The sequence below is a fragment of the Nicrophorus vespilloides genome, unplaced genomic scaffold (genome assembly GCF_001412225.1).
Source record: "Nicrophorus vespilloides isolate i.1.1-1 unplaced genomic scaffold, Nicve_v1.0, whole genome shotgun sequence".
NCBI lineage: Eukaryota > Metazoa > Arthropoda > Insecta > Coleoptera > Silphidae > Nicrophorus > Nicrophorus vespilloides.
The window spans coordinates 1-68,791 of NW_017096225.1; the positions used below are offsets into that span (position 1 = coordinate 1).

The 68,791-nt window shown below is 31.1% G+C and overlaps 2 protein-coding genes across 4 annotated transcripts; one reads left to right on the top strand and one right to left on the bottom strand.

Moving 5' to 3' along the window:
* The first annotated feature begins 9,763 nt into the window (after positions 1–9,763).
* LOC108556337 (teneurin-m) lies at positions 9,764–25,467 on the top strand. 3 transcript variants are annotated; one of them, XM_017912408.1, is made up of 15 exons: positions 9,764–9,935; positions 13,254–13,535; positions 13,600–13,752; positions 15,364–15,641; positions 15,708–15,924; positions 16,062–16,256; positions 16,407–16,616; positions 16,672–17,007; positions 17,064–17,271; positions 17,786–17,812; positions 18,108–18,910; positions 18,983–19,232; positions 19,304–21,329; positions 21,397–23,157; positions 23,219–25,467. In XM_017912408.1, exons 1-15 carry the CDS (start codon positions 9,815–9,817, stop codon positions 23,957–23,959), a joined length of 7,608 nt encoding a protein of 2,535 aa, XP_017767897.1. In that variant the 5' UTR covers positions 9,764–9,814; the 3' UTR covers positions 23,960–25,467. The 3 variants fall into 3 exon arrangements, with proteins under 3 accessions (XP_017767897.1, XP_017767898.1, XP_017767896.1); XM_017912409.1 differs by lacking the exon at positions 9,764–9,935 and adding an exon at positions 9,987–10,395; XM_017912407.1 differs by lacking the exons at positions 9,764–9,935; positions 13,254–13,535; positions 13,600–13,752; positions 17,786–17,812 and adding an exon at positions 13,759–15,165.
* A 2,950-nt stretch (positions 25,468–28,417) lies between these two features.
* On the bottom strand, positions 28,418–55,901 carry LOC108556336 (ras association domain-containing protein 9-like). The gene is made up of 6 exons (XM_017912406.1): positions 55,852–55,901; positions 33,495–33,671; positions 33,298–33,423; positions 29,332–29,561; positions 29,040–29,262; positions 28,418–28,985 (listed from the first exon to the last, which is right to left on the bottom strand). The coding sequence occupies exons 2-6, from the start codon at positions 33,666–33,668 to the stop codon at positions 28,491–28,493; spliced, it is 1,248 nt and encodes a 415-aa protein (XP_017767895.1). The 5' UTR covers positions 33,669–33,671; positions 55,852–55,901; the 3' UTR covers positions 28,418–28,490.
* Positions 55,902–68,791: the final 12,890 nt, after the last annotated feature.

Sequence of the window (68,791 nt, forward strand, 5' to 3'; positions counted from 1 at the left end):
TGGCAGCAATTTTTTTACCACCTTCTCATCTGCAATTTTGAAAGCCTTTGCAGTCTTTGACAACCAAAAAGACGACAGATTTGCTTTGGTCTCAAATTGAATACAGTCTTGGATGGAAGTTCAAGAAATGCCTCTGCCAAACCTGGAGGTTCTTCTGGTATGTTAGTAATTTCACATTTAAAAGGATCTACAACCCAATTCACAGTTTGTACATCAAGATCTGGAAAGTAGTCAGAGAATTGCTCTCTGACTTTGGTAAGATGAAATTAGAAAAATTTCCCTATTACCCAAAAAAAAAATCATTTTTACCCCATTTTGGGTAATTTACCCCGGTTCCCCGACCGCTGAGTCTATCTCAACTCTATCTGTTTTTATACGCATTTTGTAAATTCACATTTTAGTGATTTTCCCAGAAACAACAATAGATTGAATCAAAAAGATGTATATGAAAGTGCATTGCTGTGGTATCATCCGTTTGTTTGTAATTCATCTTCTATAATGAAATTACGAAAAAATTAACCAAAGAACAAAAATATAAGTTTTTGGCCCAAATAATGGCAAAATATAAAAGATTTTTTACTAAAATGTTAGGTTAAGAATAAATACAAAGAAAATTTGATCGTGTTTGGTAAAATTGAATGAATGTTTAATGTTTGTAAAGGTGTATCTTCTGTTGAAAATCAGAAGCAATTGAATCTCAGATTTCGGGTGTACAGGTATACCCACGCTTTTGTTAACGTTTGCTTGTGGAAAACGCAAGGACACGCATCGAAAGTGACTCGATGTTGTAACATTATCATCATCTCGCGCAGTAGCAACTGGAGCAATAAGAAAATCTAATTAAAGTTCATAAATAATTCAATTAACGATGTAACAACAATGCAAGAACGGGCGGTTTTCTTAACAAAATTCGTATGAAGGATTTGTTTGCTTTGGAACTTATCCACGGTATTGCCTAATTTGCCAACAAAAATAGCGAGATGGGAACTGAAGGAGAGCAGGAAGAAGCGAAATTATACACAACAAACAGCTAATTACGCCGTTACCGTGTTTTAATTATAAAATTACGCTCTCCACTCTACTTTCATCCACCCACCTACATCTTCTTATACATTTTTTTTTCTTCTACTTCTTCGCGTCTTCCCTCCTCCGACGATTGCGAAACTTTTCCTCGGAGTTGTTAATCACCTAGCCCTGAGGAGTTTTGCACGCCCACGGCCAACCTTCCTCCAACTCTTTTTCCTCCAAATGTGACATTGGCGAAACTGTTACCAAGGTGTGTTTCCGATTGATTTTTTCTTCTTCTCTCGTAACCCGAGGACGCTAATCACAGTCCAATCATAATAATAATAATATCCATGCACATTCGGATTCGGGATTATCGCCTGCCGGGTTCAACGACTCGCCGCTATTCGCTCCTTCTCATCTCATCACATTTCTTCTACTTTTTTTTCCGGCTTCAGCTTCATCCGTCTTCGACGTTTCATCCAGTTTTTCAGCGTCTCATACAATGCCAAGGCTGTCTTCGATTTATGTATATACGATGGAACGAACCCCATGACACCGACTCAGGCAGAAGCGCCCTTTCCTTTCCTATCCTATCCCATCGCTTCGCATCCCCTTTCATCAATGCCCTATAAATCCCGGCCCGCTCCTTTCTCACTCATTAACTTAAACCCAGGACCACCCTACTCGTCCCTTAATACATCACCGTCAATAACCCGAGTGGAAATTGAAGACGCGTTAATATCACTCATATAAAAGCCTGAGTAGGATGGAAAAAAAACGTAACATCACGAAGAGCGTGGCTAATCTCTTCAAGAACGAATATAACGTTAGGCACCGGTCGTAAATATGAAAATAAGCCAAATGATCCCTCGAAGACAGAAGTATTGCAACTCGGGACATTTAATTACATGCGTTTCTTCCAAAAAGAACGATAACACTATATTAAAGCTTAAACCACTGCTGGATTTAGTATTATTTTTTTTAGTAAGGCATTAATTATGTAGTAAAATTGTTTGCAATAAATTAACAAAATTATATGAAAATTTAAAATTATGCTTGATTTTTAAATCCAAATTAGTTTTGTTACATGTTTAATACCATATTTAATTAGTTTTAAATATTAATATTTCCTATATTAGTAAATCTGTAATGCTTAAATTTTTCAAAAAAATGTTTATTTTTATTTAGTCCAATTAGAATCATATTCATTTTTCAAGTATATATTTATAAAACTACTGCAACAATAATAATATAAATGTACAATGTGTTTTTTTACATTAGATTTGTGTTTAAATTGGTTGTGTTTTCCTACGTGACGTAACTCGTAGTGATTTTGAAAGATGAATAGAATTATTTTGTATTTTATTAATATGATGTTAATTGGGACAATGATGTATAAGGAAATTAAATACTAATTTATTACTTCGAATTTTTACAAACTCTCTTAATAATCGGGAAATTTATCGAGAAAATGTTTAATTTATTAATTTACAAATTTTTGTTTAATTTTTTTTTTGTCAAACATAAAATTATGAAATTTCTTGAAATTTTTATACGAAATCGCTTAAATATAATTCTTGATGTATAATAAATCTTTTATAATATTCTTGAAAATCAATGAATATGTAAGGATAAAACTAAATTTCTTATAATTAAAATTAATGCTCTTATTTGTAGAATCCGAGAATTTCAATTAAATTCAATGTTTGACCAAAAAAACATAATATATTAGAAATATTTAAATATCATTAAAGAAAATATAAATAATATTTTTTTATGTGTTTTGTCTTGAATATTAAAAAAAAAAATATATATATTTTATAAGAATATTGAAAAAAAATAACAATTAAAAATCCAATAATTTCCAAATTCAGAAGTATATGCATGCGTTTTCTCTGGTATTAATCAAATAATTTAGTAAATTGTATTACTAAATTTCAAATTTTCGAAACATTATAACAAAAAAATATTTGAACTTTCAAGAAAATCAATTTATTGTTTTAAAAATATAATAATTTCCAAAAACCAAAAATAAATAACAGAAATTCTATAAGTGAGACACAAATATAAATTTTCTTATTGAATATTCAAATTCAGTGTTTACTCAATCTTTAATGCCTATTCAAGAAATTGTGGATAACAGATCGTAAACTCTTTTTTCCTTGAGCTTATTGACATATAAAAAGTAATTCAATTCGCACCTCTTGCAAGGATCGTGCTATAAAGAATGACTATAAAAAAAAAACGTAATGTCCTTTTAATCATCGAACACGGAGAAGAAACTTAAAATAAGCGATAGAAACAATATTAGTTTTTCATTAAGATGTTCGTTGTTATCTGCTCTCCAGGTTTTAGTGTCGTAATTTACGAAAGCGAACAGTTTTTCGGGGAAAAAACAAGGCTTGCGGGTACTTAAACCAAAGATGAGGAGGAAAAAGAAAGAAGTGTATTTGTTTTCGGTGCGGTTGAGGAAAACGGGTAGATCAATAATATACGTTACGGAGAGACACATTCGTTTGAGGAAAGAGGCCGTAGATCTGCTGCGTATTGCTGCTTACGTGTGTATGTATAATGCAAGTTGCACGCTCTATTAATAAACTGCGGCTATTTTGGTTACCCCACTGTAATTTAATGAACAATACATAAATTATTCACCGGAATTCCGTTACGTCCCGGTGCCCACAATATTGGCTTCTTCACTGAAACGTACCGAAGGATAATGCATGCGTTACATTGCCCTATCTGCCTTTTTTTCTTTTGTTTACAACCATTGGTTATGGTACATGCACACCAGTTGACATCGATTCGTGGTGATGATGCACGTAGGGAGGACAACAACAACAACAAACGGTTTGGTCTAAACTTTTTACTTTGTTGGACCACCCATGTCATCTCACCTGACCCATTCGTGTTTTTTTCACCATTCAATTTGCATTTTACGAACACGTCTCTCGCAGCGTGCCGTGTATTAAAAGGGACGTGCGGTTCGCGCGGAGATGTGGACCACAACGGACTGGATAGATTACTATATTGTTCTGTTCGGACATTATTTATTACCACTTTTCTCTCTTCGTTTTTCTTTTTTGTTTCCCAAAGGCAGGAGGAGAAGGATAGCACACAAGAACTGTGGTTGCGTAGAGATGAAGAGAGAGAGAGAAAGAAAGGAAAGCCCGAAACATGTTTTTGTATTGCTTGTGTAAATATTTATGGTGATGAGAACAGGGAAAGGGAAGTCTATTTTTGAGTAGGTAGGACGCTGCTGCCGCCTCTCCTCTTGCACCACAGGAGACCACCACGCACGGCCTGGAAAATCATTTAAAAACCCAATCGCACCCTCCTTATGCGCAGTGTCATCCGATGAAATAATGCGCCTTAATGGCATTCCGATACCCGATTCATCTTCGTCCTTCCTCCTCCTCTTAGAAGGAATCTGATGAGATTTCCTTATACATCATTGTCCCAATTAACATCATATTAAAATACAAAATAATTCTATTCATCTTTCAAAATCACTACGAGTTACGTCACGTAGGAAAACACAACCAATTTAAACACAAATCTAATGTAAAAAAACACATTGTACATTTATATTATTATTGTTGTAGTAGTTTTATAAATATATACTTGAAAAATGAATATGATTCTAATTGGACTAAATAAAAATGAAGAAAACACATGCATATACTTCTGAATTTGGAAATTATTGGATTTTTATAATAATAAATTGTTATTTTTTTCAAATATTCTTATAAAATATATATATTTTTTTTTAATATTCAAGACAAAACACATAAAAATTTATTATTTATATTTTCTTTAATGATATTTAAATATTTCTAATATATTATGTTTTTTTTGGCCAAACATTGAATTTAATTGAAATTCTCGGATTCTACAAATAAGAGCATTAATTTTAATTATAAGAAATTTGGTTTTATCCTTACATTTCATTGATTTTCACGAATATTATAAAAGATTTATTATACATCAAGAATGCAAATCAAAGCAGATTAAAAGATTTATATTTAAGCGATTTCGTATAAAAATTTCAAGAAATTTCATAATTTTATCTTAAAAAAATTAAACAAAAATTTGTAAATTAATAAATTAAACTTTTTCTCGATAAATTTCCCGATTATTAAGAGAGTTTGTAAAAATTCGAAGTATATAAATAAATTTTGTAATAAATTATTATTTAAGTGATTTTCATCATTTTTATATGAAACTTCAAAAAAAAAATATCTAATGGAAATGGAATGGAAAAATTATAAACATTTAGTATGCAAATTTAATTAGAATCTATAGGAATTGATGAGTGTTTATGTGACTTTAAGCGAAATTAAAAAGAAAATCTAATTATATTAATGGGAATAATTATTTTTCTCGTATACTTTCAGAAATGAAATAAACATAAAATATTCTTCTTAAAGCTCAAATTATAATTTTTCTTTAGTTATTTTACATATGTGTAATAATAATGTTGATTTATGAGTCAATTACAATATTGCCTTCCTTTTTTTATATATAATATATAAATACGTCAGAACAAGCCGGAGGCCAATTCGGAATTTGCATAACCTTTGACTCGGAGGACATTTAAACAAAGCTGATTTCCATCAACCCTCCAAAAAAGAAACGAAACATCCAATATTTATTTAATTCGATTTATATACTGGGGTGGAAAACAGAAAATGGAAGAAAATGAGATAAAAAACAAGAATGAGAAAGACTGAATTTTCTGCACACGCGGAAATATTTATTTTACTTGGATTTACTACCCTCGGCGTCGGTCCACATACACATATGGAACGGTGGGGCAGTGGGGGGTAGTCCTATGCAAACACTTCGCGCAGGACTAATCTCTTACATAACAAATAACCTGTTTTAGGAATGTGTTTTTCTTTCCTGACTGGGGTGGAATAGGGGTTAAAGGGGGGAGTGAACAAGAGGAGATGGAGAAGAACCGTTCGTTCTTCGCCTTCTGCTAAAAAGATCACGTATTCATGTACCTAGCACTAATGATGGGAACCACGGCCCTGGAACAACAACAACAACAACAACAACAAGAGTAGAAGCAACAACGAAAAACACGTAACGCTAATCGAGTTTCGGGAAAACGTCCTGCCATAATTAATTTCCTATAGATGAGATGAGAAAAGGCCGACTCTGTATTATATAAATGTGTGCGTATACCCATATATATAAGTGTGTATATATATATATATTATACAATTATATTCCCCACCGGCGTCGTCGCACGGGATTCCGGTTTTCTCGAGCGGCGAGAGCGTAATTTCATACCAAAAACAGAGCCGCTCTAATCGCCTAAACATATGTTTAGTATAATTCGCGTCGCTCGTTAATTACGCATTTTCCCACAGAATTTCGTTCGCGAATCGAAGGGCAATCCCGAAACGCTTCTTTTGGTTGTAAACAATCTCGGCTCCGTCCGTCGCTTCCGCCCCAAACGATGCGTAACCCTTGGATTGCATTAATTGTAACTGTTCATGACTTCTCTCGTACATTTCTTTTTCTCTCCTTCAACTTCTTCCAATCTTCGCTTTGAAGAATGTCTCCATAAATATTTTAGATAATCATTTTTGTACAGGCAAAGTATAAAGAAGTAGGCTCATCCCATCCACTAGAAACCATTAATTAAAGAACTATTTTTTTTTTCGATAACCTTCGAAGTTGTAATTTCTTGAGGCTTCAACGTAATTTCAACACATGTCATTTATTCGAACTTTCTATATAATTATTCGTTGACGAAAATATGTTTAAATAGTTTAAATTATTGCATAAAATCATATAGAAAATAATTATGTTAGTGATGTAAATAGTTATGTTAAGTATTATACTTTTATTAATAATTCTAATGAAAATATACAAGACATTTTTTATATAATCATTGCGAAAAATACTTGCCTTTAATTGTTCATTACTTTGATTAAAAAGTATATGGAAATAGTTTAATTATTGCATAAAATGATATTAAAAATCATTATTTTAGGCTTAATTTATATACAGTTTAGTAAATATTTCAATTTATAAACTTGTCCAGAAAAACTATTTAACTTTAATAATTCTCAGAAAAATAAAGGAATTTAATGCGTATTTCTAATATACTCATTCAATGAAAATACAAGAAATTTCATATAATCATTGCGAACAACAGTTTTCTTCAATTGTTTATATAAATATAGTGAACAAATGATAAATATAAGAATTTATGATATTTCATTGAATATCAACAAAAATTTGTGAAACAATTCATTAAATAAACAAATTTTTATATATGATTACATCGTAACTATTCATTTATGGAATTAACTTAATACTAAACCTACCACGGTCAATTTGACTTTTTTCAAACTTTTGTACAACTTTCCCATATTTGTGTATAATTAATAGAAATTATATAAAAATAAATTAGAATCGTCAATTTATGGAAGTTCAGTAACAAATTGACTATTATTTAGATTAAATTATAGAACAATAACCTTTTTAAGGTCAATCTGACCGGTCACGGTAGGTTTAGTGTTAATCACTTGTTAATTGAAATTACTCAAAAAGTTAATGTTATATTAAAATTGATATTTTTGTAATTTGCTCAGGAGTAATCATGTAAGAAAAATAATTGTAGTCAGAATGTGCATAATTCATATTTGCTTTTCTACATAATCCACGTATATTTTCTTTTAGAAAATTAGTTCGTAAGATTGTTGTTATTACAACTGGGAAACTGAAAATTCTGTCCTATTGTTTGGATGATTATTGTGGACCGCTTGCAACGTTTCCTTTCCTTATTATTCTTTCCTCTTCATTATTATTTTTTTCTTCTTTTCTCTTCCTTCGGAAGAGATTGAATATTTAAGTGAGGAAAATTAAAGTACAAATACATTATTACTTCGGAACGGAATGCGTCACGTGATGGCAATTTTGCGAAAGAATAAAAATTTACCTATTCCCTTTAATGCTCCAATTTTCTCATGCTCGCACACAATGCAAATACACATGGAGGATGTAAATTTTTTAAAGCGATTCGATCTGTACGAGCAATAATTTGTTACCATTAACAATTTTCTATTCCTTTGAAAATGCTTTAAAGTTAAGAAAAATTTGGATGGGAAAAATTTAAGAAATTAATAATTTGTTATTGAATATTTCTATAGTTAAAGTTAATCTTGGATTTTGAATTTGTTTAGTATAATAAAGTTAATAAAGAAAATTGCAAAAAAAATAAATATTAATTGAATATATTGAAATAATTTTAGTCTTCATTATAAGCTGATTAAAAAGTAATAATAGAACAAAACATTTACAAAACATAAACTGATGAAAAAAGAAGAGAAAAATATTTATGTATCATCAAATTAATTCTAATCTGAATGAATGAGTCACGAATACAAATCGAATATTATTAAGTATATTTTTTATACCCATTTATTACTGCATTGATTCGTATGAATCATTCTATTAAATAACTTGTTCTTGCATACATCAATTTGTTGTCTCAACACTTTCTACTTTTAACATAATATTTAATAGCGAACGTTTCGAAGAATGTCGACTTTAAGATTTTGACTCACGTTTACAAAAAAAAACTGCATCAAAACATATCCAAATCGTTCGTAAATTTAGTATAAAAACATTTTATATAATAAAACTGACTTCCTGAATGAACTTTCCTAATCTTATTCAGAATGGTATAAATCATGAATCATAGTGTAAATATATAAAATGCAATTCCGGCTGTTTATAAACTAAGTCTAAGTTATTTTATAATGAAATTTTCTAATTTGAAACTCAAAAATTATTTTATTTTCTTTTTGATATTAAACATAATTTTAGTTGTTTTTATTTATAATACTAAATTAATAGATAAAATCATATAGAAAATAATTATGTTAATGTTGTAAATAGTTATGTTAAGTATTATACTTTTATTAATAATTCGTAAAATAAATAACGTAAAATTCGTACTTTTTCACGAAAGTTCAATTAACAATTTTGAATTTATTTTAGTTAATAATTCTAATGAAAATATACAAGAAATTTCATTTAATCATTGAGAACAATAGTTTTTTTCAACTGTTTATATAAATATAGTGAACAACTGATAAATATAAGAAATTATGATATTTCATTGAATATCAACAAAATTTTGTGAAATTATTCATTAAATTCAATAAATAATTTTTTTATATATGATTACGTCATAACTAAATTAATTAAATGCATAAATTTGTTATTGAAAATGATTCAATTTGTTCTAGTTTTTACAAACATTAATTTGTATATATTTTGGGTTTGTTTGTGTTTAGACTAATTAATTTAACAAATAGTCTAGTTGAGTAATGAAAAAAGTATCGTTCAAACACGTTTAAGTCATAAAATATTAACTTTAATTGCTTTCCACAAGGGTTGTTACATTTGTGTGTAAGTTTGTATAATAATTTAGAGGTGGAATTCTGAAGTGTGTGTGAGAATTATATATAAAAAAAAGGGCTTGGAATTTGTAACGAATTTTCTAAAAGTAAACACGTTCCAGTCCCTTGGCTTTACGTAATTGGATTATAGATACACGTAACAGTTGCGTCTAATCCTTTTTTTTTTTTTTTTTTGTTAATTTTATTATTCAGAAATCGATGAGACGTATAAGTAATTTCATTGTTCGTCCCTTCTTTAATTCTAAATCTTTGGATTTGGTCCTCAATTCATTTGGTTTTCTTTCTTGTTTTTCATTGCAGGATGTCTATTAGACAACGCCACTCGACCGCCAGATGTGCCCCCTAGAAATCCAACAATGAGTCGTCTTAACGGGCGGTTGGCAAGTGCTCCACCCTCCGACCCTAGTCAAGATTTCGAACCCTCCTGTCTTGTCAGGACACCTTCAGGAAATGTGTATATACCGACGGGCACACTGAGTAAGTTCAGATCGGCTTCTTCTTTTCCCTTTTCAGCCAGTCGAGTCGCGTCTCTCGTACAGTGCGCATCGCATCGCAGTCACAGCTCTCATACCTAGCGCGCATCGAAGCCCTAGTCATCCATACTAGTACTACTACCACCACCACCCAGAATACACAGCCACAACCAAAATGCTATCCGAAGCGCGCCCTTCGCGACCCTAGCTAGATGTGTTCGATCAACTCGCGTTTATTTATTTATTTATTTTTTTAAATTTATCTACAAGTTTTGTGCGTTCTCTGTGTCTTTAATGTGATCTTCTACGTGCACGCGCCCTACACTCTCCTTCATTTTTGGGATTACCTATTATGGCCTTTTTCAATGGGAATTGCGAGGAAAACTATTACAGCTCCAATCACGTACACCACGATCACATGTACGAACATGTGCAGTACAAATTTTCGGAATTGCACAACAAAGGTACGTCGCGAGTTCTCCAATAAATCGCCGAAGAAGTTGCGTAACTTGACAATAAATTCTTGCATCCATCAGCGAAAATCACAAAAAAAAAATCGACGTTCTGCACTCAGTAAATATCAACATCCGATTTAGCAATTATTTATTTCATCAATTATTTTGTAACGAATTTACAATTAGAAAAATTAAACTGTTTTGTGTGTATGAAATTAACTCGAAATAAGCAGTTAAAAACAACAATACGTCTCTCTATCGCAATTTTATTTACTCGTAGTCTATTTACTCTTTCTCTCCGTTCATTAAATAGAAATTAGTGTACATGAACAACAACAACAAACGCTGCAATTTAAACGTAATATTATTAAGAAAATATTACTGTTTCCATCGAAATTACTACACAAACGGGTTCAAGTTTTAATCCAATTTATATACTTTTGACGAAACAGAACTTGGAAAAATTTACAAAATGAAATTAATAAATTAGAAACAATAGAAATATCTATTATATATTTGAGTTTAATCATATTTTAACAAAAAAAAAATGAGATTTTTTAACAAATGTATTAAAATGTAAAAAAAAAACTTTTTTTACTCTTTAATTTACTTAATTAATAAATATGTGTATTGAAATAATAAGGAAATCAGTTGTGTAATTTGAAAATAATGTTACGGAATACACCTACATAAACTTTGTATAATATATTACACTTTGTTCTCATTCTCTACGTAATTTATTTAAAAAATGTCGATATTCGAATGATTTAATAGTTTCGAACAAATAATAATTAAGTTTTTGTAATTCCTGAATACAATAGGAATTCGAAAATTAAATAACTTTTTTTGGAACTTGAAGATAATACGACACTTCGGTTTGTTTCTTTCTAAAGAATGAAACATGTTTATAAATCTTTTTTGGAATAGTGCTGTAAACATTTACCATTCGGCGTGGAACGTAAATAAACACGTTTAATTCATAAAAGAAAGAAAATATGAGAGAATGATTAATTCTAAGGATAATCACGTTTTCTGTGAAGTATTTTATACATACAAATAAATCAATGAAAAATTGTATCAAAGACATTGAAATTAATTTCAATAAATTAATTTTTATGACCCAATTTCACAATAATTGAAACTGGGAAGATGAAAATACTTTTTAAGTAGAAAAGAATTGAAATTTATTACACAATGTATAAACGTCTTAAGGGATTCGAATACACATAAATAATAGTAATTAATTAAACTATAAATCAATTTATTTGGTTGATTTAATGGTTAAATAAGTTTAAAATAAAACTAGTTTCTCCTTTAAGTACTAATGTCCATGAAACAAGCTGCGTTATATTTACTTCTGCGTTATATAGTTGGGTTATATAACTGTAAAGAAACATATTTATAGAAGAAGGGGAGTAAAGTAATAGTTGTGGTGGATTCGCTTGGCTTTATTGTAGCAATAAACGCGTTTCAACGACATGCAAATCGAATCAATCAGAAAGTAATGTGTTTATAAACGAGCTGCAATAATATTTTAATTCAGATTAAAATATACACGTTCTCTCTTCTCTAATTTAACCAATTGAAATTATTTCATCATATTTCATTACGTGAAAGCAGTTATTTCAAACTCATTTATTACTTTAATCATTGAATACACACATACAGAAAATAAGGAATTGCAATAGAAGAAAAATGTGATTATCTAAATCAAACATGGCAAAATTTTGGTTGATAAGAGAATTGTTCGTTATCGTAGGATTTCTGTAAGTTGATCCCTTATGTAAACAACGCTAATAATAATTGCATATTGGAAAACTAAACACGGTTTCGGCCCAAGTGGCTTAAACACAGATAATGCTCTCATATTTATTTTTGGTGAGTGAAATAGAGAGAAAATACGGGTTGAGTGCTTGAGACGTCTATCAGCGTTTTAATAAAACTAAAAGTACTTAAAAGTAAAAGCTTTTATCTGGAAATAGACACTTTGCCGCTCTCTGCTCTCCAGATTTCAATTTATTCTTGATTTATTTTAGAGCTTCTTACATTGTATCTGTGTAGTATTATTATTATTTTTTGTACGCTTTAAGACGTTTTCACTTAAACTAATTAAAATAAGTGCAAAATTAATAAGATATTTTGTGTTCAACTTAATTCCAATTGGATTTTTTTTCTATTGTAAATTGAAAATAATATTTATTACAATAAGAAACATGGGATATTGAACAATTGTTAATATTTGTGTGTAAGATGGATTTTGCATGTCGTTGAAACTTCTTACATTGTATCTGTGTAGTATTATTATTTTTGTACGCTTTAAGACGTTTTCACTTAAACTAATTAAAATAAGTGCTAATCTTATTAATTTTGTGTTCAACTTAATTCCAATTGGATTTTTTCTATTGTAAATTTAAAATAATATTTATTACAATAAGAAACATGGGATATTGAACAATTGTTAATATTTGTGTGTAAGATGGATTTTGTTGTTTATTGAATTTTTGGTCGATTTTAGTTTTTGCATTGAATCCAAATAAGTTACAATAACTAATCGGACAATGGATTCGTTAGTTTCGTGTTCCTTTTATGAGATTTGTGCCTGAATGGGCGTCGGGGCCTCTTGATTCGAAATGAGCCAGGTACTCGAATTTCTTTTCTTCCCCTTCAACAGATGGCAAAGCCGAAAGAGAGGATCAACCCAACCGTGAATTTACCTTTTCTCTCCTGTACCGCTCTCGTTTTATCCTCATTCTGTTGGAATTTCAAGGAAAATAACTCTGAGTGTGTGTCAAAAGTGGAAGCTGCGATTTCTATCTTTACGCGTCGATTCTATCTGGAAATGTAATTATTTGTTTGTTTGCTTGCAGATCATCCGAAGAATGCAACCATGGATTACAAATCAAACTCATCGTGTAGTAGTCCCTCTAAGGACATGAAGAACGCCGAGAGGTGCGGTCTGCCCTACGGCACCCCCGTTCCGGTCCTGCCCGTCCGCAATAACTTACGTCGCCCAAATTCGAGCCACTTCCCACAGCCCAGCCGTTTCCATTTCAGGAAGGGTTTGGCCTCGAAATGCACCTGGAAGTGCACGGCGATCGTCTCCATAACTTTGTCGGTGTTGCTCGCCGCTGTGCTCTCCTTTATCTTCGGTAAGTCATCTTCATCATTGTACCTCTTGAATGGTGTATGAACGTTTGGTATGTTTGTTTGCAGCATCGAGCCTCATCAACTGGTCCTATCAGAATAACAAGGCCTGCACCGTGCTGGTCGGGGAGAACACCCCGACCGACATCTTGCCGGCCTCGAAGGCGACCACCTCAGAAACGAACCTATCCACTGCCAGCAAACCGCGCCCTTCCTCCGGAGGTAACTATTATAGCGTGCTATCGAGAAAACGTAGAGAGATTAACAGTCCTCCGCATGTGTCTGTGTTATCCGATCCGAACACCTTCGGGTCTCTTGCTAGTCTTAAGATTGATGGTGGTACGCATGCCGGTACATTAGCACCCTTGCATGAATTCTTCCCAAGTAGTAGTACAGAGCCCGTTACTGCCACTGAAGAAACTGAAACAGTGACTAACACCAACGACGATAGCAATACCAGCAATGGTGTCAGCATCAGCACAACAACCCTTGATCCAACGGAGAACTCTGAAGAGGACACCACCGCAATCCCGACGACGACAGCTCAATCGGATATCGATTTGAACTCCTCGTCCTCATCCACTGTAGTTACCACCACGAACGAATCCCTCTCCACGACCGAAACCACCACCGACCTTATTCCCACAACCACCGAATCGGACGATATCCCGTCAACATCCGAATCACCGCCAACACCGGAGATCCTGCAAGATGTCATCGAAATCACCGCCGAAGATGTTAAAGACAAGTCGATCGAGATGGAGACGAACAGCAAATTGGGCGAAAGCCACAGCATGAAACCGTCTCATCTCGAGGGTCCCGAGGTCATCCAGCACGATTTCCCGATCTACTCGTACGGCGGACAGGACGAGATCGAAATAGTCAAGCTTAATCAAAAACAGCACTTATCGACGACGATGAAGTCGAAAATAATGTACAACCATGGCGAGGACGAGATCGTCAAAGTGGAGAACGAAAAGAATTTCCCTAATTACACATCAAAGGAATTAAACGATTCGGAAAAAAAGCCGCCATCAAAGGACGTAATTACATCGAATCACTCGAACGCCAACGTGCAGATCATTCAAATACCGTCGATGAACGCTCAGCCATCGAATGCGAACGCGAAAAGAGTCCTGGTGAATGTCACCATTTCCACCGAATCGGATTCCAATAATCCGTACGCGTCGCAATCAGTCTACGTGCTTTCCGTCTCTGTTCCCACCGATGGCAATTCAGACTCATCACCTGGAATACAAGTGGATAGTCACCAGCAGCAGCAGCAGAAGTTGCAACCTGCAGCGATGATGCACGTGCCGAATGAGTGGGCCAAATCCAACGACATCACCGAAAAGCCGATGGTCGAAGGAGGCGAATGCCAGTGCTCCTGTCCTTGCCTGGAAGATGATAACAATTCCAGAGACAACATCGAGGAAACGTACGATTTGATTGAACAAAACCTAACAGTTTCCAAATTAACGACAGAAAAGGAGATGGAATCTAGCAGCGACCAGTATGAGACTACAACTGTAATTACAGAGGATACCACTTCGTTTAGCACAACCGAAGCAACGGAATACACTTGTCCCCCAGAAGCCTCCTCACAACCACCACCACCCATTCTCATATTAGAAGGTAGGAGTATAACATGGCTCTAATCTCCAGCTCAGTAACACGTTGCATGTCTTTTTAAATTTTTTGTTGCATGCATAATTGTCTGTAGTTTCTTGTACAGTGTTGTTAAATAATAGCTTAATTAATTAATTAAGAGCGCGAGTGGTGCTTGTTAGATCGTTTGTTAACGTTGCGAATCTCTGTGGTGTGTGTGTACAGGAGCGAGAACGTTTCCGGCCCAGTCGTTTCCACCCGATGGGACAACGTTTTCCCAAATATCATTAGGACAACGATTGTCCAAGGAGATCCCTCCGTACGGCTACTGGAACATGCAATTCTACCAATCCGAAGCGGCTTACGTGAAGTTCGACTATAGCATTCCGCGTGGAGCAAGCATAGGTGTATACGCCAGGCGCAACGCTTTACCCACTCACACACAATACCACATACTGGAGGTCTTGAGCGGGTTTAAAGCTCGAATGTCGAGGGCCTCGCACGTAAGTCTCTCATCTCCGCATTCCTCACTATCTGTATATTTAACTGGCTCTTTAACTCGAGAGCAGTCTTCTGTGAAGAAGGAGGTGACGCACTACATGGAGCAAGGACACTGGTTCCTGTCCCTCTACAACGATGACGGTGATCCGCAGGAGGTGGCCTTCATCGCCGCCGTCGCCGACGATATGACCCACAACTGCCCGAACGGATGCAGCGGAAAGGGTGAATGCCTTATGGGTCATTGCCAATGTAACCCAGGATTCGGCGGAGACGATTGCAGCGAGAGTAAGTTTTAGTGGAAATCGATAGTAAAGGGGGATGACGTAAAAAAAAAACTTAAATCAATAGTGTTAACCGCTTAACTAATCGCTTCTCTTCCAAATTAAATCGTAATAGCATGTTGAATGACCTTTCCTTGTTAGGTGTATGTCCGGTGCTGTGCAGCCAACGAGGAGAGTACATCAACGGCGAGTGTCAATGCAATCCAGGCTGGAAGGGCAAAGAGTGCTCCCTCAGACACGACGAATGCGAAGTACCAGATTGCAATGGACACGGTCATTGTTCCAACGGAAAGTGTTCTTGCGTGCGCGGTTACAAGGGCAAATTCTGCGAAGAGGGTAAGGATCTGAGGGAAAAGAAAATGATGATGAAAAAAAAAAGAAAACAATCTGCTTCCATCTGTTCGCTTATTATCGTTGGCGCTATCAAAACTATTAGTTTAGTTAATAATATGCATTTGCTAAACCTGTTTCCTTTTCCTTATTTAGTCGACTGCCCGCATCCCAACTGCAGAGGCCACGGTTATTGCGTCGAAGGTACTTGCATATGCAAAAAGGGTTGGAAGGGCGTTGATTGCGGCCAAATGGATAAAGACGCCCTCCAGTGTCTGCCAGATTGCTCGGGTCATGGGACATTCGACCTGGACACCCAAACCTGCACCTGCGAACCCAGATGGTCCGGAGAGGATTGCTCCAGAGGTAAAGTATCTCAATATTAAAATGAACTTCTTTATTAAATAATCGGATCGTTTAGAACTGTGCGATTTGGATTGCGGCAACCACGGACATTGCGTTTCCGATGCCTGCCAATGCGATCAAGGCTGGGGCGGCGAGTCTTGCAATTTGAAGCTCTGCGACCCCAGATGTAACGAGCACGGTCAATGCAAGAACGGCACTTGTCTCTGCGTTACTGGATGGAACGGTAAGCATTGCACGATGGAAGGATGTCCGAACAGTTGTTCCAACCATGGTCAATGTCGCTTCAACGCGGACAACGCCTGGGAATGCAGATGCGAGAACGGCTGGGATGGCCCAGACTGCAACGTCCTCCTCGAACAGAACTGCAACGATGGCCGGGATAACGATAAAGGTAATTCCGCTGCGTGGACTCGTCTCAAGAACACATGATCTAATTAATATTTGCAGATGGTTTGGTGGATTGCGAGGATCCGGAGTGCTGCTCCAACCGTCTGTGCAAGAACAGCCAGCTGTGCGTCTCCGCTCCGAAACCCATCGACATTCTGCTCAGGAAACAGCCGCCAGCGATCACAGCTTCCTTCTTCGAACGCATGAAGTTCCTAATCGACGAAGGCAGTCTCCAAAATTACGCTCGCCAAGAAACATTCAACGAAAGGTACTACATTTCTCTATTACATCCCTGTTTTTTTTTTTAACCCTCAACGAATATCGTTTTTTACTTACAAACATATTTACTATGTTTGTAATTTTTATTAATATTCGGTGATTCCGATTTAAATGTTGTTGGTTTTTTTGTGTTTTTTTTTTTGATGTTCATCTATGTACGATACAAATTTTAATCATAGATGCATTGTTGTGCCCCATGTCGAACACTTGTCCCATTTGTTGTCTTTATTTTCTTTTAGTATGTGACGTGTTTAACAACCACCATTTGTTTCTCTTTCTTCTCTCTTTATATATATATATATATTTCTATCTTTTCTATGTGTATTTTCCCTCATTTCTTTTTTTTTATTGAAGCTTCAATTTCACGCAAACAATTTTCCAAAATTTATACGATTCGATAGTATTTTTGAAAATCATCGGAAAATCATTTTTTCTCTTTTTACAATACTCTAATGCGAAATTTGCTAACGTTAAGCTTTCTTATTTATTGCTGCTACTCTCAGTGTATTCTGGAATCACTTCAACACAAGGTAAGGTTCAGTAATGCACAGAATTTTAATAAAACAGAAATAATAATAATAAATAAAAAAAAAACACGAAAAGAAATACGAAGATTATAATTGATCTATTGAAGTAATTCTATTGTTACTACCATTACGTGTCATGTTTGTGCCTGGTTTCTTTTCTTTTATATCCACTTGTGTTTGTCAATACGTTTATTTTGGCTTAATCTCTGTTGTTTGGTAATTCTGTAGTTTGTCTTTAACGTAACGTGTGTGTGCCTGTCTTTCCATGCTGTGTATTAACGTAAAGTTTGTTCTTTAGCCGCTCCGCTGTTGTTCGTGGTAGAGTTATTACTCAAATGGGAATGGGCTTGATGGGAGTGCGAGTGAGTACAAGCACTCCTTTGGAAGGATTCACTTTGACCAGAGACGATGGATGGTTTGATTTGCTGGTGAACGGAGGTGGAGCTGTGACGCTGCAATTCGGAAGATCACCGTTCAGACCTCAATCTCATATCGTTTTGGTACCATGGAACGAGGTGGTGATCATCGATGATGTTATGATGACTACGGGAGAGGAGAAATCGATGATGGGAATTCCGCAACCTTGCGGCGCCCACGACTTTGACACTATGAAACCGGTGGTATTAGCTACGTGGAAGCACGGCTTCCAAGGCGCCTGTCCAGACAAGAGCGCGATCTTGGCAGAATCTCAGGTCGTTCAAGAGAGCATGCAGATCCCTGGCACCGGCCTGAATCTGGTGTATCATAGTTCTCGAGCGGCAGGATACTTGTCGACGATACAACTGCAATTAACCCCGGAGACTATCCCGACTGCCCTGAATTTGATCCACCTCAGAATAACCATCGAGGGCATTCTCTTTGAGAAAACCTTTGAAGCGGATCCGGTTATAAAGTTCACGTACGCCTGGAACAGACTGAACGTGTACAGGCAAAGGGTGTACGGAGTGACCACGGCCATTGTCAAAGTTGGCTACCAATACACGGATTGTAAGGACATTATTTGGGACGTGCAGACCACTAAATTGAGTGGACACGATATGAGCATTTCGGAGGTCGGCGGTTGGAATTTGGATATCCATCACAGATACAATTTCCACGAAGGTACGTGTCGAGTGATTGAAAATTAAACTTAGTTTGCAGCTTTGCTAAATTTCGAGCGTTATTATTTTCCAGGAATTCTGCAGAAGGGCGACGGCTCGAACATCTACTTGAAGCATAAGCCGCGAGTGATATTAACAACTATGGGCGATGGTCACCAGAGACCACTCGAATGCCAGGACTGCGAAGGACAGGCCAATAAACAAAGGTTATTGGCTCCTGTTGCCTTGGCCACCGCTCCGGATGGCTCCATTTTCGTCGGCGACTTCAATCTCGTGAGGAAAATCCTAACCGATGGAACTGTTAAAACGGTCGTCCGTTTGAAGTAAGTTATTTGCAAATCACAGACTCGATTGATTTACTAAGCTTGTGCTTGTTTTACTACAATTCCTTTAGTGCTACGAGAGTGTCTTATCGCTACCACATGGCTCTCAGTCCTTTGGATGGAACGCTTTATATCTCAGACCCGGAGTCGCATCAAATTATACGAGTGAGGAATACTGAAGAGTACGGTGATCCAGAAAGGAATTGGGAAACGGTCGTTGGGTCTGGTGAACGTTGTTTGCCTGGAGATGAGGCGCACTGCGGCGATGGTGCTTTGGCCAGAGACGCTAAATTGGCTTATCCTAAAGGCGTTGCCGTCTCCAATGATAACGTACTGTATTTCGCCGATGGAACAAACATCAGGATGGTGGATCGAGATGGAATCGTGACTACTGTTATCGGTAACCATATGCACAAGTCGCATTGGAAACCGATTCCGTGCGAAGGAACTCTGAACATCGAGGAAGTGCATCTGAGATGGCCCACGGAACTTGCCATCAACCCCATCGATAATTCCCTGCACATCATCGACGACCATATGATCCTCCAGTTGACTTCCGATGGAAGAGTGAAGGTTGTTGCGGGAAGACCTCTGCACTGCGCTTCGCCCGCTTCTGGATACGACATCGAGCTTGCCACCCATGCGACTTTGGTAATGCCTCAGAGCATCACCTTCAGCGCTGGAGGAGATTTGTACGTAGCCGAGAGCGATTCGCAGAGGATCAATCGCATCCGTGTGATTGGTACGGACGGGAAAATAGCTCCGTACGCTGGCGCCGAATCGAAGTGCAATTGCCTGGAGCGCGGCTGCGATTGCTACGAGGCCGACCATTACCTGGCCTCCAATTCCAAATTCAACACAATTTCCGCAGTCGCCGTCAGCCCCGACGGGCATGTCCATATCGGTGATCAGGCCAATTACCGGATCCGATCAGTGATGGCCAGCATACCGGACTCCAGCACGTCCAGGGAATACGAGATATTCTCGCCGGAGACGCAAGAGATCTACATCTTCAATAGATTCGGACAGCACATCGCTACCAAGAACATACTGACCGGAGAGACCAACTACCTCTTCACTTATAACGTGAACACCAGCAACGGAAAACTGAGCACCGTCACCGACGCCGCCGGCAACAAGGTCTTCCTCCTCAGGGACTACTCGAGCCAGGTGAACTCCATCGAGAACACCAAGGGGCAAAAGTGCAGACTGCGGATGTCCAGGATGAGAATGCTGCACGAACTTAGCACTCCAGATAATTACAACGTCACGTTCGATTACCACGGCCCAACAGGATTGCTGAAAACCAAACTGGACAGCAGCGGAAGGAGTTACGTGTACAATTACGACGAATTCGGAAGACTGACTACTGCCGTAACACCAACCGGAAAGGTCATCAGTCTGTCCTTCGATCTGAGCATTAAGGGAGCGACAGTTAAGGTCGGACAGGACAACAAGAAACCGATAAGCATGTTGATTAAGGGATCGAGTGTATCCACGATTGTCGGAGAAGCCGAGCAAAAGATAATTCTATTGGCCGATGGCGGAGTAGAATACACGACCTCCTGGGGGCACATCGTTACAACTGATACCGTTCCATACAGCGTGCTTGCAGAGTTGGACCCGATATTGGGAGAAAGTTATCCGGTTCCAGCTAAGCAAAGATCCGAGCTCGGAGGAGATCTGGCCAACAGATTCGAGTGGAGATACTTCTTGAGACGCGTCCAAAACAAGGGCAAGAACGTTATTCCGAAAGAAGTAGCACAAGTTGGACGCAAGTTACGCGTCAACGGGGACAACCTTTTGACTTTAGAATACGATCGCAATACCGCTTCCGTTTCCGTCTTCATGGATGACCGCGTGGAATTGTTGAACGTTACGTACGATAGAACGGCGAGACCCGTCAAATGGGGACCCAGGAACGGCATCTTCTCTGAAGTCGAATTGGAATACGATAGATTCAGCCGCTTGACCAACTGGAAGTGGGGTGATTTGAGCGAAACCTACGGCTTTGACAGGGCCGGAAGGTTGAACGAAATTAAGTACGGCGATGGTTCTTCGATGATTTACGCCTTCAAGGATATGTTTAGCAGTTTGGTGAGTTTTCACAACAAATTAATTTATTTTTATTTTATTCTATAACAACATAATAATTGTGTTGCAGCCTTTGAAGGTGACTACGCCTCGCGGATCCGATTATTTGCTTCAATACGACGAAGCCGGTGCGCTTCAATCATTGACTACACCCAGAGGACACATTCACACGTTCTCTCTGCAGACGTCCCTTGGATTCTTCAAATACCAATACTTCTCCCCAATGAACCGCCACCCGTACGAGATCATATACAACGACGATGGACAGATACTTGCTAAAGTGTACCCGCATCAGTCGGGACGCGTGGCTTACGTGTACGATTCCACCGGGAAATTGGAAACTAGCCTGGCCGGATTGAGTTCCACACATTATGTGTACCAGGAGACTTCGGGTCTGGTGAAGAATGTGGACATTGTCGAACCGAACTTTGAATTGAAGCAGGAATTCAAGTACCATGCCGGCATATTGAAGGACGAGAAGCTCAAGTTCAACAGCAAGAGCGGCTTGGATAACGCTCATTACAAGTATTCGTACGATGGTAATGCGCGATTGTCCGCCATCGACGTGGACATCAATGGGAAAGAATTGCCGCAGCTTAGGATGAAATTCCATCAGAACTACGGTATCTTGGAAGGAATCAGCGATTTGCGCATCTACAGAAACACCTTCAATAGATCGGTGATGCAAGACAGCGGCAAGCAATTCTTCACGATCACAGAATACGACGATCGCGGCAGGATTAAATCCATTTTGATCAACATCAAATCGTTCGATGTGTTTAGATTGGAAGTGGAATATGATACAAGGAATAGAATTAAAACTCAGAAGTTGCTCGTCGGCAGATCGACTAGTATGGATAGGATTTCTTATAATGCCGATGGGCATGTGCTCGAAGTGGTTGGCTCAAGCAATTGGAAGTACGTGTACGATGAGAACGGCAACATTATCGGTGTTATCAAGGAAAAGGAGAAGATCTCTTTGGGCTACGATAGCGGAGATAGAGTGGTGCAGTACGGAGATGTTGAGTTCAATAACTACGATAATCGCGGTTACGTTGTGAGGAGAGGCGAGCAGAAGTACCGGTACAACTCCAGAGGTCAGCTGATCCACGCCTTCGAAAGAGACAAGTTCCAGACGTGGTACTATTACGACGACAGGGGCCGTCTTATTTCGTGGAACGACGATAAAGGCAACGTGACCCAGTACTTCTACTCGAATCCGAGCACCCCAGATCTCGTGTCGCACGTCCACTTCCCGAAAACCGGCCGCACTTTCCGATTCCTTTACGATCAGAGAGACGTCATCATCACCGTCGAGACCAGCGAGCAAAGATTCTACGTGGCCTCCGATCAGAACGGCTCACCACTCGCCCTCTTCGATATCAACGGTAATTTGATCAAGGAGATGAAACGCACGCCTTTCGGAAGCATCATCATGGACACGAATCCCGATTTCTATTTGCCGGTCGACTTCCACGGCGGCATTCTCGATCCCAACACCAAGTTGGTGTACCTCTCGAAGAGGCTTTACGATCCTGTCGTCGGGCAATGGATGACACCCGCCTGGGAACAGTTGGCCACTAAGCTCACGACGCCGACCGACGTGTTTATATACAGATTCCAAAACAACGACCCCATCAATCCCAAATCGGACGTGAAGTACATGACGGATTTGAACAGCTGGCTGCAGCTCTACGGCTACAACGTGAAGGACATGATGGGTTCGGAATATCTGAATAAGCTTATATACAGACCGCAGGCCGCGGTTATTTCTAGGCAACTGGCGCCAGATTTCGGCGTAATGTCCGGACTGCAATGCATAGTGGAAAAGGTAAATATATTTGGGTGATATATATGTGTATTCATGTATTCATTATTTTGAATCTGTGCAGGTGAACGAAAAGTTCTCGGACTTGGGCTTCGTGCCGAAACCGCTGCTGAAGATGGAGCCGAAAACGAGGAATCTGCTTCCGCGAGTGGCCTACAGGAAGGCCGTGTTCGGGGAAGGTGTGCTTCTCTCAAAGATCAATGGAAGGGCTTTGGTCAGTGTTGTAGAGGGTGTCAACAGTGTAGTGCAAGACGTCGTGACGTCCGTGTTCAACAACTCGTTCTTCTTGGAGATGCACTTCAGCATCCACGATCAGGACGTCTTCTATTTCGTCAAGGACAACGTGCTGAAGATCAAGGATGATCTCGAGGAGTTGAGGAGACTCGGTGGAATGTTCAACGTGTCCACGCACGAGATAACCGAGCACGGTTCGCCCGCTGGAACGGAGCTGAGGCTTCACAATCCAGACGCCGTGGTCATCATCAAATACGGTGCTGATCCAGAGCAAGAGCGACACAGGATCTTGAGGCATGCCCACAAGAGGGCCGTCGAGAGGGCCTGGGAACTGGAGAAGCAGTTGGTCGCCATAGGTTTCCAGGGCCGCGGCGACTGGACCGAAGAGGAGAAGGAAGAGCTGATCTCGCACGGTTACGTCGACGGTTACGAAGGCATCGACATCCACAGCATCCACAAGTATCCGCAATTGGCGGACGATCCCGGAAACGTGGCCTTCCAAAGGGACACGAAGCGCAAACGGCGGAAGAGCGGCCAGAGGAAGGGCCGAATACATAGACACGAATCGTGATTTCCCCGAGACGCGCAAACAAAAATCGACCCCTTTGGGATTTTAAAAGAAAACGTGCCATAACAAAACGAAAACGAGAAAGAAAAGCGGAAACAAACGTAAGAAAACCGACATCAAAAAAGAAAACCCAAAAATCCTAGTCGTTCTTTAAAGTACATAAACGTAATTATTTAAAAAAAAAACAAAAAAGACTCTATGAGAAAAATATGAAATATTTTTTAATATTAAATATGATGAAAGAAAACGGAAAGGGCAGTAGTAACTTTACGTGGCAATATTTTTAAAAAAAAGAATTCGATGATGTGTAAAGAGAAGAGTTTGAAAGAGTGAACAAAAAAAAAAACAAGAAAGATATAATAATATAATAAGAATTAATTATATTTAATACTACTACTACTACGAAAAAACCTGTCCAATTGAAATGCCTCTACATGGAGCAAACGAAGAGGGCCTATATCTATCAAAAAACAAAACAAAATACACATTGTAAACACAGGGTGTGATGAATTCAAAAGAGGAAACATACAATTTCAACGTACGATTAACGTCTACAATGTAGAAACTGCACATAATTTATAATGTATAAGTATAGAGCGTAATATATATATATATATTAAATAAGGATGTACATAATATCAGAAGGAAAAAAAGAAGAAGCTTTTTATATGGATATTATTAACAAATTCGAATAGTGATTTTTCTTACTTGGAACGCCGCCGTCGACGTCCTTTCTTTTCTCCGGGCTTTTTTTTTTAACAGTAAATGTTTATTTGTGATAGAACTGTGCGACAGAATGAGGAAAGAAACGTAGCGAAAATAGACTAACATATATAAACTGAATGCATTGGGCCACGTGTCGATATCACTTTAGGACCGACTGACGATGATGTTAAATTGCTACCTTAGAATTTATTATTAAATATATAAATATATATATATAAAGCAAAATATATAAATATGAAGATATTTTAGTCCATAGATGTATATATTATTATGGTATGGAAAAGGAAAAAAGAAAGGAAAAAACACATAGAAAGGATGCGAGAGGAAAGAAGAAGCTAAAAGGAGAATAACGAAACTTCCTGTAATAATAATAATCGACGATTATTATTCTCTTATTATTGTTGTTCCGATTACCACCACCACCATCATCGATATCATATAATTAACGTAACTATTATCAATTCTATCCTTGGAGTGATTACGTTTTGTTTCATTTTGTTTCCTGTCGTAAGTGATTCTGGGTGCTTGTATTTCCATTACTTGGGTAGTTTTCGGACTTAACTGTGTATGTATTTAACATTGGTCCATTAATCATTAGAATAGCGTACTATATTTCATGAATAATAACGTTATAATAATACCTACTTATTATATTATACATATTTAAACAAAACGAAAAGAGAAACGAGAAAAGATGATCCTAATAGACACACATACACCGAGTTTACGAGTCACTCCATTCCACGCCATTTGTACGCCATAGTTCTCATATAATATTGAAAAAACAAAAAGAAGTAATTAAATAATTTAAAAACGATAAACATACTTTATCGCATTAGGTACTGCTGTTGTAATGATAAATGAACTGTAATAGCGAGTGTTTTACGTATCGAAACAGACATAATTATTAACTAACTAAAGAAGAAAAAAAAGAGACGATTATTGTTTTCGATTTACTAGCGGTTTTGAGTTTTGAGTAAGAAGAGGAGGAAATAATAAGAGTTAATATATTAAAAACTAAATAATAATGGAAAGAAGTAAATTTCGTGAAGTAAATAGGAATATATATAGAAATTTGATGATTGGATGTGAAAGGAGATGATGATGAGAAGATATTGTGTGAGGATTTTGAGCTGAGTGAATGGGATTTTGTAATTGGGGGCATGGAGTTTGCCAAATAACGGATAAGTGATATTTTTTCAAAAAAAAAAAATAATGAAATAAATAAAATATGTGACTAACAAGAAGCAATACTTTGTATTTTATACATCTATAATTAATTAATTAATTAACTGATATGCCATTAGTTCTTATTTACGTGCAATTGTTGTAACGGTTGCTCTTGACTACGGCCACTGCACAGCCTACATTATTATTATTATTATTGATATGCGTACGATGAGTGTTATCTTTGAATTATGATGATGAGACCACAACTCGTATGAGATATATGATGACATAATTACTGATATATATATAATATTTGTGTTTTTTTTTCTCTCTTTTCTTTCCGTATGTATATAAATTATTGTGTATATTGTTTTCATTTTTATTTTATATTTTTTTTTATATGTAAATATATTATTTTGTTCATTAAGTAATAATAATGATTTATTAAATGCAACAACTATTTATTCAACTACATCTGACAACGCTCATTTTCCTAAAAAAAATCTCTTCCTGACTTCCTATGATCTTTTCATTCATTCAACGTAAAAAAGAAACATTATTATTGATAGTTAAGCAACGATAGAACCTGGTTAGGTGATATATTTATCCATAAACTGCAAAACAAACAAATTTAAAGCAATGTAAAGGCTTTCCATTAAGCTATTCACTAGATTTGAAGCTCTCACAGTTTTGTCACAATTAACTGTCGAAAGTTGATACATTTTTTTTAAAGCGTTTTTACGTTTTAACATTTTTCTCTGGTATCCTTTAGGAAAGAATTATCCACAATTACTTTAATGAAATACAAATATTTATGATTTTCAGTAAATTATTCAATATATTAATAGCAATCACGTTTTTAACTGCCTCGAAAATGCAGTGTTTTCATGTTTTAACGTTTTCCTCTGTTATCCTTTAATGTACAAACATCGACCAATACTTAAATTAAAGATAAATATACGTGCTTTATAGTGAACTACTCAGAAAATTTGCAATTATCACGGTTTTTCTGAAATTTACTGTCAATGTTGAAAAAACTTTTATTTTTAATTGACGTTTTATAATTTTTTTCGATTACAATTCGTAATACAACTATCGATTAGTCAAATTAAAGATAATTATATAAGATTTCTAACTAGTAATTTGAGAATTCTTAGCTGAAACAATTTTTCTAAAATTAACTGCCAAAGTTGGAACATATTTCTTAACTGTCTCGAAAATGCAGTACCTTTACATTTTAACGTTTTTCTCTGTTATCCTTTAAGACAAAGTCATCAATTAATTCTTTAATAATGAAATATATATTTGCTTTCCAGTAAAACACTCAGAAGATTTGTAGCTTTTAAGGTTTTCTTGTTATTAACTGACAAAGTTATTTATTATAACTGGCAGTGTTTTCACGTTTTACAATTTTTCTCGCTTACAATTCGTAATACAATCATTGATTAATACTCAAATTAAAGATAATTATATAAGATTTCTAAAGAATAAATTGTGAATCTTTAGCTTTAACGATTTTTCAATAATTAACTGTCAAATTTGGAACATATTTCTTAACTGTCTCGAAAATGCAATACCTTTAAATTTTAACTTTTTTCTCTGTTATCCTTTAAGACAAAGTCATCAATTTATTCTTTAATTAATGAAATATACATTTGATTAGTAGTAAAACACTCAGAAGATCTGTAACTCTTAAGGTTTTCTTAGAATTTACTGTAAAAGTTGATATTTTTTGAGTTTTCACGTTCAATAATTTTTCTTGGTTACCATTCTGTATTATCATAAATTGATACTTAAATTAAAGATAATTATATAAAGTTTATAACTAGAAATTTGCTAATCTCTAGCTATAACAATATTTCAGCAATTAACTGAAACACATTTGTTAAAAACTGTCTCGAAAATGCAATGTCTTTAGGCTTTAACGTTTCCCTCTTTTATCCTTCAGAATTCAAGCATCGATTAATACTTTAATTTAAGGCAAACATTCATGCTTTCTAGTGAATTATTCGAAAGATTTATAGTTATCACGGTTTTTATGTAATTAACTGTTAAACTGTTAACAATTACTAATTTCGTTTAATATCAAAATGTTAAGTATATAATTATAAATTTGACGATATTTGTGTTGCCTACGTTTTATGATAAAATATGAATTATATAAACTACGAGGTTCTTGCATATGAAATATTGTTTTGGTACAGTTTTAGATCGATTTTTATAAAAATGCAAAATATAGTTTCTTTGAATTAATGTTGATTTTTTGTTATATAAGATGAAGAAAGAAGGAAAGAATTTTGTATACGTGAGGTCCGTAATTGCGGTTCGACTACAATTTCGTAGAAGCGGGAAGGAGCAATTTTATTTCGCTTTGGACGTTTCTCGGAATATCGACTCTAATAATAGTAGTTGTTTGTTGTTCTGCGTAGAGGGGTCCATGAGACAGTTGAAAAATAATTGAATGACGAAACATCAACATATTTATTTACAAAATATTACAGTTTATTTATTTATTTATTACTATTTATTTAATTATTAATTAATTAATTAATATGACTTGTAAAAAAAAAATTTTAGGTACAAAAATATTTGGTATAAAAATGGAAATAATATGTAAGTAATAACCATAAGGTAGTAGTTAAACTAAGGTATCTAATAATTCTTTGGTATAATTAGAATTATGGGGGACGGGGTTCTTCGGTTCCGCTTTCAAATTGATCGAGTAGAGGAGAGTTTGAAGCATGTCGAACTCTTGATCCTCATTGACGAGGTCCCTGTGGAGGGTGTCCAGGTACGAACGACGACTCTCAATAGCGTCTTTTGTTTCTTCAAGGACCACTTCGTTGTGCTGCATCTCGCACGAGCTCTTCGCCATCCTCGTTCGCAGATGCGTCAGGGATTTGTTCACGTCTTCGGACGCGGATTTGGTTTTGTTGTACTTCTTCATGCTGGCGTACAGTCGCGCCAGGGCTTCCTCCTCCTTCAGGAGACGCTTATTCAGCTTGGCGATTCTCTCGTAAAGATCGATTTGCTCCTTAGCTGTGGCCTCGCTGATCGTAGAACTGGTGTCGTCATCTCGGAGATCTTTGCTGAACTCGTGCGAAGAAGGCGACGAGAAACGATCAAACGAATTCTGTACAAAAAAATTAATTAACAATTCGATTAATTTATCACTAATCCAACTTACCTCAGTGTCCAATTTATTGTTGTTATTAGACTGCTCGCTGTCACCTTCAGTGAGCACTCCGCTGTCGCTGTTCTTATCCGCCAACGTGATATTATCCAATTCAGGTTCGACAGCTTCAGACAATCCCTTCAAGTACGTTTCCAAAAGGTAATTCCGTCCGTGCTTCTGGATGCGAGCCTTGTGCGTTTTATCTTCCAGGAAACCGATCTGATGTTCGCTGTGCCTGCAAATCAATACAATCAATCGATTAGTACGGTTCTCCTCTCTGCACAAAAGCTTTGTCGTCGTGTACCTTAATTTCTTTAATTGTTTCCTGATGACTTTACCTTGAGCTAGAACCAACTTCAGCAGCTCCTCCGTGCTGGACGGTTGCTTCTCGTTCTGCAACGCGGCCAGTCGCTTCGGATGGATCGTCTTGAAGGCGCTCCTCTCCGACAGTAGACTCGCGTTCGACCTGTACCTCGACTTCCTACTCAGATTGCTGCCGCCTTCGTTCTTGATTCGCCTCAGCGAGATCTTCACCTGAAAAACATCACATCATTAAGAAAAATCATCATAATCATCAACTTGCCTTAATTACGAAGGTCGTTAACATTACACAATTTTAGCGACAAATAACTTTTAATATCAAAATCATTTCGCAATCGTTACAACCTCAAGAAAAGAGATCATAAAATTATTCTGTTTAATTTACAATTTCTTGATTGTTTCTTCTGCAAAACTTGTTCATGTTTTCCATTAAAAAATATCTAAGTAAATAAGCATTTTTATTTCTTGAAAAACTGCATTTCAATGAACATTTTCAAAGATTTCTTTCCAAAAAGTTTAATTTCAATATCATTTTCACAATTCTTTCAACAACAATTATTTCATAATTACAAATGATGAATTAAAAGAAATCTCCTCGAATCTGCGTAAATAGTAATGTCAAGACTAATTATAAAAAAATTTAACACAAATTAGAAATGATCGAACGTAGAAGAATTAAGAAAATATTTTAATAAAGGTTATAAATAATAATGATGAATTAAAGCCAACCTTCTCAAATATGCAAATTGTAATTATGATGAATGCTCTAAGAAGAAGTTGTGAAATATTTGAGAACAAATTAACAATAAAAAAAAACACTCTTTGAGATCGGACTAATCGAGGATTTTAAAACCGTATAATAAAAAGCACAAAAAAAGACTCGACTGTATAAAGATATGTACTTTTTAACGTAATTTAATCATTTTTAATAATTGAGAGTAATTTTATGTAATTTTTATATTTTCTCTAGTAAAAATATTAAATAAATACTATAAATACTATAACTCAGGTGACTTTGATTCTCTTAGTTTAACAAGTTTTTTTTTTGTAATGGCGATTTTTCAATTTTTTTTTATACCTTCACATTTTATTTAATTACATGATAACAACGCCAACTAATTGAATTAACAAACATGGAAATTAAAGACAAAATTATGTCCTTTTCAATGAGCTTAATCTTAGATTTGTGATATTTATAGTTATTCCATAATAGGCTGTCAAAATTTGGGAATATCAATGTTTTCAGCTAATTTCTAATTAGAACATATTTATGAGAATTTTTATAATTAAACCCATTAAAATAAATATATAAATCCTAAAAAATACTTTAAATACTATAAATATCTCAGGTGACTTCAATTCTCTTAATTTTACAAGTTTTTTTGTAAAGGCGATTTTTCAATTATTTTTTTATACCCTCACTTATTATTGAATTACTCGCTAACAAAGCCTGCTAATTGAATTGGCAAATATGGAGATTAAAGGTAAAACTATGCTCTTTCCAATGAGCCTACTTTCAGTGATATTGTGATATTCATAGTTAAACTGTAATAGGCTGTCAAAATATGGGATTTGTAGTGTTTTCAGGTAATTTCTAATTAGAACATATTTATGAGATTTTTTTGAATTAAACATATTTCATGTATTAAAATAAATATATAAATCCTAAAAAATGCTTCAAGTACTATAAATGTCTCAGGTGACTTCGATGTTCCTAGTTTAACAAATTTTTTTGTAATGGTGATTTTTCAATTATTTTTTTATACCTTCACTTATTATTGAATTACTCGCTAAGAAAACTTACTAATTGAATTGGCAAATATGGACATTAATGATAAAATTATGCTCTTTCCAATGAGCCTACTTTCAGAATTGTGATATTCATAGTTAATCTGTAATAGGCTGTCAAAATATGGGAATTTTAGTGTTTTCAGGTAATTTCTAATTAGAACATATTTATGAGATTTTTTTTTTATAATTAAACATATTTCCTGTATTAAAATGAATATACAAATTCAAAAAGATACTTTAAATACTAAAAATATCTCAGGTGACTTCGATTCTCTTAAATTAACAAATTTTTTTGTAATGGCGATTTTTCAATTATTTTTTATACCTTCACATTTTATTTAATTACTTGATAACAACGCCTACTATTTGTATTAAAAAACATGGAAATTAAAGACAAAACTATGTCCTTTCCAATGAGCCTAATCTTAGATTTGTAATATTTATAGTTATTGCATAATAGGCTGTCAAAATTTGGGAATATGAATGTTTTCAGCTAATTTCTAATTAGAACATATTTATGAGAATTTTTATAATTAAACCTATTTTGTCTAATAAAATAAATAAGTAAATCCTAAAAAAATACTTTAAGTACTATAAATATCTCAGGTGACTTCGATTCTTTTAATTTAACAAGTTTTTTTGTAAGGCGATTTTTCAATTAGTTTTTTATATCCTCGCATTTTATTTAATTACTACATAACAAAGCATACTAATTGAATTAGCAAATATGGCCATTAAAGATAAAACTATGCTCTTTCTAATGAGCCTACTTTCAGATTTGTGATATTCATCGTTAATTTGTAATAGGCTGTCAAAATATGGGAATTGTAGTGTTTTCAGGTAATTTCTAATTAGAACATATTTATGAGATTTTTTTTAATTAAACATATTTCCTGTATTAAAATGAATATACAAATTCAAACAGATACTTTAAATACTAAAAATATCTCAGGTGACTTCGATTGTCTTAGTTTAACAAGTTTTTTTTGTAATTGTGATTTTTCAATTATTTTTTTTATACCCTCACTTATTATTGAATTACTCGCTAGCAAAGTCTACTAATTGAATTGGCAAATATGGACATTAAAGATAATACTATGCGCTTTCCAATAAGCCTACATTCAGATTTGTGATATTTATAGTTAATCTGTAATAGGCTGTCAATATATGGGTATTGTAGTGTTTTCAGGTAATTTTTAATTAGAACATATTTATGAGATTTTTTATAATTAAACAATTTTTGTGTATTAAAATAAATAACTAAATTCAAAAAAATGCTTTAAGTACTACAAATGTCTCAGGTGACTTCAATTCTCTTAGTTTAACAAGTTTTATTGTAAAGGCGATTATTCAATTATTTTTTTATATCTTCACTTATTATTGAATTACTCGCTAAGAAAACCTAGTAATTGAATTGGCAAATACGGACATTAAATATAAAATTATACTCTTTCCAATGAGCCTACTTTTAGACTTGTGATATTTATAGTAAAACTGTAATAGGCTGTCAAAATATGGGAATTGTAGTGTTTTCAAGCATTTTCTAATTAGCACATATTTATGAGATTTTTTTGTAATTAAACATATTTCATATATTAAAATGAATATATAATTGCAAAAAAATACTTTAACTATTATAAATATCTCAGGTGATTTCGATTCTCTTACTTTAACAAGTTTTTTGTAATAGTGATTTTTCAATAATTTTTATATACCTTAACTTATTATTTAATTACTCGCTAACAAAACCAAATAATTGAATTAACAAACATGGAAATTAAAGATAAAACTATGTACTTTCCAATTAGCCCATTTCCAAATTAATGATATTCATAGTTATTCTGTAATAAACTGTCAAAAGTTCAGGTAACTTTTAATTAAAACATACTTCTTTGATATTTATGATGATAATTAACAAATTTATATATTACTAAATACTGTAATTATCTCAGGTGACTTCGATTTACTTAGTTTGACAAGATTATTTTGAAGAATTTATTTGTATTTTACTCTACCGTACTATAGAAAAACCGCATTATTTGAAGCCGCACTATGTGAGGTATTACTTTCCCTATAAATTTCACTTCGTAAACATTGCGCATTGATGCTATTGATTTTTTTTAATATTGTAAGTATAAATTAGACAAAAAAATTGTACCTCAGGTTGTGCCGTTCCCCATGCGTTCCAAATATGCAAGATGTTAGCGTACGGATCCAGAAGCTGTTCAACGCCCCTCCATCTCTCGGTAATATGATAATCCTCCACCGTTCCGACCTGCTTCCCCTAGAAAACCGAACAATATGAATCATAGAAACACGAAGATTCTAACAATAAAAAATGTTTATATTACTAACCCTATTCTCTTCATCGTGAAGTAAAACACCGATGATGTCCTGGCATGTGGTCTCCTCGACAACTCCGGACACCCATCGTTGCTCTCCCCTCACCCATATGGGCAATTCTTCACCGCTGGTGTCGCTATCCGATCCACTTTCGTTTTCTCGATTAGTCTCATCAATCCACATCATGTTCTGAAAGAAAAAACAACAACAAGATTCATATAGACTTTTCCGTTTACATTGCTACAGCATAATTACTATAGTTTGTGTCTCTTCTCTACTCTTTGCTTCACCGATCGTATTTTGAATTTAAATAAATAACGCATAAACAACCAAAGTGGTACAAATATTTAATATTTATGAAAATTGAAACAAGATATTTTTCTTTTTCTATATCATTTACATTCTTACTAAATCGTTATTTGAAGTATTTATATTATTTATGTACATATATTTCGTCTATTTATAAATGTATACATTACTAAATACAATAAATATCTCAGATGACTTCGATTCTCTTAGTTTTAAACATTTTTTTGTAATGACGATTATTTTTTAAGTCTTCACATTTTATGTAATTACTCCATAACAACTCATGCTAATTGAATCATCAAACATGCAAATTAAAGATAAAACTTTGGCCTTTCTAATATGCGTATTTTCAGGTTTGGAGCTTTTACCGTTCTCCTGTAATAAGATGTAAGAATTTATAAAAAAGCAATGTTTTTAGGTAATTTACAATTAGAACAGACTTATTATTTTTTTTGTAATTAAATATATTTTATCTATTAAGAAATGTTCATAAATACTATTAATTATATAAAAAATATAAATATTTCAGGTTACTTCGATTTTCTAAGTTTAACAATATTTTTTTGTAATTGCCATTTTTCGATTATTGTTTTCAAGACTTCACATTTTATTTAATTACTCCATAACAGCTCATGCTAATTGAATCATCAAACATGCAAATTAAAGATAAAACTTTGGCCTTTCTAATACGCATATTTTCAGGTTTGTAGCTTTTACCGTTCTCCTGTAATAAGCAGAAAAAAGCAGTGCTTTTAGGTAATCACCAATTAGAACAAACTTATTATTTTATTTTGTAATTAAATATATTTTATTTATTAAGAAATATACATAAATGTTAAAAATATCTATTAATTATAGAAAAACTATAAATATCTCAGGTGACTTCGATTTTCTAAGTTTAACAATTTTTTTTTGTAATTGCCATTTTTCGATTATTTTTTTCCAGCCTTCACATTTTATTTAATTACTCCATAACAACTCATGCTAATTGAATCATCAAATATGGAAATTAAAGATAAAACTATGGTCTTTCCAACAAGCATATTTTCAGGTTTATAGTGATTACCATTCTCCTGTAATAAGGTGTAAAATTGTATAAAAAAAAAACAGTGTTTTTGGGTAATTTCCAATTAGAACATACTTATTAATTTTTTTGTAATTAAATATATTTTATCTATTAAGAAATATATATAAATGTTAAAAATGTCTATTAATTATAGAAAAACTATAAATATCTCAGGTGACTTCGATTTTCTAAATTTAACAATATTTTTTTCTAAATGCCATTTTTCGATTATTTTTTTCAAGACTTCACATTTCATTTAATTACTCTATAACAACTCATGCTAATTGAATTAACAAATATGGAGATTGAAGATAAAACTATGGCCTTTCTAATAAGTGTATTTTCACGTTTGTAGTGATTACCATTCCCCTGCAATAAGGTGTAAAAATGTATAAAAAACAGTGTTTTTGGGTAATTTCCAATTAGAAAATACTTAGTAATTTTTTGTAATTAAATATATTTTATCTATTAAGAAATATATATAAATATTAAAAATGTATATTGATTATATAAAAACTATAAATATCTCAGGTTACTTAGATTTTCTAAGTTTAACAATATTTTTTGTAATTGCCATTTTCGATTATTTTTTTTAAGCCTTCACATTTTATTTAATTACTCCATAACAACTCATGCTAATTGAATCGTCAAATATGGAAATTAAAGATAAAACTATGACCTTTCCAATAAACATATTTTCAGGTTTGTAACTTTTACCGTTTTCCTGTAATAAGCTGTAAAATATATAAAAAGCAGAGATTTTAGGTAATCTCCAATTAGAACATACTTATTATTTTTTTTGTAATTAAATATATTTTATCTATTAAGAACTATATATAAATGTTAAAAATGTCTATTAATTACAGAAAAACTATAAATATCTCAGGTGAGTTCGATTTTCTAATTTTAACCATGTAATTGCGATTGTTCGATTATTTTTTTTAAAGCCTTCACATTTTATTTAATTACTCCATAACAACTCATGATAATTGAATTAACAAATATGGTAATTAAACATAAAACTATGGCCTTTCCAATAAGCGTATTTTCAATTTTGTAGTGTTTACCGTTCTCCTGTAATAAGCTGTAAAAAATTATAAAAGGCAATCTTCAATTAGAATATACTCATTAGATTTTTTGATAATTGTAAAAATATGTTATAAATGTAGGTAAAATAGTAATGAAATTGCTTATTTATATTTGTTAAGTGTGTTTTTATATTGTAAGTTTAATAATCATTTAGCAAATCATGAAATTCTTTGATTTTTATTTAGAAATTTGGAACAAATTAATACTTTGATCCGAAGAGCGTTTCGTGAATCAACGTAATTCAAGAATTATACTATGTTTTTTGTATCACGAACGTAATGTGTGCATGCATATGGGAATTTCGTATTGATGAGAAACGAGTAGCCAGGTTAATCACGTAACTCGCACCGGATACACGTAGATAGACGGTACCTCCACCATCTCCACCTCACCTCACCTTTACCTCTTCTTCTCTCTGCGCTTCTCTAGACAATATCTTTTCGTAATATTTAATTCATGTTTCATTTGCTTACTTTTAAAGCCGTCTCAGCTAGACACGAAAACAAAAGTTTACGTCGCGTTATAATTTCCCATGCCAAAAAGAAACGAAACAAAAATAAGGAATGAGACTCATCAGAATTCAACAACATCTTTTAATTGGGATTCGAACTTCGTCGCTCCGATTCGGATGAATTTTATCCGATTCCATCTCCAGACACACCTCCGCTATTATTCACAAATGTAGTACCATCAAAATGCGCATTAGATTAATACAAGGAAAACATTATTTTACATTTAGTCACAATCTGAAGTATCAGAACACAATTTTTACTTTGACAGTTCTTAACTAGAAGATCTTAAACAGCACAAATATCTTTATGGACTTATTTTATTACCTATAATATTAATTTTAATATATATGTTTTAAATTTATTGTACTCATATTAGTTCTTGAGAAATAAACTAAAATATAGAGATACTACAGGAAAAAAATATAGTGATATATTTGTAAAAAAAATTCTAAAGACCCAAAGACCTAATTATAAAATGTACTTATTTTATTTGCTATAATCTTAGTCTTAATAGGAATATTCAATATTTATTGTACTTCAATTAGTTTTTGAAATTTAAAAAATATGAAAACTATTAAAAAAAAAAACAAGTACAAATTTGTAAACGATTTTTTAAAACCATCTTAAACAACCCAAATATCATTAGTTACTACTTTTATTCCCTATAATCTTAATTTTAATATGAATATTCAATATTTGTTGTACTCCAATTAGTTTTTGAGAAATATGAAAAAATATGAAGACTCTATTAGAAAAAAAAAAGCAAGTACACATTTGTAAACCATTTTCTAAAACCATCTTAAACGACCGAAATATCATTAGTTACTCCTTTTATTCCTTGTAATCGTAGTTTTAAAACGAATATTCAATATTTATTATACTCCAATTAGTTTTTGAGAAATTTAAAGCAACATGAAGACTCTTTTTAAAAAATAACAAGTACACATTTGTAAAGGATTTTCTAAATCCATCTTAAACGACCCAAATATCATTAGTTACTCTTTTATTCCTTATAATCTTAGTTTTAATATGAATATTCAATATTTGCTGTACTCCAATTATTATTTGAGAAATTTAAAAAAATATGAAGACTATTTCAAAAAAAGAAGGACACATTTGTAAAATATTTTCTAAAATTATCTCAAACGATCCAAATATCATTAGTTACTCATTTTATTCTTTATAATCTTTGTTTTAATATGAATATTTAATATTTGTTGTAATCCAATTAGTTTTCAAGAAATATACTAAAATATGAAGACTTTATTGAAAAAAAAAGCAATGACACATTTGCAAACGATTTTCTAAAATCACTTTCAATGACCAAAATCTAATTATATAATAATTTTATTCCTTAGAATCTTAGTTTTAATACGAATATTCAATATTTCTTGTACTCCAATTAGTTTTTGAGAAATTTAAAAAAATATGAAGACTATTTAAAAAATAATAAGCACACATTTATAAAATATTTTCTAAAACTATCTCAAACGATCCAAATATAATAATTTACTCATTTTATTCGTTATAATCTTGGTTTTAATATGAATATTCAATATTTGTTGTAATTCAATTAGTTTTTGAGAAATATGAAAAAATATGAAGACTATTAAAAAAAAACAAGTAGACATTTGTAAACCAATTTCTAAAACCATCTTAAAATACCCAAATATCATTAGTTACTACTTTTATTCCTTATATTCTTAGTTTTAATATCAATATTCAATATTTGTTGTAATCGAATTAGTTTTCGAGAAATAAACTAAAATATTATAAAAAAAAACGAAAATTAGAAAGCGTTTTTTAATAAAAAAAAACTATATTTCTTATACTAATTTTAATATGAATATTCAAAACTAATTATAATCCCATATTTTTCAGAAAAATGAAGAAATTAAAATAAATTCCAATTATAAATTCCCAACCGAATTACTAAACTAACTTTAGCCACACAAATATCCACACTTCTACATCACTTCACTACCTTATAATTTTAGCTTCAATGCAAACATTTATAATTTATTGTACTCCCATTAGTTTTTTTTTTGTTCGAAGAAATAAATTATATTTTGTAATAACACATTAAAAAAACATAATCATAAATTTGATAGTAATTTACTGCTACACCTTACAACAACATAATTATCATTCTCCACTCGATCCGTTCTGTATAATTTTAATTTTAACATGAATATTCAATACATACAGTGATGTTGGCAATTTTCAAGAAATAAATTTAAATTAGAAAACACAATTTTAATAAAATTGTTATGTATCATTTACGTATGAGTTTAGACTTATTTTATTCACTTGTAATCTTAGTTTTAACAAAAATTTGAAATAATTGTTATAATCTTAATAGTTTGTGAGAAATTTATAATATTATAAATAAATGTTCATAACAATGCTAATTGTAACTTTGAAAATAATTCACAATTAACATTACTATAAATTTAGCTAAAATTAAGTAAAATTTTAAGAGACAACAAAAACTCTTTTATTTTTCATTATAATCATTACAATTTCATTACATTTCATTTTCTTATTGTGAATTATCGACAAATAGAAATTTGTACCCGGGTAATCGAAAATTAATTAGAAATTCCACTTAATTGAATGTGCAAATGTTTAATACAATATCTATTGGGAAGAGCACAAATTTCAGCTTTCTTTTAGAGCGAGTGTTGTGGTATATCGTTTTTTAGTTAAACGCTTACAAATTTGACCTAATAACATTTTACGATTCTTTAAAAGCAAACACTTTTAGTTAAGTGAAGACTTTTTACGTTCGAAGAAAAAACAAATTAAAAAAAAACACAAAGCGAAAGTGTTATGAGTCTATTTTTACACTTTATTCTTTATTTTCATTAGCTTAGCTTTAATTTTGATTATATATTATTTTTGTTACGTTTTGAGAAAACAATGATTTTCATTAGAAATCAAGTAAATTTTGATAGAAAATTACTAGAAAATCTATGTTTTTACAGTTATGATTTTTTATTCAATTTAATCTCGATAGTTTTAATTATGATTTAAATATATAATATTTCTTGTACTCTCTGTAGTTTATTAAAATATGAAGACGCAATTTTTCAAAACATAATTGTGATTTTTATATGAATTTCCTTAAAAATACATAATACTCACAATTATGATTCTAAACTCAATTTATTCTTTATAATCTTAGTTTTCATTTGACTATACGATTATTATTGTGCTCTTTATAGTTTTCAAGAATTTTACTAAAGTAGAAAGACAAGTTTTTGAAAGCAAAATTTGAAAAAATAAAAATTAATTAAACAAAATTTTTCAAAGTAAAAAAGTTCTCATTTAACAATTTATCATCAATTTTGTTGATAGTTTTCAAGAAAAATAGTAAATGTTAAATATTTTAATTTTCAGGAAATTAAATCAAGATTAAAATTAAACTGAAAATAACTACAAAACTATTAAAAACACTATTATGATTTTTACACATTTTATTCTTTATAGTCTTAATTATAATTTGAATATATAATATTTATTATACTCTTCGTAGTTCTCGAGAAATTCATTAAAATAAGAAGTTGTAATTTTGTAATTTACTTGTGATTTTATATAAATTTCCTGAAATATACACAATTGTCACAATTATGATTCTAGGCTCATTTCATTCTTTATAATCTTAGTTTTCATTTGACTACACGAAGTTTATTGTGCTCTTAATATTTTTCAAGATTTTTATGAAGACACGTTGTGGAAAAAAAAAACGAAACAATTATTAATTAAATTTAAAATTCCACAGTAAAAAAACACTCGCATTTAACGATGAGGCTTTTTTTTGTGCAGGTGAAAGATTGCTTTATTAGCTTTATAATTGTAGTTAATGCATCTCATTAAAGTAATTGTGAGATAAGTTTAATGAATTACAGAACTATTCGAGGTGAAGTAAAACGATCTTATTTGGATTTTTTTGTCGATTATTTATGTATGAATGCGAACGGTTAATGAATGATTTTCGCTCGATAGAAGCAAGAAGGAAAGAAAATATAGTGCGAAATAAAAGAAGGGAAACGCGGTTAATTAAATGGAATTCCCGGTTTTGTGATGAACGAATGCACGCATCTATTTATGATGATTCGAACTTGATCTTGTTCTCTTGACATCCTTCTGGACGATGAAAGAAATGTAACGTAACGTAACGCAACGGTCTATCTTTCGTTTGCGGATACGCCTATAACGAACGTAATTATCCAGACCTAACCTATCCCAAAAAAAATTATAAAAGAAAAAAATTAACGAAAAAAAAGTTGAAAAGGAAAGAAGAGAGAAAGAAATAACTGGAGCATCGAACAGGTTAATTATACGGCGAGGACCGAAATCGATCAGCGTCGATTTCGGTCTGCGAGGTTTGGCGCCAACCTAGCCGACTACCATAACTGTTCTTCGGCAAATTTACACGTTCAGAATACATTTTGAAACGCTCTTAATATTGGAAGAAAAACGAAAGAGATTCGTGGAATAACATTTGGATAAAATATATTTATTGTTGTGGTATTTTCCAAGTATAATTCCGATTTGAAGGTAAGAAAACATTGAATATGCAAATACTCTACTCGTTTTTGTATATACCTGATAAGTAGTCTCTTCGTATTTTCATCTATTACTCGAAACGTAACAGCAACTTTCAAATATTAAATATTTTCAATAAAAATAAGATTGTGGAGAATAAAATAAGTCTAAATTGATAATTGTGCCGTTTGTAAATTTCTTGTAAAACGTTGTAAAACGTTGTCAAACTTTACTTATTTTTTTTTTGTACATGCCTAAAAAGTAATGACTATTACTCGAAAATTGATAAAATCTTTGCATATATTGATTATTCTAATTAAAACTAAGATTATAGAGAAAACAATAAGACTAAATTGATAATAGCATCTCTTATATTTTTCTAATTAATCGCTATCAAACTTTAGTTATATTTGTTGTATGTACCTGGAAAGTAGTCTCTTCGTATTTTCATCCATTACTCGAAAAGTTATAAAAAATTCTCGAATATTAAATATTTTCAATAAAAATAAGATTGTGGAGAATAAAATAAGTCGAAATTGATAATTGTGCTGTTTGTAGTTTTCTTGTAAAACGTTGTCAAACTTTACTTAATTTATTTGTACATACCTAAAAAGTAATGACTATTACTCGAAAATTGATAAAATCTTTGCATATATTGAATATTTTTATTGAAACTAAGATTATATAGAATAAATTAAGACTAAATTGGTAATTGTGTCTCAAATAGTTTTCTAATTATTTGATATCAAACTTTATTTACATATTTTTTAATATACCTGAAAAGTAGTGTCTTCGAATTATAATCTATTACTCCAAAAGAAAGAATAAATTAGTAAATATTAAATATTCACATTAAAAAATAGATTATAGAAAATGAAATAAGACTAAATTCGTAATTGTGTCTCATATAGTTTTCTAATTATTTGATATCAAACTTTATTTATATATTTTTTTTAATATACCTGAAAAGTAGTGTCTTCAAATTTTAATCTATTACTCGAAAAGCAACAATAAATTAGTAAATATTCAATATTCACATTAAAAACGAGATTATAGAGAATAAAATATGACTAATTTGATAATTGTGTCTTTTATAGTTTTCTAATTAATCATTGTTGAACTTTATTTATATTTGTTGTACGTTCCTGAAAAGTAGTGTCTTCGTATTTTAATCAATTACTCGAAAACAACATTAAATTAGTAAATATTGAATATTCACATAAAAAAATAGATTGTGGAGAATAAAATAAGACTTTAGAATAAAGTCAAACTTTACTTATTTTTTTACTATACCATGAGAAGTAGTATCTTGGAATTTTAATCTGTTACTTAAAAAACAACAATAAATTAGTAAATATTGAATATTCACATCAAAAATGAGATTATAGAGAATAAAATAAGACTAAATTGATAATTGTGTCTCTTATAGTTTTCTAATTATTTTATTTCAAACTTTAGTTATATTTGTTGCATGTACCTGAAAATTAGTGTCTTCGAATTTGATACTATTACTCGAAAAACAATAATATATTTTTTTTTTAATTTTGAATAATTGTGACTAATTCAAAAATCCATCTTAAATTTACTCATTCCAAATTATGATGAGCTGTAAAGCTGTAAACAATTATATTAGTAAAAATTCTGCTTAAATATTATAATCTAATAGCTATAAAATTAAGAAGAAAAGGAAACATGTTGAAAATTCCTTTAAAATTTTATTGAATTGACTCACTTCGAGTCATGAATAATCTGCTTAGAAACTTAATGCTGTAACAGAGAAAATAATTCAATATCAGAAATGTTGGGTTTGAATCATCATCGATTGTAAATTATAGGAATACAATACAAGTTTGGATTGTTTTCGAGTGAGGAATGCGAATCGATGCAATTCCTATTTTTTTGTTTGTTGTTATTGTTGTATGAATGCAATGCGAAAAGAATGTGTTACAGAATACAGACTTATTTATTGTTATTTATCGAAAGCCATTAAATATGCAAAGTGGATGCGGTTCGAAATCAAGGAAACACGTTAATCATTAACGTGTAATGTTTTCACTTTTACTTACCGAAGATGAAGAGAAGTATCGATAACTAAAGTACACATAATTTTAAAAAAAATGTATGCGTATATAACTAAATATGTATATAAAACTTAAATACGAATCGATTAATCCCGACCCACACGTCTCCGTGGGATTAAGTGGATAATAATGAACTTGTTATTGGTGAGGTCGGTTCTAAGAAAAAAATCCCAAGAGAGAGAAGAGAAAAAATGTTATAAAATACCTAATAAAAAGTTCCATCTGTGGCGAAAATCTCCTCGGGCCAATCGAATCACTCGAACAATAAAACTGAGTTTTATTGAGACTCTCTAGTACGTATAGAAACAGCGCGCGTCTCTTGTATACAGGTGTGTTACATAAAACTTTTCCTTCTTTTTTGTTTTCAAATCTCGAAAACATAGTAATAATATTGATGGTGATGATGAACGGCTTTATATGAAATCGTGTGTATATTGTTTCAAGTCTTCCTCCACACAATGGTTTTTTTTATTATTTTTGCGCAATCAAAAAGGTTAACGCCTGAAGCTACGAAGTTTTCTCACCTTCCGATTCGAATTCAATTTGAATATTGTACATAATAAACGTGATTTATCACAGAAGTATTCCATGATTCTCCTTTATTTGTTTATTTATTTATTTTTTTCAGTTAATGAAAACGTTTACAAAAATAATCTCAGTTTTCACTATATATTTGAAATTTACAACTGCAGATTGATCCCAAAATATTCAAAAATCCTCGTTATTTTTGTTATATTTAGAAAGGTTTAAAAAAATCTATTTACGACGCGTTCTTCAATGTTCTCCCATTTTCAAACAATATGTGGGACAATTGTCAATTTAGTCTTATTTTATGCTTCATAATCTTAGTTTTAATAAGAACATTCAATATTTATAAAGATTTTGTTAGTTTTTGAGTAATGATTAAAATATGAAGAGACTAATTTTCAGATAAAATTTTAAAAATATAAGTAAAGTTTGACAACGTTTTACAAGAAAACTATTATTGGCACAATTATCAATTTTATCTTATTTTATTCTCTATAATCTTAGTTTTAATAAGAATATTTAATATTTTCAAAGATTTTGCTACTTTTTGTGTAATAGATTAAAATATGAAGAGACTACTTTGCAGATAAAATTTAAAAAAATAAGTAATGTTTGACAACGTTTTATAAGAAAACTACAATTGGCACGATTATCAATTTTATCTTATTTTATTCTCTATAATCTTAGTTTTAATAAGAATATTCAATATTTAAACAGATTTTGTTACTTTTAGAGTAATATATTAAAATACGAAGAGACTACTTTTCAAATAAAATTTAAAAAATATAATTGAAGTTTGACAACGTTTTACAAGAAAACTACAATTTATCTTATTTTATTTTCTATAATCTTAGTTTTGATAAGAATATTTAATATTTACAAAGATTTTGCTACTTCTTGAGTAATAGATTAAAATATGAAGAGACTATTTTACAGATAAAATTTTAAAAAAATTAGTAATGTTTGACAACGTTTAATAAGAAAACTACAATTGGTACGATTATCAATTTTATCTTATTTTATTATCGATAATCTTAGTTTTAATAAGAATATTCAATTTTTATAAAGATTTTGTTACTTTTTGAGTAATAGATTAAAATACGAAGAGACTACTTTTCAAATAAAATTTAAAAAATATAATTGAAGTTTGACAACGTTTTACAAGAAAACTACAATTGGCACAATTATCAATTTTATCTCCATTTATTCTTTATAATCTTAGTTTGAACAGGAATGATCAATTTTTATAAATCTCTTGATTCTTTTTCAGTAATAGTTTTAAACACAAAGACATTAATTTTTGGGTGTTTGACAGTGATTAATTAGAAAACTATAGAAGGCACAATTATTAGTTTAGTCTTATTTTATGCTTTATAATCTTAGTTTTAATAAGAATATTTAATATTTACAAAGATTTTGTTAGTTTTTGAGTAATAGACTAAAATACAAAGAGACTAATTTTCAGATAAAAATTTAAAAATATAAGTAAAGTTTGACAAAGTTTTACAAGAAAACTACAATTGGCACGATTATCATTTTTATGTTATTTTATTCTTGGTAATCTTAGTTTTAACAGGAATGATCAATTTTTACAAATCTCTTGATTCTTTTCCATTAATAGTTTTAAACACGAAGACATTAATTTTTGGGTGTTTGACAGGGATTAATTAGAAAACTATAGAAGGCACAATTATTAATTTAGTCTTATTTTATGCTTCATAATCTTAGTTTTAATAAGAACATTGAATATTTATAAAGATTTTGTTAGTTTTTGAGTAATAGATTAAAATACAAACAAACTAATTTTCAGATAAAATTTAAAAAATATAATTGAAGTTTGACAACGTTTTACAAGAGAACTTCAATTGGCACAACTATGAATTTCATCTTATTTTATTCTCTATAATCTTAGTTTTAATAAGAATATTTAATATTTACAAAGATTTTGTTACTTTTTGAGTAATATATTAAAATACAAAGAGACTACTTTTCAAATAAAATTTAAAAAATATAAGTGAAATTTGACAACGTTTTACAAGAAAACTACAATTGGCACAATTATCAATTTTATCTTATTTTATACTTTATCATCTTAGTTTTAATGAGATTAATTAATAGATATAATTTTCTTTTTTTTTTTAATTTATAATAAAAAGTATATTTGATCGCCATAATAATGTACTAATTTTAGAAAAATATTATAAGTTAATTAACTATAAGCTAGATGTTTATAAATTTGTAGATTTGAAAGTATAATTTATGTGGACAAGTATAAATAATTACATTTGATTGTAATCTAATCTTACTGCAACTAAGTTTCAAATGAAGATGAATTTGCGTTTGCACTTTGAACAGCATAAACATCGTAATCGGATTTCCGTCATTGCATGCATTCCCAGTGCATTATGCTCGACATTAAAACTGAAATTTGCATCTTCCTGAGCTCCCAACACTAACTGCTGTCTCCACGTTCGAGATATATACGTTTTCACTACTTTATTACTCCTCCTTTTTTGTTTTTTCTTATTTGCTTCCTTTTTTTCTTCTTCTTTTTAACGCTGAACTAAAGAGATATAGAGAGTTCGCTGGCCAATTAATTCGTATAATTCCAGCATCCAGCGATACAATCTCAAATTGTACGTGTCGTCGTGCAATGTGGAAATCGTTTTTCCCTTGCATTGTCCTCGGCTCTCAAATAGAAAAAGACAAAGAATACATGCACGTAATGTGTGAGTGCATAAGTGAGAGCGAGACGGAGAGAGAAAGAGAGATAAGTGAGTGCTATAAACTATGACATGTCCTTGACCTACCATCATCTCACCTACCCGAAAACTACCATAAATCTGTCTCCGCCAAGGTAAAGTTTCATTTTTTCCTTGAACAACGTACCAAAGTACAGAAACCGTAGCTCGTATAAAACAAAGAAGATTCTAAGTGAAATTTTTCTATCTGCAAAAAGCTGAATTTAACAAAACTAAATTAATTAATGTAAATTAAATAGGTATAAATAAAATTATAATTTTCTTGAAATATGTAGAAATTATTTAAATTTTGGTATGAAGCAAGAAGCGTTTTACTAATGTTAATGTTTTACAAAGAAATCTAAACTATTTGCGTTTTACAAGTATTTTTAGTTTTTCTTCGTAGAAGAATGGTTGTTCGAGTAAGCAGAATGCGTGGAGGAAGTAGAAGTTAAAGTGTCATGTATATATCACGGTCGTTCCATCCAACAGATATTTTAATTCTGATTCAGTCTTTGAATGACAAAGAAGAGGTGCACCGTCAACTCGGCATACAAATCCGATGATCGCTTCGAAAAAATTGACATACATACAACTAATGTTGAAAAATCTCATTAAAACCATCATCAAAAAGATGTAACTCGCTTAGTCTAAGTAATCCGCACTGTTTGAAACCGTAATTTAATTAATATTATCAAATTAATTATGTATACAAAAAAATTGTGTTTACTAATTTTTTTAGAATGTATTTTCCGCACTGATGTGAAACAATTTTATGCATTTAATTTAAATTAATAGTATTAATAGTTTTCATGCATAAATATTGAAATAATTCAGCAATTTTTCAGAAGACTTTTCATGGTGTTCGCCTTGATAAGAATAGTTGAATTCTTGATGAAACTATCATAAAGAAATTGAAAGATAAAGAAGGTTAATGAAATAATCGTCATGGGCGATCGGTGCGCGCAATTTGCGTTCGTAATTGGATTTCGCAATGTTTAGAAAACGTGATTAGAGTGAACGGCGAATGTTTGCTAAATGCTATTTACGCCCGACAATGGAAATGGATGAAACGAAACGAAAATGCCAATAATTAACATAATTCGAGCCGCGTGTAACGTGCGCATTTCCATAATAATTTAGACAAAAAAAAAACACGATGTAATATGAAATTATTTCTGGTCTGCCTATATTCCTCATCCGAAGAATCAACGTGAAGTAACGCACTTCTTCGTCATCCTCATTCCTTTCCATTCCTTTAGCAGCAAAAGCAAAATTATAGTCGCACGAGGCAAGTAGGTGTAATGGCTTATAAAAGCGGTGATACAGGACGCATAATAACCGTAACAATATAACAATGTTAAGAGTTGTTTGTTATGATCAGCTTAGGTTCCGTTTCTCACATCTTTATCGATACGAATAGAATGGTATTCTAGTAAAGACTTAACTGAAGAATCCCATGGTCAATAGTTACTTGAAAGTTTAATAAAATTGATCAATAATTATTGAATTATGAGCATTTGAATACTACAATTCAATCAAGAATTTAATTTCGTTAATTCAAATATTCTCCTAAAAATTTAATTTCTACATTTTAGAAAAATGTAGAGTCTATGTGGTTATGTACAGGAATGAGTTAGATTTGGATTCGAATAAAAAAATTGTATAAATCAATGACGTACAGTTGACATATGTCAAATAATATTTCAACAGTACGCCATCTTTTGATTTGTTCCAAAAACTCTCTTGTTTCCAAGGGAAAGATTTAAAATCTTTAATTTTTTAAATAAAAAAAAATGACATGTGTCAAAATTGATGCTGACATTATTATTGACGCTGTTACTTGAAAGTTTAATAAAATTGATTAATAATTATTGAATTATGAGGATTTGAATACTACAATTCAATCAATAATTTCATTTAATTAATTCAAATATTCTCATGAAAATTTAATTTCTACATTGTAGTAAAATGTAGAGTTTATATGGTTATGTAGAGGAATGAGTTAGATACCATTGGATTCGAATCTAAAAATTTGTATAAATCAATAGATGACGTACTGTTGACATATGTCAAATAATATGTCTACAGTACGCCACCTTTTGATTTGTTCCAAAAACTCTCTTGTTTCCAAGGGAAAGATTTAAAATCTTTAATTTCTTAAATGAAAAAAATGACATGTGTCAAAATTGACGCTGATGTTATTATTGACGCTGTTACTTGATAGTTTAATAAAATTGATCAATAATTATTGAATTATGAGCATTTGAATACAACAATTCAATGAAGAATTTAATTTTGTTAATTCAAATATTCTCCTGAAAATTTCATTTCTACATTGTAGTAAAATGTAGAGTTTATATGGTTATATACAGGAATGAGTTAGATACCTTTGGATTCGAATCAAGAAAATTGTATAAATCATTAGATGACGTACTGTTGACATATGTCAAATAATATTTCAATAGTACGCCATCGTTTGATTTATTCCAAAAACTCTCTTGTTTCCAAAGGAAAGGTTTAAAATCTTTAATTTCTTAAATATAAAAAAAAATGAAATGTGTCAAAATTAACGATGACATTATTTTCAAATTATGATTACAGCCTTATTTCTGTCAATCTTCTTTTCAATTTTTGACAGTTACATCAATTGTTTGACATTGTTACACTTTTACATGTGTCAAAATTGACATTGACAACATTTTCAAATTATGATTACGACCTTATTTCTGTCACCTCTGGGGTAATTATCGGTCCTCCTGCTTGCATTACATTTTGGTCTTATTATTATGGTCCAAGTTACTAACTTCTTTTCAATTTTTGATATATGTGTCAAAATTGACATTTGACATTTGGATATATGTGTCAAAATTGACATTGACGTTATTATATTTTGCATTGATTTCAATAATTCATGGACATTTTCATCCAATAAACTTGGCAACAAGAAGAATTGAATAAATATTTTTTTTAATTGGATTTGTAATTATTCAATTTTTCACAGTTTTTGATTTTAAATAATTGATATTCATTTTGATCCAATTTATTCAATGCAAAGTATCGCCTTACAAATAAATACTTTTAATGATATTCTAACCTACAAAATCTCATTTGACTTATGTCAAAAAGACGCCATCTTTCGATGTATTCCAGAATCTTAATAACATATAACTGTACAGGTAATAAAGCAACTACCGATCTTCTATTAATTCACTAACTTTACTGTTTTACAATCATAACATCGCATTTAGCGGGAAAAGCATCGTCCTGTTCACCTTTTACGTTATTCAAGCCCGCAGCCTCGGAATGCTTCGTACGCGTTTATTGTATATAAAATATAATACATAATATGTGTACAACTATATAAATGTTCTTGCGGCCGGAGGCGTCAAACGAAATAAATACTATCGGGAATTACGATTACGCTTGGACGTAAACTCTATCCGCGTTTTTAATCTGCCCAACGTATCGATTTACCTGAAGAAGAAACGATGAAAGGAAGAAAGAGGATTTAGATGGAAGTCTCGCGGATTACGTCAGGTATCTCAAATGGCTAATTGGATTGTACGGACTAGAGAGATTCATTTTTTTTTTTACTGTTTGATGATAGTGCCGAACAGTTACGGACACACGGAGAGAAGAGGCCATCAGTTTCTTGGCGGCGCGCGATTTCGTGGGCCGCGGATCTTGATTGTTGCGCAATTGAGATGTAAATCCAGGTCCAACGGATGAATGGTATCATCGTGTCCTCAGCAGATCCTCGAGCGTGAAAATGGTGATCACGGATTTGGCATATACAAACGATGAACTTAACAAAACACCAGCAAATACCAGCATTACAAATGAGACAATTTTTGTTTTTGTTTCCTTTGCTCGCTTGATTTAAATTTAGAAATCAGATTCGAAATTCACACGGTAAAACGAACGAATTTCACCTATTTCTTTAACTGATTCAATCTTTAAATTACCAAAGAAATTAACTTATACATAAGAAATACATATTTGTCTAAAATCTTCATTAAAAATCGTTTTTTCTTCAAATAAATTTATTTAAAAAACTGCAGTCTTTGTTGTCTGGAAGCTAAAAATCTTGGAATCGATACATTTTATATTGCATAGGAATGCGTTTACAGAGAAACGGAAACGGTAAGAGTAATTCATATACATTGAAATTTTCATAAATAGAAATGTGCGAAACTAGCATACTTTTACCGCTAACAACGACATTTGTGGAAACGTGTGTATATGCAATTAAAACGTGTCTCGTATTCAAATTTATATAGAAAAAAACAAATTGAATTTATTAATTTTTTTAATTAAATTATTACGAATTTACACAAAATGTCATAAAAGAAGTGTTACTATTTCAATTTACCGCCATTTTTCAAATATTGAGGTTACGTCAGTTTTGTTTTCTTGCTTATATAGAGCGAACTTACACATTTAAGTAAAATAAATAATTTATTAATAGTTAATTTAATATACTCAGAATTTACATTTTTATATGGAAAAGGTCAGAAAAAAAGTGTTATCAATTGAATTTGCCTTACATTGAGGTTATGAAAGTTTATTTTCTTCAATTACGTAAAGTTTACATTCGATTTTAGTATAGAATATTCGAACAGTTGACGTGATTAAAAAATATAATCAGAGGGAAAAGAATGGACTGTTACAGTTTCTGTTGTAACGCTTCTTTTATTATTGTACATTCCGCACGAAGTATCCGTATTACGGCAGTAAAACAGTCGTAAAACGAAACAATTAACTTTACCATTATTACTCCCATAATACACCGTGCAAAACGAAAGTTTCAACTGTTTCTTATTTTTTTTTTATATTTCATTATTTACACATTTTAATTGGGTCAAAGCTTAATCTTTCATATTTTCTTCGAAAAAAATAAGTTGACTCTTCTTTATGTTATTTCATTTAATACAAAATTAATAATTTAAGAAGTAGTGAAAGTGTAAGCATTTTTTTTTATTTTAATTGAAAGAAAAATGAAGCAGAAATTGAACTTTAAATATTTCTGTTTCTTTTGACAAATTTCATTTAGTTATATCTCAATTAATATATATCAAAAAACTAGTAATCGTAAACGATTGACGATGAGACAGCATTAGTAGCAATTCGGTCGCTAATCATGCATTCATAATATAGAAAGAGAAAGTCTCACGCTGCGTTTGATGTCCGAAAGTGAAGATCACGATAATTTCGAGAGAATCGGATTCGGATTTTTATAGCGGCAATTGATCATCTGCTCTATTGATAAATGTCAAAACATTGATCTTTCCATTTAGTTACGGAATCAACCGAGGCGTTAACATTGATTCAATTAAATAGAATGTAAATAATTGATAAATAAATCAAGTTTTTTTTTTCGACTTTAACCTTAAATTACAGAAAATCGGCAATAGTTACAAATATTGCAAATAGCAAGTTGAAAAGCCGAAACATTTAGCTTTAATTTGCGTGGTCATACTTAATTGTATCAAGTATAGTTAGTGAGAAAATTTAATTTAAATTGAATTAATATTTTTTCTACAATTTGTCATAAAAGAAGTGTTACTATTTTGATTTGCCTCCAATTTTCTTATATTGAGGTTATGTCAATTTTGTTTTCATATTTAGTTAAAACGAAATTAAACATTTTCACAGAAGAAATAAAAAGTTGTTAGTTAATTCAAATTATTACGAATTTACACTTTTTATAAAACTTGTCATAAAAGAACTGTTATTTTTTTATAAAAACTGTCATAAAACAAATGTTAACAATTTGATTTACCAAAGCTTCGAAAAAACAATTTTATTTAATTGGAAAGCGCAAACATTTAGCTTTAATTTATGTGCTCATTCATAATTATGTCAAGTGTAATTATAGATATAGTTTTTTTTGTTAAAGATCCAGTAAGTTTAAGTGTTTTCAAAGTTAACCTTAAATTACAGAAAACCAGCAAAAGTTACAAAGTTCCAAATTCGAAACATTTAGATTTAATTTGCGTGGTCATAGTTAATTGTTTCAAGTATAGTTAGTGAGAAAATTGACAATTTGACTCGATTTAAAAAAAAGAAGTTTTTTCAACTTTAACCTTTAATTACACATAATACGCAAACGTTACAAAGATTGCAATAGCCAAGTTCGAAAGCCGAAAAATTTAGCTCTAATTTGCGTGGTCATACTTAATTATGTCAAATATAGTTAATGAGAAAATTGACAATTTGACTCGATTTAAAAAAAGAAGTTTTTTCAACTTTAACCTTTAATTACATATAATCATATATTTCATATAGCAAGTTCGAAAGTCGAAACATTTAGCTTTAATTTGCGTGGTCATACTTAATTGTGTCAAGTATAGTTAATGAGAAAATTGACAATTTGACTCGATTTAAAAAAAAAAAGTTTTTTCAACTTTAACCTTTAATTACAGATAATCAGCAAATATTACAAAGATTGCAATAGCCAAGTTCTAAAGCCGAAACATTTAGCTTTAATTTGCTTGGTCATACTTAATTGTGTCAAGTATAGTTAATGAGAAAATTGACAATTTGACTCGATTTAAAAAAAAGTTTTATCAATTTTAACCTTTAATTACAGATAATCAGCAAACGTTACAAAGATTACAATAGCCTAGTTCGAAAGCCGAAACATTTAGCTTTAATTTGCGTGGTCATACTTAATTGTGTCAAGTATAGTTAGAGAGAAAATTGACGATTTGTGTCGATTAAAAAAAAAAAGAGTTTTGTCAAGTTTGACCGTAAATCGATATACACTAAATCTGTAAGAGTTAAGGCATTGGAAAGCCCAAATATTTGTCTTTAATTTGAGTAATCATTGATAATTGTGCTATATCCGAAGAAATTGATGATTTGTAGAGGAAAATTTTAAACTTGAATATACTTTTTCTTGTTAAATAATGTATAAAACTATAAAACTTTTGAAGTGCAAATATATGTAAAGATATATGGCTTAGATTAGGATTAACACTTAGATTCGATTAGAATTAACACATAGATCCGTATCTGTAACGATGCTATTCGAGTTATCCCATCTATTACACAACTAATTTGCTTAATGTCCATTTAGCGTGAACAGAAGCGTAATAAAAAAGTACATAAAATTAAAGCTGTTGAATATTCGATTTTAAAGTTCAATAAAAAATGTAAAAGACTTTCAAATTCTATCCAAAAAAATAAATAAGTAGATTAAGAGCGGACGAGTAGAAACCGTAACTAAGAAATGTATAATTTTCTCACCGAAACACCAGATTTCCCATTAAAATTCAAAACCATATTTGGTTCATCGTAAAAAAATAGATTTCTACCATCAATTTACATGTCATTAGGCAATTTCTAAACATTTTTATAAACATTTAAAGAAGTTAAATAAATTTTAAAAAAAATAAACACGTAATCGAAAATTAATGGAACTTGAAGACAACGATTAATTATCTGAATATGTAAGCTACAGAATTCAGGTAGTTTCAAACCAATTTAACTAAAGAAAAGACATTAATTTTCCTTTCCTTTTTTTTTGTTTTTAAATTTGTCTGGTGTCTACAGCCTAGACTGCGGGAAAATTCAAAATTGGCGGGAGATTCGCGGAACGGCCGCCTCCTCAGTTTTTTTCCCATTGTTTTTTTTTCTTTCGTTACGCAATTCGCGGCACGTCAGCGGCGCGTTCAGAGTTCCCCGTACCTCGAGACGTCCACCCCCGCCACGCTTACCGAATGAATAACTTGAGTAATTGTGGAATCGTTGCCATGACAACGAGAACAAAACAACGACGACGCGGAGACAAATAAATTATGCAAATCGACGCGGCTCATTTATATGTAAATGACAGATCGAGAAGGCTACCAACTATATAAGAAACATACATATGTCATATATATATAAAAAATATTTATGCGCGCAGAAGACAAATCTCTTGTTTATTCTTGCTTTATTGCTTGCTACCATATAATCAACTCATTAAGTATTAATTATTTTCAATTAATTTGATTTTTTTTTTGCCGTGTTACATAAAAAAAATAATTTACACGTGCATACGTAATTTGACGAGTTTTTTTTTGTTGGGGGATTTCGAAATGGAACTACTGTTTGCTTTTGCGTGTACCGTATAATGTGGACGTGATTAAAAAATTACAAAATTAACAACGAAAATTTTGACATTTCTCAAAATATTCAATTTATAAAAGAAAATTACGAAACTTATCAAAGAAATTCAACAAAAGTCCTAGTTCTTTGACACCTCTCAAATGACACAATTAAATTTGTTAAGTGAATTTAAGAAAGTACAAGATTATTACAGAAATGACTACAATATTAAGAATTGAAAAAATAAAAATGATTTTTTTTTAACCAGAATCAATGATAAATTTAAAATGATAAAATGTGACTAGTAAAATTATTTTTTAATAGACTTTTCACCAATAGATTTAATAGTACATTAATCAAGTAATAAAGAGATTTGTTGAAGATTCATTAAAGAAATTTACAAGTAATTAAATACGTATGAAACTAGTGGATTGAGTCATAATATTCATGATGATAAATTACCCATTCACGACAATACTCAATAACAAATTTTATTATTTTCAAAAGATTCCCATAAGAAAAAATATTGATTAAAATTCATCAATGAAATAGCTGTGAATAAATACATATTTTATTGTTTATTATTTTATGTAAAAAATCAACAATTTTATATGAAAATATAAGAAAATTTTGACTTAAAAACTAAAAGAAATCATTAAAACTATATATATTTTGTAATTTATTTTATAATTGTTATAAAAATAATATTTGTAAATGAAAATCTTGGAAATATGCAAATATTATTCTGTATGAATTTGCGACGTAGACTCGGATTTCAGAAAATATGCGCAACTGCAAATGCATAACAGTATCCCATATTATATATGTCAAAGTGTCGATGGTGTTTCTGAACGCACGCTTCTGAATATTCAGCAATAAAGCAAAGGAAGTGCTTATACGAGGAGAGACATAACTACACGTTTCATAAGAATAAAAAAGAAAACAAAGAATGATGTCACACCTAAGATTTCTTTCATTTCACATTGAAAATGTACAGAGATAGTTTTGATATAAGTTCACATTCATTGCAAAAGAAATATTCAAAGATTTAGTCTGATTTCTATAAGAAATATTTAATATAATTATTGGTTTTTAATTTAATTTTAAAGTCTATTTTTTTCATACATCTTCAATTCAATTTAAAGAAATATTTAGAGTACAAAATTGTGTGATTTTTCATCAATTTACAAGAAGATATTTAAATTATTCGAATCAACAATAATTTCACTTACTTAAGTGTATCGTATTACTACTTTGGTTAGCTTATTTTGTTGCTTATTAATAACTATTAAAGTTCATAAGAAAGGTCAATAATCAATGATTTTCATTATCAAACATTGAACATTAAAAAAGTTACAACTGTTGTTTCTACCTGTAATTAAGATTGTTTCTTACCTGTGAAAGGGTGGTGATCTGAACGGCATAGGGTATGAGAAAAATCAGTGAATCCTGAAACAAATTTGTAAATATGTAATTTGCGTTTAAGAATAGAAAAAGAAGTGTATATATAAAAAAAAAACAGTTCTGTGCCAGTCACCGCCTTCGATACGGGTCTTAAGAAAGTTGCATTGTGCTAAATTACTTTATGGATATGTAAATTAATCACACACAAACACAGTCTTAGGATCTGTGAGAAAAACTATTAACAGCTTCGGGTTTATAGTGTATAAAACGAGGATTAGAAATTGCCACAGTCGAAAGATCAATAAAAATACGTGGATTTTTTTTTTACAACCTAAGTGTATTTACTTTCGTCTGGAATAGAAACTGAAATTCACTCTGTACGATTAACATAAAAGTGACATAACCTCAGCAGGAAAATAATGAATTATTGTTACTTTACAAGATTGTCAAAAGAAAATGGACAAGGCCTGGACTATTGTGTTGACAAATGTGTCAATTATTGTTATTTTACACGATTGTCAAAAGAAAATTAACATAATCTAGACTATTACGTTGACAAATCTGTCAATTATTGTTACTTTACATAATCTGGACGATTGCACTGACAAATGTGTCAATTATTTTTATTTTACACGATTGTCAATAGAAAATGGACAATGTCTGGACTATTTTGTTGACAAATGTGTCAATTATTGTTATTTTACACGATTGTTAAAAGAAAATTAACATAATCTGGACTATTACGTTGACAAATGTGTCAATTATTGTTACTTTACACGATTGTCAAAAGAAAATTGACATAATCTGAACTATTTTGTTGACAAAAGTGTCAATTATTGTTACTTTACATGATTGTCAAAAAAAAAATGGACAATGCCTGGACTATTTTTTTGACAAATCTGTCAATTATTGTTACTTTACACGATTGTCAAAAGAAAATTGACAAGACCCGGACTACGTGTTACTTTACACGATTGTCAAAAGAAAATGGACAAAGCCCGGACTATTGTGTTGATAAATGTGTCAATTATTGTTACTTTACACGATTGTCAAAAGAAAATTGACATAATCTGGACTATTGCACTGACAAATGTGTCAATTATTGTTATTTTACAAGATTGTCAAAAGAAAATGGACAATGCCTGGACTATTTTGTTGACAAATCTGTCAATTATTGTTACTTTACACGATTATCAAAAGAAAATTGACATAATCTGAACTATTACGTTGACAAATGTGTCAATTATTGTGACTTTAGATGATTGTCAAAAGAAAATTGACAGTAACATCTTTGACAAATTGAAATTCTAATACGTCTTTCATGATAATTGAAATGAATTGATTATCGGTTTACAGGACTGTGAAAAGAAAATTGACATAAACTCAACAGAAATATCTTCTTGACAAATTAAAATATTGACAATTATTCTATAACATCTTTTCAAATTAATTCATTGTTACTTAAAACGATTGTCAAAATTGACATAACATCAAAATAATTATCTTGTTGATAAATTGAAATTGTAACACTTCTTTTATGACATCTTGGAAATAAGTGATTGTCCCTTTATACAACTGTCAAAAAAAATGACATAACCTCAACATTTAAAATAGTGGTAAAGCTACAATGACAATTTTTTGAAGTAATTGGTTGTCAGTTTTTGTTGACAGTTATATAATGTCAAAAAAAATGATATAACCTCAATACAAGAAAAATGGCGATGATTTCAGCTTCAGTAGTTTTATACACATAACATTTTTTTTAAAGATTTTTATTTAATACAGTTAAGTTATTATATATTAATAATTGCAAATTAATAATTCAATATATAAGAACATGACATAACATCAATAGAAAAAAAGGAGGCAAATCGTAACGCTTCTTTTATGACAACTTATTGAGTAGAAATCAACTAATACGTTGAAGATATAGAAGAAAATGTGTCTTCTCTCTTCTGGAATGAATTGATTACTATGCTCGTCGCACGTCCATATTCAAGTATGTACATATTGTTTCGATACGCAGAATACGTACTTATATTTAAATAACTGTTCCAATACTACACAATAAGTATAATAATAACGCTCGAATTCACTCATTCCTTCACCTTCCGTTCCCATCTAAATGAAAGCATTCTCGTCTCGTCTCCGTGCACATATTGATAATTGCCATCATAATCTTCTACGAAAGAATCAACGATAATAATGAAATAACAAAGAAAACGAAAATGACCGGACGTACTTTTCAACGTTTTATCATAAAATTTCTGGTGAAAAACACAATTTTTCGTGCTCACGCAATTTCCGATTAACTTTTCCGAAGCTGTAAAAAGACCTAAAAACTTCTCAGCTGCATAATAATCCGTTTGCTAAAAAAAACGAAACACATAAAACAGGTACAAGTAATAAGACCAGTTTTCAAATTGAAAATATAGAAGGAAAGCGGTCTATATAATCAATGCAACCGGTGTACATTTACGCACGTTTTTCGTACGTTTGCTTTTTTTGTATCTTTTACCAAAGGATTTAACATCGAAATGCTGACGTCGGTGGTGGCATTGTTTGTGTGTCGATACGGGATATTCCATTCTTGATGATGTTACAACGACCAACATTGTTGACGTGCACTGTTATTCAAGAAGCGTACTCGACTTAACACAACTTTAATAATAGTTTAACCTTCTTCCGTCTCCTCTCGCCGCCTTCGATCACTTCTTCTCCTCCTTCCTTCTGTATTCTTCTAAAACCACACTCGAAGTGTCTCCGTTTAAAATTTACTCGACACCATCTGAATAATAATAATCTATGTCCATCGTCGTAGGAAATTTCCTTTTTTCCATCCAACAAGAAATAAGCGACTAACTCACAAACTCTTCTCTTCCTTTCTTTTTTCTTTCTTTCAATAAAACGAACTGCAATTTAGAAATTTAAGTGTAATTTCGAAATAATTGCACCGGTATGCAAATCGGCATTAGCATAAAATATGGAATGCAATTTTACTATCTACTAAATTTATGATTTCGTTTTATGCCTTTGTCCGATAACTACAACTCCTTCAATGCTCATTAAATTCAATTTTTTACAATTACCAACAACAGTTTCTAAGGAGAATTTACATTAATAGAAAAAATAATAATTAAGCTTTGAAACAAGCAAAAAATTTAAAATTAATACCTTCCATATTTTACTTTTACTTTTCCTACTTTATCAATTTTGTATGAATTAAATCAGATTATTTTTGTATAAAATTTCAATTTAAAAAAAGTTGTTTTTAAAGCGTAAAAAGTAATATGTTTCATGCAACAAGATAAATGCTTTGTTTAAGAAATCCTTTAATTATAGACCGATCGAGAGTGTACTTTATAAGATCACGTAGGTTTCAGCAACCGGAAATAATTACTACCTTTGATGCAATTATAATTTTTTTTTATATATATATATATATATAAATATTTTGAAGGTCGATAGTAGCGAGTGCGTACAAAACACGTAATAACTATATACACAACAATGCGATTATTTACTGGAACAAAGACGATTTGTAAATATGTTGCAAAAGTCTCAAGACCACACGCAACACTCGCAAGGTTGATATCCTCGGCAAAGCGGAAACCTTTAAATGAGGAGTTGAAAATTACACTGTAATCACGGCGAAATATTGAACGTCATTTGTTTTACCATGATTCAATTGTCTTACATTTTTTTTAGGTTATCCAATTAGTAAGAATTGAAATTTAGAAAATATTAAAGTAAATAATTTGTGTTTACTAACATTCTAAAATTAAACCAAATTTAATAATTGTTACTTCATATGTATGGAATTTTACGTCATCTGTTGTAAAAAAACTACATTTTGTGTAATCTGCTACAACCTAACATTAACCTAATGGTTACGTTTACGTTACGTTACGATGTGCCATATCACCATACCTAACCTATAAAAATAATTAAAAAATAACCATTAAGCTATTTCAATTCAATTCAATTCAATTAACCTAACTTTCCTAACCTTACATTATTATAACTTTCTTAACTAATTCAATCCTAGCTCAAAATAGCTCAAGAGTCACCATTAACATAACCAAGCATATCATATACTAATAATATACCTAACATAACCATAAAGCAACACACTTTTTTTTGTAAATGAAAAGAAACCTTACAAAGACGCTAACCTATCTTAATCTAGTCTAAGTTTCTAACCTATCAATCGTAACTCAAAATATCTAAAACTTACCATTGACATAAGTTAAAGTAATATCATAAAGCTTCATCTATCCTAACGATAAAAATAACCTAATAATATTTTGTATATATAAGAAAACCTTGCGTAACCTAACTTAAAGTAGTCTAAGTTTCCTAACCTATTCAATCCTAAGATAAATTAACTAAAAGTAAGCTTTAACATAACCCAACATAAGTTAATGTAATATCATATAACCTCACTTAAGCTAACTATAAAGATAACCTAATCTTTTTATTGTTATGAGAGGAAATTTTGCATAGACGCTAACATAACCTAACTTAAACTATACTAAAACTATTCTAACTTTCCTACTTTATTCAATCCTATCTCAAAATAACTGAAAGTAACCATTCACATAACCTGATATAAGTTAAACTAATATCATCTAGCCTAATCGAATCATAAAGATAACTTAACCTTTTTCGTTAATGAGAATAAACCTTGTTACCTAATCTAATTTAAACTAGTCCTGAGTTATTCAATCTTAACTCAAAACAACTAAAAGTAACAATTAACATAACCTGGCACAAATTCAAGTAATATCATAGAGCCTAATCTAACCATAAAGATAACCTAACCTTTCTTTAATAAAAGAGAGATAATCTTACATAGACGCTAACCTAAACTAATTTAAAATACTTAACTATCCTAAACTATTAAATCTTAAGTCAAAACATTGGCATAACCTAACATAAGTTGAACTAATTTCATATAACCTCACCTAACCTAACCATAAATACTAAAAATAACTAAAAGTAATCAGCCTAATCGAATCATAAATATAACCTAACCTTTCTTTTATAAAAGAGAGATAATGTTACATAGACCCTAACCTAACCTAATTTAAAATACTTAACTACCCTAACCTATTAAATCCTAACCCAAACCATTGACATAACCTAGCATAAGTTGCATTAATTTCATATAGCTTCACCTAACCTAACCATAAAGAAAACCTAAACTTTTATGTCAATGACAAGTAACTTTGCAAGACGTTAATCTAACCTAAACAAATCTAACCTTCTACAGGTACATTTTCTACTTATTTCTTGAAAAAAATAACAAAATGTGATTCGTTTTAATCGAAGTTTAAGTGCATTTACATTACATCGAACGATAGTAGTAAGTGGTGCTCGGTCTCTCGTCGAGCAATTAATTACGCAATCATAAGGATGCGGTGATCGCCACCCCGCTGCTCCAATTAACCGACGATCGGTGGCGGTTTTTCTTAACGATCCAACCCATACGCAGATGCAATCGAAGAACATTGGAAAATTCGAGCGGAAATCGATAAGAAAAAAATGTGCGCGCGTAATCCGGATCGTAATTACTTCCGGTCCCCATAAGTTTCCCATCGCGTTTCGCTCTCAATTTACATCATCATCATCCAATTAACGATCGATACTGATTTTAATCTTAACATTTGATAGTTCGTTACTCATTGTAGGAAGACGTTGATTTTGTTCGTTATTATTTAGTTTTTGAGATTATTATAAATAATGTCGTGGGATTACTGCTAAAAACTATAATAATTCAACCCGACTAAACTCTTCTCTAGCAAAGTTCTAATTACCCGACGCCAATTATTGCACTCAGCGTACTGTGTGTTTCCATGTTTTGTTGCCGTTAATGAGTCTTAAATTGCTCGTTCTGCTTCAACCTCGACACTTCACTACGTAATTGCACCCTAAAAAAAATCCTTTTTCACTTCCAAGTATCTCCACCGTTCCACATTAATAATATATCACTACAGTTTATATTTAAACCCATCTTAACGCTAATTATTTCACACAACTTCCAAAGAAAATATTGTTGCTTCGTTATATAGAAATAACTTAAAAAGTTTGTAATTTAAGCAATTTACAGGTAGCTTTCATTTTCCTACCATAAATTGGATTTAGTACATTTTTTTGCTTATTGGAAATTTGATTTTAATTTAGGAATTTCAATTTACGAAAGAATATAAAATTATATTAATTATAGTAATTATTTGAATAACAAAAACTTGCTCAAAACTGCTCAATTTTGAAAGGTAATTACAGGAAAACGATAATGATCAAAGTAATGGTAGTAAGCTTATTCGAAAGATCATAGTTTTTGCTTTAAATTTGCATGTTATCATCTAATGATCGTGCGTGGTTATTAAGTAATTAGGTATAACGTGCAGACGTGGCAAGAAAATCGAAAAAATATTGTATTTCGGTTATTAATTAAGATTAAGGAATAATGTTTGTATCAAAACGTGCACAATAGAAGACTGATTCTTTTGTAATTATAAAATATATAAGAAATTTTGATTAATTCTATAAGAACATAAAGAATTTGAATGAAAAATAACTAAGATAATGGGGATATTTGTGTTGTTAAATTTGATAGTAGACCTTTTGATAAAGTCTTAGTGTTGTTTCTAATATTCAAATGTAACAATCTCATTTATAAATAAGTACAAAAACGTGAGATTTGAATTTAAGAAATTTAGTTTTATGAAATATTTATCAAAATATACAAAAACCTGTTTATGAAAAAATGATTTCTTACTTTAGGAAATTCCATTTTACGAAAAATTCATCAGAACTAAAAGACCGTAACCATCTGTATACACACTATAAATAACATAAACTAAGAAATGAGATAATCAACAGAAGTCGAATTCCAAACCATAGAAAGGTATGCACTTAACGAAGTATAAAGTATAATCGAATTAAATGAATGGCGCGTATAAATATCGAGTTTTAATTAGGTAATTCAATACAATTTCTTCAGATAGTATCCATTTACCATCTGCAGCAGAACCTCGGCCTACTTAGTGTCATTGATTTCGACGTTAGTTAAGAAACTGCGACGAGAGACAAAAGACTTTTTCTTTGGTCGATGTCTGTTTTTTTTTTACACTCATGTAAATAATAATGAGTAATAAAGTTGTTGTTTTTTTTAATGGAAAATGAAAGAAGGCGAGTAATTAGTTGGAAAGGAAGGAGCAACGAAATAATAGAAAGTTATTCTTTTCTGATGCCCTTTTGAAGTCTAAATAAAATAAATTTATACAACGTTTCGATTAAAACGGCTTGTGTATATACCAAAAACGGGACGTGTGACCTATAGAACGGACATCACTCAATTGTTACCACAGTATACAGCAGACATTTAAGTGATTCAGGTGCAATACTTCGTATAACGTATTTCTGCTTGTTTTTAGCGTATTTTGTACGCTGTAGTTTTTAATAAGAACGACCATTATCGATGTTAAACATACAATTAAATTGATCATTTATGCGATGTTTGTTAAATGTAAAAGTTAAGTAATATGGATGGGTGATTGTAGCATTCACACAAAACACTAGTCGAAATGTTATGAAACTTACAACGTTTATAATCATACAATTATTTATGTTAAACATACAATTAAATTCAACTCTTATTTGATGTTTGTTAAATGTAAAAGTTAAGCAATTTGGATTAGTGACTGTTGTAGAATTTACACAAATGTAATTGTCTACATGTTAAGAAACTTATAACGTTTATTGTTACACAATTATAGATGTTAAATATACAAAAAAAAATGTAAAATTTGATTTGTGTTAGTTACAAATATTTAGCAAATTTGATTGGTGACTGTTGTAGAATTCACACAAAATATATTGGTCGAAATATGAAAAAAATTAAAACGTGTATTATAGAACAATTATGGATGTTTAATACATAATAAAATTACTCTGAAACGAACGTTTATTTGTAAATTACAAAAGTAAAGTAATGGGATGGAAGATTTTTAAAGAATTCTTAAAAATGTAATGGTCATAATGTTCAGAAACTTACGTATGTTTTAATATTATGATGTTAAACATATAATAAGAATTCCTTTCTAGGAACGTTTATTTGATGTTTGTTAAGTGCAAAAGTTAAGCAATTTGGATGGGTGATTATTAAAGAATTCAAAGAAACCAAAGTGGTCGATATGTTAAGAAATTTCAAACGTTTATTATAAGACAATTATTGATGTTAAACATTCAGTCAAATTGGACTTGTTTCAACGTTTATTTGATGATTGTTAAATGGAAAAGTTAAGCAATTTAGATGGGTGATTATTAAAGAATTCAAACAAACTAAAGTCGTCGAAATGTTAAGAATCTTAAAACGTTTATTATAAGACAATTATCGATGTTAAATATTCAATCAAATTGGTCTTGTTTCAACGTTTATTTGATGATTGTTAAATGCAAAAGTTAAACAATTTGAATAGGTAATTGTTGTGGAATTGACACAAAGCACAGTGGTTGCAAAATCGAGGAATTTAAAATAGAAAAGTTAAGCAATTTGGATGGATGATTGTAGGATTTACACAAAACACAGTAGTCGAAATGTTAGGAAACTTACAACGATTATAATCATACAATTATTGATGTTAAACATACAATTAAATACAACACTTATTTGATGGTTGTTAAATGCAAAAGTTAAGCAATTTGGATGGGTTATTATTAATGAATTCAAAGAAACCAAAGTGGTCGATTTGTTAAGAAATTTCAAACGTTTATTATAAGACAATTATTGATGTTAAATATTCAATCAAATTCGACTTATTCGAACGTTTATTTGATGATTGTTAAATGCAAAAGTTAAGCAATTTGAATGGGTGATTTTTATAGAATTTACACAAAACGCAGTGGTCAAAAGAAACTGATAACGTTTATTACAGTACAATAAAATTGCCCTTAAACAAACGTCTACTGGAAGTTAAGCAATTTGGATGGATGACTTATGGTATTTCTGAGAATTGCCAATTAACTCATTCACATAATGACAATCAATCATATTGCAATAAAATCGAAATGACAATAAATTTTCTCACGTTTAATTTATACAACCATAATTAATTACTCTTGGAATTAACAGTTCCTTCACGGAAATTAATTCCGTGTTTCATTGTCTTCGTCGATCCAAAATTCAAACAATGCCACCTGTACATGGCCTTTGTGATTCGACTAGACTCCTGTTAGAATCCAGAGCCAACTTGACCCGTTATGTTTCCTTAACCGACCGTCTTCATCCATTTATTATTTATTTCTATTAACATTTCTCTCTCTATTTCTTACTTTATTATTCTTATACATCGAAATTGTTTTTTATCTCCGTCGTTTCCTGTTGCTAATGAACTTATTTTACTCAAATTCGCAACCAAAAAAAAACTATTCTTCCCAGTACTTTATGGCTTTTGCTTCTGCTTTTTCTAAAACGTTTCTCGTATATATGAATCAACATTATTATAATTAACATTAAGTAACATTATTTTTTTTATATATCTCATAATTCGACTATATTTTGTACATGTTAAAAACGTCAGTACTTTCACTAGAATTCTTTGAAATTGGGCCAAATTTTACTAATCTCTTTAAAATCCTTAAAACCAGAGATTAGAAAACAAATATTTAAATCTCTCTTATATAAAAATATCTTTATGCAAAGAAAATCGAAAGAAAATTAAACTTTAAAGACAAATCTTATATAAAAACAAATTGAATCTTTTTGATGATAAATCATTGATTTTCCAATTATTTTGATTACAATTTTAGAAAACAATAATATTAGATTAATCAAACGATTGAAACATAATACTTTTTCTGATTAAATCAGTAAATTTAACAATTATTAATAAAATTATGAAATTAATTTTCTTTTTCTTTTTTGTTCTTTTAAATAATTTTTATGTACATTTAGTAATCCTAGTACATTTAGTAAATTACATCAAAAACAAAATGTAAAATATTTGATGTTTGTTAAATACGAAAGTTAAGACAAAACGTATATAAAAACAAATTGAATATTTTCGATGATAAATCATTGATTTTCCAATGATTTTGATTATGAAATCATTACAATGAAACAGTTTTAGAAATCTAATTAAATCAGTAAATTTAACAATTATTAATAAAATTATGAAATGAATTTTCTTATATAAAACAGTAATAAGTTATTTTTTTTTTGTTGTTTTAAATTATTTTTATGTACATTTAGTAATCTAAGTACATTAAGTAAATTACATTACAAAAACAAAATGTAAAATATTACTGCTCATCATTTTTAATGTCTCAATTTTCAAACGTAATTGTCTTCAATTGCACTAATGTTGTTTTAATTAACAAAAAAAAAGAAGAAAATGCCAACTAAAATTGTCAATTTTGTATACTTATAATATTTGTATTCTTTTCACTTTAGTAAATCTTAATTTTTGATAATTAAATTTTAACAGAGTTTGATCATAAATCTTGTGTTTTTTTTTTACAATTTTGTGAAGAAAAACATAGACATTTCTGATAAAACTATAGATTCTTTAAAACAAAATAACAGTTTATTACTTAATTATCAATAGAAATTTAATAGAAAATTGAGTTTTATAAAATTTAGTTTTCTATTCATTATTAATTTACTTTAATCTCAAAAATAAAACTTATGAAAAGCTCAACTATTACTTAATGTTCATTATACATTAATTTTAAGAACTAAACTAATAAAAAAAAACTACTGATAATGTAGCATTTAAAATACTTCAAATATTACATGAAATGATAATAAATGTCTGTTGAAGGTATAAATAATGCAAAAGTTTAACAAAAAATTAAATTTTTATGTAATATTTTTCAATGATAATTCATGTATAAACTAAATAATTTTACTCCAAAAAAGCTTATATAAATAAAAAGTAACACTGAAATTTACTGTTTTTAAGTAGAGATTATTCATTGATAATTCATGTTTATAATAAAGTAATTTCTGATTATAAATCATTATGTAAACACAGATAATTTCGCTATAGCAAAGAAGTGTTATTTTCTTTGTTGGAGCTGTAAAACTTTTGTAATTTTATATTTTGGGAGATATTTATGCATGGGTCTGGGAATCAGTTATGCAAGAGTGGAGGCATGCGCCACATGTCATAATAACACGAGGCGGAAACGGAAGCAGCTGCTGACAAAAAACGGTTGAAAACAAAAAAGAAGGAAAAAAAAACCAACAACTACTAAAAATATCAGACAGTAAACTAAGTCCGTTCGCCGCTAATGGGCAGCAACGGCGGATTTTCGTGGGAAAACGTCGTTATCATTATTTCGTATTTAAGAAACAACCCAAGAGCGGCGAGTTTCGAAGAGACTCGTCTTAATTTGCAAACATCTCTCCGATTCACTCACTCATTCAGTCTTTCCATTGAATCTGCACACATTTCTATATCTATATATACATATAGTATAGTGTATAATATACATAGAGAGTGAATGAGTGAGTTAGTGTGTATACAGTGAGATGGATTTAATCACTTCTGACACGCCACGTAGGCATGATAAAACGACTACGAATCACCACACGTTCGCCTTACAAAGTAGAATTAATTCGATCTTTTTGAAAACAAAAAAAAATCCCTTTTTCTGCATTCGAATTTCCCAAATTATTCCATAAGCCATTATCTTTTCGCACGTAATCCGTTCGGCGAAACCGGATTAACGCGCGCCTAATTATACACTCTTTTAATTTGCTTCTTCGTAACGAACTTTGCCTTCTTTTTTTCTTTTCATTTTAGTTTCACATTTTTTTCTACTTATTATTTTTGCTGATTACGGTTCAGCGCGTATTTCGGAAACAATGAGGAGGTGCAGAAGATTCCAAGAACGAAAAAAAGTATAAAAACAATACTGTGATGTATTATAATTTGTGTTACGCAATCGCTGAATTGTAATGGAACATCTGTTAAGCGCTAGTAGTTATGATTATGATGTTTCTATAACGGGTGTCGAAAATTTGTCACGTATTTTCATGTATTTATATATAAATTTCTTGTACTGTTAACACGTTTTGCCCCGATACCGAAAAACGGTGAAACCATTGCATATAATCAGGCAGATTAGAGCCGGAATGGTTTCGCACTTCTTGTTAAATGCATATCCTAACTGTACAAACTAAAGCAACGGCAAGAACTGGAGCGCTCTGGACTTGATTACATTTACTTTATTGATGCCATCATATTTACACTATATTACACGAGTTTTATTATTACAATTTTTCTCTCCTCTTCTCTACCTTTTTTTCATTTTTATTATTTTCGCGAACGGAAAATTTCCATTGTATAGTTTATGTGAATTAGAATGTGCGTGTCCCACGCGATATTTCGTACCGTGTTTTTTATATATTTATTTATATATTTATTATATACACATCAAAACCTCGCATAGTGCGGTTTTTCTTATATCTTACACTGTTTGAATCTAGATTAATCGAAGAGTTTAAAACCACATAAAAGTAAACAGCACAAGGAAGAAACATGAACAATTTTGTGAAGTATTTGCATCAAAACCTCGCATAGTGCGGTTTTTATAATATCTTACACTGTTTGAATCTAGATTAATCGAAGAGTTTAAAACCACATAAAATAAAGAAGGAATAAAAAGGAAGAAACATGAACAATTTTGTGAAGTAATTTGGAAGAATTTGTTTCAATAAAAATTTAGTTTTTTTTTTAAATTTTCAAACCGGACTATAGTGAATCAAGACAAATCGAATCAGCTCTATGTGAAATGTTGCTCTTTATTCTAAATTGAGGAATATTAAAAGAGACTTGACTGTAAACAGAGAAAAGTAATAAATTGATTTGTGAACAAACTTTTAAGAAATTTCAAATTTAGTTTTTTATTTGTTTGT

Coding starts and splice junctions, on each gene's coding strand:
- LOC108556337 (XM_017912407.1), top strand. CDS start 14,289: ATGGAGACGAACAGCAAATTGGGCGAAAGCCACAGCATGAAACCGTCT. Junction 16,257..16,406: donor GGGCAAATTCTGCGAAGAGG/GTAAGGATCTGA, acceptor TTCCTTATTTAG/TCGACTGCCCGCATCCCAAC. Junction 18,911..18,982: donor CAGATACAATTTCCACGAAG/GTACGTGTCGAG, acceptor ATTATTTTCCAG/GAATTCTGCAGAAGGGCGAC.
- LOC108556336 (XM_017912406.1), bottom strand. CDS start 33,668: ATGATGTGGATTGATGAGACTAATCGAGAAAACGAAAGTGGATCGGAT. Junction 29,562..33,297: donor GGGGAACGGCACAACCTGAG/GTACAATTTTTT, acceptor GATGTTTTTCAG/GTGAAGATCTCGCTGAGGCG. Junction 28,986..29,039: donor ACAATAAATTGGACACTGAG/GTAAGTTGGATT, acceptor TTTTTTGTACAG/AATTCGTTTGATCGTTTCTC.